The sequence below is a fragment of the Gopherus evgoodei genome, chromosome 18 (assembly GCF_007399415.2).
Source record: "Gopherus evgoodei ecotype Sinaloan lineage chromosome 18, rGopEvg1_v1.p, whole genome shotgun sequence".
NCBI lineage: Eukaryota > Metazoa > Chordata > Testudines > Testudinidae > Gopherus > Gopherus evgoodei.
The window spans coordinates 22,842,075-22,914,163 of record NC_044339.1 but is presented as its reverse complement, the minus strand read 5'-3'; the positions used below and the strand labels follow the sequence as shown (position 1 = coordinate 22,914,163).

The 72,089-nt window shown below is 46.7% G+C and overlaps 1 protein-coding gene across 1 annotated transcript; it reads right to left on the bottom strand.

Annotated features, from left to right (window-relative positions):
- Nucleotides 1-13,841: 13,841 nt before the first annotated feature.
- Nucleotides 13,842-60,825, bottom strand: SLC45A1 (solute carrier family 45 member 1). The gene is made up of 9 exons (XM_030537799.1): nt 60,734-60,825; nt 56,785-57,192; nt 55,117-55,209; nt 52,170-52,394; nt 40,864-41,573; nt 39,213-39,366; nt 37,492-37,668; nt 32,762-32,967; nt 13,842-16,275 (listed from the first exon to the last, which is right to left on the bottom strand). Exons 2-9 carry the CDS (start codon nt 57,179-57,181, stop codon nt 16,009-16,011), a joined length of 2,229 nt encoding a protein of 742 aa, XP_030393659.1. The 5' UTR covers nt 57,182-57,192; nt 60,734-60,825; the 3' UTR covers nt 13,842-16,008.
- Nucleotides 60,826-72,089: the final 11,264 nt, after the last annotated feature.

Sequence of the window (72,089 nt, the reverse complement as noted above, 5' to 3'; positions counted from 1 at the left end):
ACTGTGTGGCCACGCAGGGTAATACACAGAGCGTTTCCTGCATGGAGTAATAGTTACACTGTGTGGCCACGCGGGGTAATGCACAGAGCATTTCCCTCAGGGAGTAATAGTGACACTGGGTGGTCACATAGGGTAATGCACAGATTTCCTTCATGAAGCAACAGTGGCACTGTGTTGCCACAAGGGGTAATGCACAGAGGAACAGTGACACTGGGTGGCCACGTAGGGTAATGCACAGAGCATTTACTTCACTAAACAATAGTGACACTGTGTGGCCATGCAAGGTAATGCAGAGAGCGTTTTCCTCATGGAGCAACAGTGACGCTGTGTGGCCTCATGGGGTAATGCACAGAGCATTTCCCTCATGGAGCATCAGTGACACGGAGTGGCCACGCGAGATAATAAAAAGAGCATGTCCTTCACGGCGTAACAGTGAAACTGGGTGGAAGCATGGGGTAATGAACAGAATATTTCCTTCCTGGAGCAACAGTGACACTATGTGGCCATGCGGGTTAATGCACAGGGCATTTCCTTCGTGGAGTAATAGTGACACTGTGTGGCCACTTTGGGTAATGCACAGAGCATTTCCTTCATGGAGCAACAGTGACACTGAGTGGCCATGTGGGGTAATGCACAGAGCATTTTCCTCATGGAGCAACAGTGACACTGGGTGGCCATGCGGGGAAATGCACAGAACATTTCCTTCATGGAGCAACAGTGACACTGGCGTACTGAGAAGGCTGTGACCTGCCTGTCAGGCTCATGGGGGGGCAGGTCTTTCCACACACACCCCATCTTTCTAGAGATTTTGGGCTTAGAAGAAGTGGGGCTGGTACTAGAGTTGCCCACACCCATACTATCATGTCCAGCTCCATTACTGCAGCACCCAAAAGCCTTATTCAAGGTCCGGGTCTTGTGCTGAGGACTGCATGGCCAATCAGAGAGACAGAGGGATGCACATGGAGATGAGTGTGTAAGGCATGTGGATGGATGGAGCAATGTATATGGCATACAGGGGGATGCATGGATAGCTGAAGGGTTGGACAGGGCTGAAGGGATGGATGGTAATGTCACAGACTGCTAAGTTGGTGGCTTCAGCTCATGGCTGCTGGCCCTGTCACCTCTGGACCCCTGTTTCCTGCACCATCTAGCCAGTAGAAACTGCCCTCGCAGCGCTACACTGGTGCTACATGCCATGCACACCCTGCTGCTCAGGGATGTACAAGCATGCGGTCTCCCGGCTGCTGAACCACCTGCTCCACAGCCTGCCACAGGTCTCATCTTTCTTGAGCAGCAATGCTTTGGCCGGGGGGCGGGGTCCCTCGAACCTCCTCAAATCCTGTACCCAAAGCAGCTTAATAAGCACAGAGACTGAGGCTAAGAAACCCCACCTGTCCCCACCTACATCCAGCTGGAGCTGCAGCCCAGGGCCCAGCTGAGCCAGGTAGCCAGCGACGCAAACAGGTGGGGACCCTGGTGTCTCAGGAGTGGGAAATGTCTCACCATCTTCTCTGTAGCACCATGGCACTGTTACACCATAGTCAGGAGTGGCGCCATGGTTTTTGCTGCCCTAGGTGGCAGCGCTCCTCCTCTGAGCATTCGGCGGCTGGGGGTCCTTCTGCTCCACGTCTTTGGGACACTTCTATGCTGCTGCTGTTGCTGGCCAAATCCTCCCACCAAAATCTAACCCCCAACACAAAGTTTTAACACACACCCCTTCCGGAACCCATATTGAATCAAAAATTGCTCACCCTATAACCTGGTCCCCAACCCTAAACCCCTTAACCCAGACTGTACCCAATCCTCCTCCCAACCCTAACTGCGAGCTCCGAACCTAAGCCCGACACAGTTCCAACCCGGAGCCCAGTTCCCAACTCCCACACAGTGGAAAACCCCAGGAATCCTGCTTCCTACTGGCCTCCCAGCTACAGGGACTTCGCTCACACGCACGGGAGCGGATTCTGCAGCTACAATCATTGCACATGTTCACTGGCAGCGCCCAGCGCAAAGCAGGGAGTTTGGTCCAACTCCCCGCGGCAGTGGCTGTGCCCATGGGCCTGTGGCGGGTTCGCTGCCCACTGGATCCTTCACTCCAGCCTGGAGATTTCCCGCCTCCCTTCAGCGACTGCAAACGGTCCCGGGGCTTGGAGAAGTTTCTGAGCCACAGGTGCCTGCAGCAGCAATTTCCACCCCCAGGCAGTGACAGCCCATTGGCTGCCAGCTCGGTCAGAAACCATCACCTAGCGACACTGACAGCTCATTGGCTGCCAGCTCAGTCATAAAACATCTCCTAGCGACAGCCCATTGGCTGCCAGAAAACACCAGCACACAAGCAGGTGCAACCAGTGAACTCCCTGAGCTCTGCGGCTTCGCAAGTGAGGACGGCAGCGCCCGCTGCTGGGGGTCTCCGTTCCTCCGCCCGGGCAGCCGGAATCGACACCATTCGGCCTCAATCTGCTTCTCGCAGGCCTGCGCTGAGCGCCGACTGCACAAGGGCCTGGCGGCTGCGCCCAGCTTTGCTTTCAGAAAGCGTCACCCAGGCACAGCCCAATGGGAGATCAGCTTTCAGAAAACATCACTTAGTGAGGACCCAATGGGAGATCAGCTTTCAGAAAACGCCGGGCAAGCCAGCACCGCAGCTCTGGTCTTCTCAAGTGGCCAGACTGTCAGCACCTCTCCACCCCCGTAACAGAGCAGCATGTCTCACACTCCCCAGCGGGCACTAACCGGCCCCACCTAGCCCTGCTAGGCACCGCAACTGCTCCCCCACTAGGGTGACCAGACAACAAGCGTGAAAAATTGGGACAGAATTGGCAGTAATAGGAGCCTATATAAAAAAACCACCTAAAAATCAGGACTGTCCCCTTCAAATCCGACCATCTGTCCACCCCATCTCTGCCACTCTTCCATCACTTACCCAGAGCAGCTGTCACACCAACACACCCAGGACATGGACACTAACACGGCTCAACAGGTCATTTACAACACAAGAAAAAATCAGATCAAAACTCTACTTGCAAAGCCATCTAAAAACACAGTGCTGGGGATTTGACATGCTCAGTGCTCCTTCTCCATGTTGGGCACCAGGCTTTCAGCTCAGGGTGACTCACACCCAGTCAGTGGCAGGCTCTGCCCAGGCAGGCTCCCATTAAGCTACACTAAAAATATGCATCCCAACCCCAAAACTTACTCAAATTTTACCCAATGGCCCCAAACTTCTGGCTTTTAATATGCATATAAGACACTGCCGCGCTCAGTCAACTCCCCTTGCTCTCCAGTGGAAGCTGCCGCCAGAGAACAATGTTGATATTTAAATTAGCTAGTACATCACTCGCTCAATTCCCTCTCCTCTCCAGCAAGTGACGTCGGAGAGCTCCAAGCTTTCTCACTTACCTTTCTGGTGTCAGCTTCAGGCCCCAGGGTTTACAAATGCATAAACAACTTGGGATTCTAGCAGACTACCACTTAACTCACTTGGGTTAGCAGTTGAGGAATGTGGTGCTGCTCTGAGGGGACGTACTTGCATACTTGGGATATTATTGCAAAGATACAATTAGAATTTCTGTTAGACAATTTTAAGGGCAACTCATATTTAGTAAAAACCTTATTTAGTGAAAGAAAGGCTAGCGTGACAGCACGGTTACTGGGGCTACAAAACACTTTCCCTCCTGAGTGAAACAAGAAGTTAGAATTAGAAAATTACTTAGTTTTTCCAGTGTTGGTACAGCTTCAATTTCTCTTCTGTACGGGTTTGTTTAAGGCTGACTGTATTGGTTTATTGTTTTTTTTTTAAAGTTGAGGTGGAGCTTTTAATTGACGTTTGCGGGATTGAAATGTCTGACCTGCAATACCGGTTTTGACATAGTTCTGCATAGTTTTATACAGATTTGGCCAGTATTCAGCTATTCAATTGCTTTATAGGTGGTTTTAATAGTAGGGCTTATTTATTTTATGTTATTTTAGCATCCTGCTGTAGCACTTTTTTATGATACTTTATGATATTTGTTATTTCTTGATTTTTTAAAAACAAAATCAGGTTTTCTTTATGTTTGGGTTTTAAATTAAGCATTGGTTGCAGTTTCAAATTTTGCTTTAGATTTTTGGTTTCAGATGGGCTAAGAGGATTTGGGATTTAATACTAAAACTTGGGCAGATTTAGATTATTTATATGGATTTGGACTAAATCCCATTTACTATTTTATTTTAATGAGTGATATTGCTGTAAATCCTGGCCAGGGGGAGAGGAGCTGAGCCTGGCTTTTAACTGAGGAGCAGAGGCATGGCCCCAATGTGGGTGAAGCCAGGTGATGAGAAGGGCGCAGCCCCTCAATTTTTTCTCCAGCCCACCTCACCTCCCCCACCCCAGCAAATGGCAAGAGACTGATGCCGCACCTGATGGCCATTCTGCATTACCCTGACTGGCCACTGGGTGCCACTGCTACTCCATGGGAGACCCCCCCCCATGCTTTACCTTGACTGACCACCGGGTGTCAGTGCTGTGCCAAGCAAAACACCTTCTGTGCAATACCCCGACTGACCACCGGGTGTCTCTGTAGCTGCAACAGAAACCCACTCTGTGCATTACCCCAACTAGCCACTGGGTGTCACTGCTGTGCCAAGGGAAACATGCTCTGTGCATTACCCAGATTGGCCACTGGGTGTCACTGTTCCTCCATGGGAAACGCTCTGTGGCATATCCCACTTGGTCATTGGATTTCACTGCTCCTCCTAGGGACCCACTGTCTGTGCATCATCCTGACTGGCCACTAGGTGTCACTACTGGTCCAAGGGAACACCTCTGTACATTATCCTGAGTGACCACGAGATAGCACTGCTGCGCCAAAGAAATGTGCTTCGTGCATTATCCTGACTGACCACCGGGTGTCCCTGCTCCTCCAAAGGAGACATACTCGCTGCATTACCCTGACTAGCCACTCGGTGTCACTGCTGCTCCAAGAGAAACACGCTCTATGCATTACCCTGACTGGGTGTCACTGTCGCTGCAACGGAAACACCGTCTGTGCATTACCCCAACTGGCCACCTGGTGTCACCGGTGCTCCATGGACAACACCACACTCTGTGCAGTACCTTGACTGGCCGCCGGGTGTCACTGCTCCTCCATGGGGGAGACATTTTTCAGTAGCCAACCTGGTTCGCCCTCTGGCCACCCAGCTCTGATCACAGGGCTACCACCAGCAGCAGTGCAGAAGTCCCCACTTAACTATGTGCAGCCCAGAGCATGCGGTGGGTTCAGGGTGCCCCACAGCAACCCAAACAGACCCACTCTGCCCCAGGCTCCTGGGCCTGCCGTCTGTGGTTGATGCTCCCTGAGGGCTCTGCCAGAGCCAAGTTCCCCTACCCAGGCGGCTCTTGGGGGCTGCAAGCAATCGAAGGGCGGCGGGAAGCTGAGGATCAGCCGCAGCCCCAGGGGCCAAGAGCAGCAGCAGGAGAAGATGACAGGAGCAGCCCAGCTGCCCATCTCCTGGCACCAGCCAGCACATCAGTCACTCCCCAATGGCAGGCTCTAGCCACCACCTGGCCATGAGGAGGGCAATGCAGAGGGCAAGGCAGCGCTGGCATTTAAGAGGAGCAGGAAGCAGAGCCATAGAGATGGGTGGGGCCTTGTGGCATGGTGGGGTGCAGGCCCCCAATTTTCAGTCAACTCCCCCCCCCCCGGGAAGAGGATGGTGCCACCCATGGAATCGGGAAATTGAGGATTGAGGGTTTAAGGTTGGGATTACAGGGTCAGGATCTAGGGGTTGGATTAGGGTGAGCGTAAGGGGGAGTTAGGTTTAGGGTGTGGATTAGGTTTAGAAAGGGTTAGGGGTTGAGAGGGAGAGTTGGATTACAGGGAGGGGAGGGGTTAGGGTTCTTGGAGGCAGGTTTGAGAGTTAGAGGGTCGTGGTTAATGCGAGGGTTAGGATTAGCTTTAGGGATTAGGTTGTGTAAGAGTTTGGGTTTAAAGGTGGGTTAGAGTTAAGGAGTTAGGGTTATAGGCAGGGTGGGTGTTATGATATAATAGGGTGATGGTCAGAGATCAGGGTTAGCTGAAGGGTTAGGGTGCAGGGTTGGGTTGCCTAGGGTTAAGGGAGGGGGTCAGGGTTGGTTGTGGTGTGGATTAGAATCAAAGGTTAGGGGAAGAAGTTGGGTTAAAGTACTGGGGAACAGGAGTTACAGTTTGTGATTAGAGTTAGCAGGTGGCAGCTCAGGGTTTGTCTTTTTTGCTGTTCTAATTGCTTGAGTTGACCATTGTGTATCATAATTTCCTGTAAGTGTAGTTTAATTCCTTTTACTGACTTTTCAAAAACATTAATTTCATTATTATTATAACACCACCTATGTTTTTATTGTGACATAGTAAATTACAGATTTTAATACTAATTTTTTTTGTTTTTTAATGTCAGGCTATTATATGTGATCATATCACTTCAATGGTGCCTGAGTTCCTTGGTTGCCTCACCCCTGGTCCAGGAGTAGCAATGGGTGATGGATGGTGTCTGCCCTGTCAGTTTCCTAACCCATGAAATCTCTATATTAAATTAGGATCTCAATAACACAAATGCAGCAAAGAATCCTGTGGCACCTTATAAACTAACAGACGTTTTGGAGCATGAGCTTTCGTGGGTGAATACCCACTTCCTCAGATGCATGCATTTGAGGAAGTGGGTATTCACCCACGAAAGCTCATGCTCCAAAACGTCTGTTAGTCTATAAGATGCCACAGGATTCTTTGCTGCTTTTAAAGATCCAGACTAACACGGCTACCCCTCTGATAAATAACACAAATGGTTTCTAACTTAGAAAAATGTATTCAGTTAGAAAACTATTTTCATGAGTGTCCCAATTTCAAATAGAGATTTCCCAGAAGTAGCACATTGCAACAAGACCTACCCCATCTGTCACAAATTGCTACTCCTAGACCCAGGCCTACTGAATTGTGGGGGTGGCAAATTGCAGCAGGACAGCAAAAACTTGCCATGTAGATGTCAGTAACTGCAACTGGTTGGAAATTGGGAAAGACAGACGTTTGTAATAGTACGTCCTGACACTACAGCCGAGATGCTGGGATGTTTCCCCCACCACAGACATCAGGCTTTCCACATTAGGGACAGTGGGTGCCAGGCCAGTTGGGGGCTGGTCTTGGTTTCTGTTGTGAGCAGGCTACTCTGGGAGCAGGAGAGGGTGAGATGTGGGGCAGGTTGTTCAGCAGCCAGGAGCCCACATGCTTTTTCATCCCTGAGCAGCTCAAGCATATAGGGCACCTGCTGTAGCCACAGCTGTAGTGCTGCTCTGTGGCCAGGCTCTGCTTGGTGCTGGCTGCAAGAGATGGGGCAGCATCAGAAACAGCACAGCACATGGCGGCAGGAGCTGCTGTGGCAATCAGCCACCAGCCAAACCCACTAACCTGTCGGCCTGCAGCATCACCATCTGTCCTCCATATGCCCCCCCACACCCCTCTCCATCCCTCCTCTGTATGCCAGAGACGCTCATCTATCCATCTCCAGACATCTGTTTCTCTCCAATTTTCCATGCAGTGCCCAACACAATGAGGTCTGAACCTAGAGTGAGGCTTTTGGGTGCTGCAGTACTGGAGCTGTAGGGTGACAGTGCATCTCTGGGCATCTCTAGTCTCAGCCCCTTTTCCTTGAGTCCAAAGCCATGACTCTAAGTTCACACGTCTCTGGCCCAGATGCCATAGCCCTGAAGATACTCAACCAGCCACTTGTGCTCTGTGATCCCGTTACAGCAACAAGAATCTCCCCAAAGTCCCCATGAAGATGTGGGAGGAGTGACATCTTAAGCCGAGCAGGCAGCATGAACTCTCCTCAGCATGGCATGGACCATGCCTGGGACAGACAGAGCCTGTATGACTCATAGAAGACCACGGGGGGCAAGAGAGTACATCTCACTGAGTCTGATAGGAGGCATGGACCCTCCCTCTGGGTTGCATTGTGACCGACAGACCCTCCCCCAAGATGGCTCCTCACCAGCCCATGGGAGACAATGAGGGGCCAGGGAGTCATTATTCAGGGTGTTGCTCTGTTGCAGGCTCTCCATGTGCTACATGGTGATCTCCAGAACGTCAACTCTCTGCAGCTTGGATTGCTGTAAGGAGTGGAGGGAGGCACTATTAATAAGTGATGGCAAGTACAAGGATTTGGGGACCAGGGCCATCCTTAGGATTTATGGGGCCCTAGGCAGTATTATTAAACTGGTGCCCCTATGCCGGATGGCAGCCCAAGCGCACAGCCTGGTGGGGGAGGGGGAGGAGGGACTTGACAGCAAAGGATAATGAGATGCCCGGCCTGCCTCATGGTGGCGGAGAGTCACAGTTCCCCGCAGAGACTTCCATGCACTCTCCCTCATGCAGAATGGACATGAAGAAAGTACCTAATTAAAAGCACTAAAATTTGGGAATAAAAAATGTCAGTCACAGGTTTTTTGATATGCCTTGAAGTTTGTCAGAGATTTATTTGCAAAAACGTCATAGTAAGGGTGAGTCAGCTGTCCTGCTGAATACAACATTACATATAATGGAATACATGATGCAACTCTTCTCTGTTTTACATTTTCTTCATCAGTATTTCTAAGTTGTATTTCTATTTTAAATGTACCCAAATCTTAAACCAGCATTCCAGATTACTACATATGTAACTCACTGAAACAAAGACATTCTTTTAAATTAATCAGAGAGGTTTAGTGTGTTCATAACAATGTTCATTGCTTTTAGAAAAAGGGAACAGTAATTTACTTTGTGTGATCTCCATAACAAGAGACATGGTTATGAAATTTCACCAACTTTAAAAAAAATATGTTTCCAAAGATTTTAGGTAGAACAAGGATTTTGTCTTACTAAGGTACTGATTTTGCTGGAGGGTTCTTTTAAAACTAGTTTGTCGGATAATCAGAAGTAAAGAAAGGGAAACTCTTTGTCCAGCTATCTGGAAGGGAAGGAGTGTTGTCCCTTTAAGGGCTCTCTTCAGTGGGGAGTGGGGGGAGAGGTGGTGAAGGGATGGACAGAAAGGACAGGAAGACTTGGAAGCACTTTTTTTTTAACTATAGTAATTAAAATGTGTATTTTAGATAAGGGAGGTCTTTTGAAGGATTTATTTAAAAAACTATGTGTGAAGATCCACACATTTAAGGCTAAAGATGATTGTGCATCTAAAACTCTATGCAAGCATTTTTTAGAAATGTGATTTTATAATCTTCACCAGCTCACTAATGAAATATTTTTAAAGCAAATTTTAAACTAAGGTCCTGTAGACTGACATGTTCTGTGTAAATATTACATTAATGCACAACTGTTTTTGTCAGTAAAGTCAGAAAGTGACAGTATAAAAATTTATTTGGGCATAAGCTTTCGTGGACATCTGATGAAATGGGTTCTAGTCCACAAAAGCTTATGCCCAAATAATTTGTTAGTCTTTGAGGTGACACAAGGGCTCGTCCTTGTTTTTGCTGATACAGACTAACAGGACTACCACTCTGAAACCTGTCAGTATATACCTTGGGGTTGGCAAATGCCTGTTAAATGGCTTTATTACCCCTTGAATGTCTCTTTAACAGTTTCAATGTTGTGCTAATAGGTCTGGCAGGCTGGAGGTTTTTTCACTTTTAACTACTAGATTCCCTCCCAAGGAAGACTCACCAGCCTAGAGCAACCATCTGTGGGAGCCTGCAGGAAGGGTCAGAACAGGGATAGGAAAACAACAGGGTGGACACTAAGACCCAGTGGTGCCCCAAATTTTCAGGTGCCCTACGCAGCTGCCTATGTTGCCTATGCCTAAGGATGGCCCTGTTGGGGACTCAAGGTGTTGGGGTGTCGCAGGTGGGACAGTGCTGTGTGTGTGTGTCTCTCCACTTTGCCCCCTGCCCCCCATTTGGGCAGTGACCCCTGGTTGCTATTTCACACTTTTAACAAAAGAGCCAAATGCCGCTGTTCGTCACAGGGTAATTTTATTTAACATAGAGCATTCTTCATCCAAAATTTACAACCGTCAGCTTGCCCAGCACTGGCCCAAGTCGGCGCAGTATTTGATAGCAAATACTCCAGAACATACAGACCCAAAGGGAAGCAACTTTTATGTGAAGCAATGAGATGTTGCCTAGAGAACCTGCTGAGGGGCTGTTGGGAAGCAGATAAAGTGCAACTAACTGCAATGGAGAAAATCATAATCCATCAGAGAGAAAAACTGACTCTGCTAGGATATCACACCAACTCCAGCCAGGCTGGGGTACCCAGCAATTTTGGATTGGAGCAGGAATTTTCCCCCTCCCTGGCCTGTTCGTTGTCTGGCAATTTCCAGAGAAGTGCAAGGAGTGAGCTGAACATGTGCAGTAAAAAGGGCAGAAGGCAGGCGAGGCGGTGGGGGGCAAAACGTCTAGACAAGGCTGCTCTGCCCTCTCTGAAATGATGTGAGCTTCCTTCCTCCCTCCCCATACACTCCCATCCTTAAACACTGTCTTTATTCAGGAGGTGTTTACATACAAATGACATATCACCATAGGGATGGTCACAAATTGGTCTTCTCTGCTGTTCTGATTGCCTGAATTGGCTACCCTTTCCTGTAATCTCCTGTAAATGTAGTTTCACACCTTTTCATTCTTTACTTTTCAAAAAAACCTCAGTTATCTTACTCTTGTAACTTTTCCTGTTTTTATTGTGACTGTCATTTACTATTTCTAACACTGGTGCCTGAATTGCTGGTTGTCATGAATGGCTACCTCTGGACCAGGGAGGTGCTGAGAGTGGCTCCTCCTGTCACAATTGGCTACTGCTCTGAAATCTTTTTAAAATTTGGATACAAGTAAAACAAGATTTTTCTAATTTAAAAAAATATATTAGAAAAATCTAATTTTATGAGTGTCCCATTTAAAATAGAGATTTCACAAAAGTAGAAATTGTGAAAGGTTCAATCCATCTGCCACAAATCCCTACCCCTAGACCCAGGAATGGGAAATTGTGGGTGTAGCAGATGGTGACAGGACAGCAAAACAAAACAAAACAAAACTAGGTGTCAGTAATTGCTAGCGGTAGGAAATTGGTACGTCGTGCAGCTTGTAATGCTACATCCCCATCCCAGCTTTGCCCACCCCACTGAGTCAGTTTTGTGTTCTGCAGGTAGTCACTATGGTGCAACAGTGCCATGGTGCTACAGAGAAGATGAGGCACACTCCCATTCCTCAGTCACCAGGGTCTCTACATGTTTGGGTCGCTGGCTGCCAGGCTCAGCTGGGCCTTAGGCTGTGGCTCCAGCTGGAGGTTGGATGGGGGCAGGTAGTTTGTGCAATGAGTGTATGCACTGGAAGTAGCACCAGTGTACTCTTGCAGAGCCAGGCTCTGCTGGGCGTGGGCTGCAAGAGTTAGAGTGAGAGTCAGAGATGGTGCAGGAAATGGGGGCCCGGAGGTGACAGGGCCAGCAGCCATGAGCTGAACACACCAAACTGCTGGACTGTGACATCACCAGCCATCCCTTCAGCCATCTGTCCAACCCTTCAGCCCTCCATATATCCCACTATATGCCATATACACCCCTCCACCCATCCGCATGCCTTACACGCTCATCTAGCTCCATATACATCCCTCTGTCTCTCTGATCGTCCGTGCAATGCCGAGTACAATGAGACCTGGACCCTGAGCGAGGATTTTGGGTGCTGCAGTAAGGGAGCTGTGGGGTGATAGTGCAGGTCTAGAAATCTCTAGTCCCAGCCCTACTTCTTCTCAGCCCAAAGTTATGACCAGTCCACCCTTGTTGGTCCCAGACCTCACGGCCCCATAGACAAGCGACTGGCCACTCACACTCTGACCCATTTACAGCAATAAAGTCTCCCCAAACTCTCTACGAAGATGGAGGGTGTGAGGAATGGCTCCCTGAGCCTGGCAGGCCATATGAATCCTTTCCAGTATGGCTGGGATTATGGATATCGGCAGATAGATCTTGCTCAGGCCATGGGAGACCGGGGTGTGTGTGTGTGACATGGGGGCACACAGATCGTCTCTCAGAGCAGCTAGATCCTGCCTGGAGCATGGGAGACTACATTTTAATTCAAAGAGACATTTTAAAGCCTCACATTAGGCATCAGTTAAATATAGGGTAATTATTGTTTGAAATGCATAAACAGAGACCTTTGGCTATTGCTTGAAAACAAGTTTAGTTTGAAAGGTATTTTATAAGCATTTTATTAATAATTTGAAACTTCTGTGAAAGTTTTTATTCTTGGGTGGCGTGAATATTTACTAATAAAACCAAATCTCTTCACTTTAATGTCAAGTATTAGTTTCCACATTATTATCCTGATTCATGAGAATTTTTTTGGCTGCTTTATATATATTTACTACAAAATAAGTGATTTGATGTTATGTAGCATTTATAAGCCATACCATAGGGATAAAAAGTATTGAAATAAAAAATCAAAGCCAGTAAGGCAATGAAATTGCTGTGCACTCCATAAAGTCTCCGTCACACACACCAACTACTAGCAAGTGGCTGTCAGAAAAAATCCTCTGCTTGTTTTCCTCACCTATCTTAGGCGCTAAGCTTTATTTTTCCCTGGGGGTCCTTCACCCCCGCTCCTCCCCAAGGCCCTCCCTCTGGCCTTCCTGGCCCTGGCTCCCAAGGCCACACTCTCACTCCCTCTTCCTGCCCCAACCCCTCCCCTGAGGCCCATGCTGCCCGCCACTTGCTGCTCTCCATCCTCCCCCAAGCGTTTCCCCCAGCTGCCGAACAGCTGTGGCTGGTGAGTGCTGAGCACCCACAATTTTTTTCCATTGGTGTGTGGGCCCCAGAGCACCCACAGAGTCACTACCCGAAGACACACTCCTTCCTTTGAATCTGTGAATGGAAAGACCTGCCTAGGAGCTAATCAAGCTACTCTGATTATGCTAACACATGACCCCCAGTTTCTCACAAACACCTTTTAAGGCTACTTGTCTTGGTGCACTTAGTAGCATCATATATTAACTAACATTTACTGGAAAATGTGTTTATGCTGCAGACTTTCTGTTCAGCAATTCAAAGAACCTTGATTTATAAAGGAAGAAATCTGACCTTTACACCTGGGCCCATAAAGAGTTTGGCCCTGCTCCTGCAAACACATGCAGTCACTGGATGTTTCCAGGCCCAGGACTAGTGTTAAAGCCAGATGTTCACATGGGTTCCTGGGGGGAGGAGAGGCAGGCTGCAGCTGAGGGCGGGGTTAAGGCAACACTCCAGGGAGCGACTCTGGGCTGGAATCTGCAAAACCCAAAATAACCCAATACCCCCACTGGAGATCACCCGACAGGTCACAAGGCACAACAGGGTGGGGACTGGAACACCCAGGATGGGACTACAATGTCCATGATGCAACAGGGCCTGTCAGAGCATGGCAGGCAGCACCATATTAATCTTTTGTCTTCACCCTCTCACTGTGAAATCAGTGTCTCCCAGTGCCAGTGCGGGCACCACCTCCTCCTACAATCTTTGCCTAATAGTAGCACCACCCACTCAGGGCACAGTCTGTCACTGCAATCCCCACTTCCTTTCCTACTGGCCTAAGGATTGGGAAACAGCGAGCGGAAGTTGTTACCCTAGTAAAAGCTCTAATGGTATTCAACTAGAACAGGGGTAGGCAACCTATGGCACGTGTGCCAAAGGCAGCACTTGAGCTGATTTTCAGTGGCACTCACACTGCCTGGGTCCTGGCCACTGGTCCAGGGGGCTCTGCATTTTAATTTTCAATGAAGCTTCTTAAACATTTTAAAGCCTTATTTACTTTACATATAGCAATAGTTTAGTTATATATTATAGACTTATAGAAAGAGACCTTCTAAAAATGTTTAAATGTTTTACTGGCACGTGAAACCTTAAATTAGAGTGAATAAATGAAGACTCATCACATCACTTCTGAAAGGTTGCCGCTGACCCCTGAACTAGAACCACGAACAGAAAGTTATTTGTCCTGGTACTCACTGTAATAGTGTCTGACCAGAAACAGTTACTGGAAGCTACTTGCCCCAGTATGCTAACAGCATTCCATCAGGAACAGTGACCTGAAATAATTTACACAGATGATCTCACTTGTGGTTCTAGGAGGTTGAACGTTACCTAAATCCCAGACCATAGCTCCCGATCCCCTGGGAAGTGTTTTGGTTTTGGGGGTGGGGAGAATATGCTTGTAAACTTCAATTCCTAGGATCCCCTTAGACAATAGGGATGGGGGAGGTGTGCAGAGGCTCATAAGAGGGTAAGAATCAACATCTCTTCTGATCTGGGGCGGGGGGTGTGTGGAAGAGGTGAGGCAGGTCTTGCAACTAAGCTCCCGTGATTCCCTTGGGGTTTTCAAACTACAACTCTCAGATTCTCATCTCTGTCAACTGAGTCAGGGCTCCACCTTCCATGTGCTCTAGAGTTTTAAAGCTAGAGTTATGGACATATGGCCTTGATAAACTACCTTCTCCTGAGGGCAGGGAGGGAGGCCTGGAGCCAGGGCAAGGTCTTTACCCCAGGGAGGGGAGTATCACATGGGCAAGACCCAACTTTCTCTCTGCCTGGGACTGCTGTACGGTGTCTCCACCGGCTCAAGAGGCTCTGTTCACAAGATCCCAGCCCCCTCCAGGGTGTATTCCATGCAGTATTTCAGGGACTTGTTGCAATGGGGTGGCCCCTTGCTCTGTTGCTGGGAGTAGCAGGGGATTTATTGATGGTCTTTTGCCTCTTTCAGGTGCTGATAGAGAATACCATGGTACACATCGGTAAGGGCAGGCAGGGCTTGTTAAGTGTTGCACATACACCATGTTGCACTAACAAACCCCTAGTTTCTGCATCCCTCAATCACAGCTAGTGCAGAATGCATAGCCTTCTTTACTGAAGACCCTTAATGGTGGTAGAGCAAAACTGGCTTAAATAATGTAAATACATTGAGATAGTCTTACAGCTATGTCATGGCAGAGTACAGACTTTGATTCCATCATAAAAAATAATCTACTGTTGCGGTCTAAGAGCAGGTTACTTTTCCCTGAAGCCTTTGGAATATTTGGCTAGACTTCTATGCACATTGAAATCTATTATGACAGGTATGTGCTCTTTTCTTCAGCACATCTGTTCATGAAAAATGATCACGGAGGACATGTAGCTCTCTGGCTTGCCTTTGGTGGCTGTGCCACAAACCCTACTGTTGTATAGTGGCTGCAAAGAACAAACGAGCAGGGGACAGCAAGTATTTAGAACAGGTGGGCTACTAGCCCCACTCCCCACCAGCCGTAATGAAAAGCTTGTTGGTTTGAACAGTAAGAGAATCAAACACTGGATTGGTTGGAGCACGTCACAAACCAGTTGAAAAACTTCTAGGTAACTCAACATGTTTTTCAACGCAAATTATTTGGTTATTTTAAAAGACAACAGGTTTTCTGTTGCGATCCTCCATATACCAGTCGCACCACCAAGCCTTTGTTCATGACTTTGCATGAATTCTTAAGACCCACCCCTGCCCCACGGCCCAGGGTGCCCCATGCCCCTGGCAGGCGGAGGGACCCAGCAGCTCAGCCCCACTCTCCAGGCTCCCGCAGACTCACTCGACACCAGTGCCTGCGGAGCGCTGCGAGAGAAGCCCGGATATGGCCTCTGGGGGCGGGGGCAGCTGCTATCGACCAGCACAATGGGGGGGTGGAGTGGATAGACAGAGCACTACAGTCAGTCAAGTCTGGCACCCCGCCCCCTTTGAGGGAGGGCATGCAATCTCAGAGCCAATCAGAGGTGATGTCACAACACTCTCGGAGTCCATTGGCTACCAGCGAGTAATCCGGGCAGTTGCCCAATAGGAGGCGCTAATCCGTCGTGACAGCCGCGCCCCGCTGCTCCTGCCCTGCAGCCGAGGGCAGTGCCCCGGGGACCGAGGCAGCCTCCTGTGGGGCACGCGGCACCTGCTGCCTGGAGCAATCAGGAGGGCCGCTTGTCTGAGTTCCTTTTATTGTAGCGAGCAACGGGTCTGGCCCGGCCCGGCCCCTCCACCGGCGGATCCCGCCCTCATGCGCTCAGCACCAAGGGCTGCTGCTCCTCGGCCACCGCCTCGGCGGCGGGGATCTCATACGTGACACACAGCGAGGAAAACAAACAGCCAATGAAAGACGTGAGGCTGGCAAAATACATCACCCCATTAGCGCTGCCCACCACTGCAGTTATGGGTCCCATCACTATCGAAACAAGCAGCTGAGCTAGGAAATACTGGCAGCTCAGAAGAGAGATATCCACGCCCATTCCCCTCTTGGTACCATCCTGAGTCGATCCTGCAAACTGTTCAAAGGGAAAGAAATAGAGAGTAGTTTAACAAACCAGAGCAAAATATGCAAATTGTTAACACGGTAAAACAATATGCTAAAGGCAAACCCGCAAGATGAGACTTCCAATAATGAACATCCATATGCAGCATCCCCTTCATTTAACAGAGGCGGACACATTGATTTTCCAAACCTAGCATTGTAGGGAATTACTGTCCCCAATAGTTGCTTGATTTACATCAGTATTGTTGAGAATGCAGTAGTGGTTTGAAGCAGTGGTTTTTAACCCAGGGCTGCCCAGAGGATTCAGGGGGCCTGGGGCAAAGCAGGGGAGCTGCGGCGCTTTTACTCACCCAGCGGCAGTCCGGGTCTTTGGCGGCATTTTGGCGGCGGGGTGCCTTCAGTCGCTCCGCATCTTCGGCAGCACTGAAGGGCTCCCCACCGCCGAAATGCCGCCGAAGACCCGGACCGCTGCCAGGCCAGGGCTCGTGGGGCATTTCCGCAGCAGGGGACCGTTCAGTCATGCCGCATCTTCGGCAGCACTGAAGGGCCCCATACTGCTGAAGACCCGGACCGCCGCCGGGGCTCGGGGGGTCCCTGCGAGGCCTGGGGCCTGAGGCAAATTGCCCCACTTCCCCCCCCCCCCACTCCGGGCAGCCATGTTTCAATCTTTTTTCATTTGAGGAGCCCTAATTTTTTTCAAATAGAGGTGTGGCCCCGTTTGGAAATCTTAGGGTCTGCAGACCCTCATGGGTCCAAGGACCGCAGGTTGAAAACCACTGGTTTGAGGGAATCTGTAAACTGTACTGAGTTAAGTACTTCATCACATTAGCACTAGGGCTGTCAAGTGATTTAAAAAAAATTGTGATTAGCTGTTAATAATAGAATAACATTTATTTAAATATTTTTGGATGTTTTCTACATTTTCAAATATATTGATTTCAGTTACAACACAATCCAAAGTTTACAGTTTCACTTTATATTTATTTTTTATTACTAATATTTGCACTAATAAACAGGACATAGTATTTTTCAATTCACCTAATACAAGTACTCTAGTACAATCTCTTTATCATGAAATTGAACTTACAAATGTAGAATTATGTAAAAAAACAACCCTGCATTGAAAAATAAAACAATGTAAAACTTTAGAGCATACAAGTCTACTCAGTCCTACTTCTTGTTCAGCCAATTGCTCAGACAAACAAGTTTGTTTACATTTGCAGAAGGTAATGCTGCCTGTTTTTTATTTACATCACCTGAAAGTGAGAACAGGCATTTGCATGGCACTGTTGTAGCTGGCGTCGCAAGATACTTACATGCCAGATGTGCTAAAAATTCATATGTCCCTTGATGCTTCAACCACCGTTTCAGAGGACATGTGTCCATGCTAATAACAGGTTCTGCTCGATAACTATCCAAAGCAGTGTGCATCGATGCATGTTCATTTTCATCATCTGAGTCAGATGCCACCAGCAAAAGGTTGATTTTCTTTTTTGGTGGTTTGTGTTCTGTAGTTTCTGCATCAGAGTGTTGCTCTTTTAAGACTTCTGAAAGCATGTTCTACACCTCATCCCTCTCAGATTTTAGAAGGCACTTCAGATTCTTAAATCTTGGGTCAAATACTGTAGCTATCTTTAGAAATTTCCCATTGGTATCTTCTCTGCATTTTGTCAAATTTGCAGTGAAAGTGTTCTTAAAATGAACAACATGTGCTGGGTCATCAGCCAAGAATGCTATAACATTAAATATATAGCAGAATGCGGGTAAAACAGATCAGAAGGCATACAATTCTTCCCCAAGGAGTTCAGTCACAAATTTAATTCATGCATTATTTTTTTAACAAGCGTCATCAGCATGGAAACATGTCCTCTGGAACAATGGCTGAAGCATGAAGAGGCGTGTGAATCTTTAGCACATCTCGCACGTAAGTATCTTGTGATGCCAGCTACAACAGTGCCGTGTGAATGCCTGTTCTCACTTTCAGGTGACATTGTACTTAAGAAGTGGGCAGGATTATCTCCCATAAATGTAAACAAACTGGTTTCTCTTTGCGATTGGCTGAACAAGAAGTAGGACTGAGTGGGCATGCAGGCTCTAAAGTTTTACATTGTTTTGGTGTTGAGTGCAGTTATGTAACAAAAAACCCTATATTTGTACGTTGGACTTTCATGATAAAGAGACTGCACTACAGTACTTGTATAAGACCTCATCTGGAGTAGTGTGTCCAGTTTTGGGTCCCACACTACAAGAAGGATGTGGAAAAATTGGAAAGAGTCCAGCGGAGGGCAACAAAAATGACTAGGGGGCTGGAGCACATGATTTATGAGGAGAGGCTGAAGGAACGAGAATTATTTAATCTGCAGAAGAGAAGAACGAGGAGGGATTTGATAGCTGCTTTCAACTACCAGAAAGGGGGTTCCAAAGAGGATGGATCTAGACTGTTCTCAGTGGTAGCAGATGACAGAACAAGAAGTAATGGTCTCAAGTTGCAGTGAGAGAGATTTAGGTTGGATAGTAGGAAAAACTTTTTCACTGGGAGGGGGTGAAGCACTGGAATGGGTTATCTAGGGAGGTGGTGGAATTGCCTTCCTTAGAGGTTTTTAAGGCCCGGATTGACAAAGCCGTGGCGGGGATGATTTAGTAGGGGATTGGGGTCCTGCTTTGAGCAGGGAGTTGGACTAGATGACCTCTTGAGGTCCCTTCCAATCCTGATACTTTTTGATTGTATGAGGTGAATTGAAAAATACAATTTCTGGTATCATTTTTACAGTGCAAATGTTTGTAATAAAAATAATATAAAGTGTGCACTGAACACTTTGTATTCTGTGTTGCAGTTGAAATTGATATATTTGAAAATGGAGAAAAACACCCAAAAATATTTAATACATTTCAATTGGTATTCTATTGTTTACCAGTGTAATTAACTCAAAAAATTAATTGTGATTAATTGCGTGAGTTAACTGTGATTAATCAACAGCCCTAATTAGCAAACTAATCTCTTCTCTGGAATATTCCCTTAATGCCGGAACACCAAGGCAATGCCATAGGACAGGGGTGGGCAAACTTTTTGGGCCGAGGGCCACATCTGAGTGGGGAAATTGTATGCAGGGCCGGGACAGGAGGTTGGGGTGCAGGAGAGAGTGTGAGGTGTGGGACGGGGTGCGGTGTGCAGGAAGGGGCTCAGGGCAAGGCACTGAGGCAGAGGAGAGATGCGGGGTATATGAGGGGGCTCAGGGCAGAGGGTTGGGGTGCAGGAGGGGTGTGGGGTGCAGAAGGGGGCTCAGGGCAAGGGGTTGGGATGTAGGAGGGGTGCAGGGTGTACGAGGGGACTCAGGGAAGGGAGTGGGGTTGCAGGAAGGGTGCAAGGTGCAGGCAGGGGGCTTAGGGCAGCGAGTTGTGGGGCAGGGTGCAGGAGGGGTTCAAGCTCTGGCTAAGCAGCACCAGGGTAGCAGCAGTGCAAACCAGGGCCAGGGCAGGCTCCCTTCCTGCCCGCCCTGGTTCCGGCCCTGAGCCACTCCAGGAAGCGCTGCAGCCCCTGGGGGAGAGGGGTTGGAGGGCTCTGTGTGTGCTGGCCTTGCTGTGCCTCCTGGTACCTCCCCGAAAGCTCCCATTGGCCAGGGTTCCCCATTCCTGGCCAATGGGAGCCGTGTGGTTGGTGCCTGGAGGCAAGGGCAACGCACGTGGAACCCTCTGCCCCCCTGCCCGAGGGCCGCCTCTGAGAGCGTTGTAGGGCCCGCAGTGCCATGAGGGGTAATCCTGCAGGCTGGATCCAAAGCCCTGAGGGGCTGGATCCAGCCCACGGGTGTAGTTTGCCCACCCCTGCCATAGGAGAAAGCAGTTGTGCATAAAGGAAACACAGCTCAGCAGAAAGACAAATGATCTTCTCTACCTTTTGAAACTCCAACATTTCCTGAATTGATCTGCTGGGGAATCTTTCTCCCCTTAATACAAGTATATCAGTACCATTAATGCTACAAAAAGTTGTTTCTCTCTGGTCAACATCAATTGGAGAATAGAATTCTTAATGTGATAAAGCTCTCATTGGAAATTCTGAATGTGGGGTTGATCCTGCTACCATAGAAGTGATTTGTAAAAGTCCCACTGATACCAATAGAAGCAAGATTGGGCCCAATATGTACAGCCAAACACTTACTAGTTAAACAACAGAAGGATAAATACACAACTATTCCAACAGACACTTCTAGCCCATTAACTAGAACAATCACTGATAATGTTAATACTCATTACCTGAAATTCACTCACAGTAACAAGCAGAAAAGTCCCTGAGTGGGAGGGAGCTACAGCCATCCATTTTTTTTGCAGATTTTAAGCCTTCATTTAATTAAACTAGTTTTTAACTCTTGCAGTGGAGAAAATAACTTCCAAATGTAAACTGATGCATTTACTGCCTTCCTGGACCTGCAAACCAACAGCTCCACTCTCTGTGCTACCATTCCTGTCTTTTCTAACAAGCAGTAGAATTAAATTAATAAGACTGGTCTGTTTTCATGGATGTTATGCAGAACCCTTTATTCACAAAGAAGGTACCAGAATCATGTCATTTTTGCTCTACAGATGCTTAGGAAAGCTATGAATTCTGTAAAGGTCTCTGGTCAATATTAACAAGGTTTGAAATATTTAATGTAATAATAATAGGAATAGATCAAAAAAGAAACAAGATTTACAATTTATAATGTATAAAAAGCTAATTTAATTCCAGTTACCCAGGAATCTGAATTTGACAATTGCCCTAGCCGATGATGCCAATAAACACAGGCTTTATGTCTTCTCAGTTACTGTTGTATATAGCGACCCATGTTTAACTCAGTTATTGTTTAAGTGTAAATGGGGAAACGAGAATTTAACAGTGGGATTCTAAAAGAACAAAATACCTATTTTTGAGTAAAATAATTTAAATTGTAAAATTGTCTAATGTCCTTATTTAATATTGCATTCTGCTTGAGTTAATGTAAGATGCTAATCCCCCCCCTTTCCTTAAATTTTTGCATCTTTTTCTACATCATGTTTGCATCTTTATTAACATGCTAAGACTTTTGGAAAAATATTTGTATCCAACGAGGTGAATACAGATGTATGCTGTTCAGTTCATGTCACTTGTAAAATTAATGCAGGAGAAAGTTTACTAAGATTAAATTCTAACTGTCTGAGAGTATTTGACCCAAGGATTTGTGTGAGCTTTAACAGGGTAGGTCCGTTTATCCAGTGTGCAAGTGGTTCCAAGACCTGTTAATACTACTAAACAGGGCCTAATCCTGCAAAGAGTTACACCTGGCATAGAGTCCTTGTGGCACCTTAGAGACTAACAAATTTATTTGGGAATAAACTTTTGTAGGCTAAAACTCACTTCATCAGATGCGTGGAGTGAAAAATACAGTAAGCAGTACCTATATTACAGCACATGAAAATATATATACTGCTTACTGTATTTTTCACTCCACGCATTTGATGAAGTGGGTTTTAGACCACGAAAGCTTATGCCCAAATAAATGTGTTAGTCTCTAAGATGCCACAAGGACTCCTCATTGTTTTTGCTGATACAGACTAACACGGCTTCCACTCTGAAACCTGTCACCTGGCATAGAGTTTCTCCCAATGGAACTCCATTACTTTAGTGCTTTGTGATCCTGTATGCCTGCATACAATCCTTTGTTGTGCAACCAGGGTCTAATAATTTAGGGCCCATTTGTGGCTTTGCCACAAGCCCTGAGGAAGAGGCAATGCACTGTTGTCTGCCCACAGAAGCACACAACAATCTTGCCAACTCTCACAATTTTATTGGGAGTCTTGTAACAAAAAGTGTTTCCCAAGCTTCAAGAGTGATATGCGAGAATCTGAGTTTTTGTGTATATATAAAGGAAGTTTCTAGTCCTCATGGTTGCAGAGAAAATCTTGAAAATGTGATCCTAGTGTAGCCTAGAATCTAAAAACCCAGAAGGCAAATAAAAATAATCACAAATTAATTATTTAAAAAAAACCCATGATTTTAAAGCCAATCTCATGATTTATTTTTTTAATGTTTGGGGTTGGAAATGCAGAGGCCAGGAAACTGATTGTGACTCAGAGAATCATAATTTGGGTATCCCCTTGCTCTAGGGGAGGAAATAATCTGTGCTAGCACTACAGACAGTATAGATTACTTTCCTGGCACACCAGTTCACTTGACTAGCATATTGGAGGACATTGCATATCCAAGGTTCTCTTTATTCCCCATCCTGGCCCATCACCTGTGCAGGGGAAAAGAGAAAGTAGCATCCCTGTGGAAACTGCTTTCCTCCCTGTGATGTGAGGAGCCAGGAATCCTTACACTGTCTCTCCTCTGTATGAGCATGCAGAAAGGGTCACAAATATAGTTCATGTAGAATATTGTACAGCATCACAATAATGTTAGGGTTACAGAGTTAAGCACTCAAAAGTCAGGAAATGTCAACATTAAAATTTCAGCCATTGTTCAAAAGCTATCAGGCACGTACAGGCTACTCTTTTCAAACCCTCACAACTTGGTGACAAGGCAAATGGATTTTCACAAGGGCACTGTAAGACACTTCTCCTTCCTCACAGCTATTAACTACCAAATTTCATATTTCACCTCGAAACATTGCTAAACTGGTCATATAAAAGTTACATATTTTAGGGTCTTTTTAAATAATTGGTCACCCCCCTTTCTCAAAAATGAACTGCTTTTGTGCAAACAATAGAACAAGTTTTTCCTTGGGCAAAAATTAGACTTGGAAAAATTCACCCTTAATCATGCAAATTTGAAAAAATATGAGTAACTGCAAAGTGATTTACGATGGAAATGCTTAGGCAACTTTTTGCTGACAGCTGTAGTAAGTGCTCCAGCAGTAATGAAGTTTACCTGAGATTTAGGGTTGCCATCCAGCCAGTATATATCACCTGCAGGAATAGTATTTCTGTTGAGACATGCATGGTAGTTCCCTTTTGCTGTATTGTGCCAGGGTGTCAAAAAAACATTTTTAGAGATTCCGTAGCCCAGATCCACAAAAGGGATTTAGATGTTGTGATGCTCCTAACTTTTAGGCACCTAGAAAGTCACAGGAACACCACTGTGGTCCACAAAGCCTGAGTTGGGCACCCAGCCTCCTATACAATGAATGGGAAGAGAGAGGCACCATAGAAGCAATCCACAAAGCCAGCCCTGCTAGGCAGGGAGCCACCTACACTAGCCAATGGGAGATGTCTATGAGAAGGATGCATGCCAAGCCCTGTTCCACTCTTGACATTTGTTGCCTAAGTCTGGGCTGTAAAAAGGCACCTATCTCTGCCTGTGATTAATTATCCAGGAGAAGATAGGTGCTCAACTGAGTAGATTGAGTGCGGGGTCCCAATCCAATAGATGGCCTCTCAGAACATCTGCTTTTGCCAGGATAAGGTTAATTTAAACCTGCATGCGAGTTCACACAAAACAGCCAGATAAGGTGCTTCCTTATAACTTTTAGTTGTGTGACAGTCAGCAGCGATCCCCAAACAGCTAGTAGCCTTATAATAGCTGGCAACCATTAAAAAAAACTGAACACCTCACGGACACAGTAGCCTGAACTTTTGAACTGTCTTCCCTTATTGGTCTTAAGGCAGTTGAAGCTGGTCCTAAGCCGTTTTTTGCTGAGCAGATTGCAGAAGTGCAGGGTTTGCTAACCACCAATCAAATGCTAACACAACCAAAGCCTATGTGTAAATGTGTATAAAAAAATTCTTGGCTTTTGTATGAAGTATAGTCTTTGTACCAACGTACAACACTCTTCTTTCTTCTGCAGAATAAAGCAACCTTTCCTTATCCCTGTCTGGCTGTCACTGGCTCTCAGCAAGGCAAACCCAACATTTCAGTAACAGTTTCTGGCACCCCAGATGGGACCCTCCTAGCTCGGACATCGGACTCCGGATGGTTGCAGCAAACTAGGAGCGACGCCACCAGAGTGCTTAGCCCCTCCTTCCTCACTTCACTGCGGCCCTGGGGTTCGTGCTCCGATAAGGTGAGCCCTAATAGAATAAAAAAAACTTGCCGGGTTCTGGTTATATTCTGGTTACTGTATTTCTGTCTTATACCTTTGGGTGTTAAGTGTGTGGGCAGAACTAAGCTTCTTGTTCGTAATTCCTCAGGGTGAAAGCCATAGCATGCAAAAAAGCCCTGAGGTCGTATTAAATTCCTTCTGTTCCGTCCCCTGTAGCAGTCAGTGTAAGCAAAGATTGCTGGCTTAAATTTTTTAAATTAAACCATTATTCCCTCCTTCTTTCTGTTTACTTCTCTATTTAAGTGCCAGAAAAGGGGATGGGTGGGTCTCAGCAAAAACCCTCTAAAAATAGCCCTTTAAATTACATGTTAAATAAATGGCCTTTACCCGGTGTTCAAAAAAATAAATCTCTTCTCATCAGACAGAGGGGGATTTGACCACATCCTGGGTAAATACCCTAACCACTAGATTACAAGTTAGAATGGATATTGTCCTCCTCTCCTCCCCCCCCAGCTGTTTTGTGTGAACTCACATATGAGGCTTGATCCAGTAGGCATTCTAAGAGACTGCCTACCAGATTGGGCCCTGCACATGACTTATGCATCTTAATACCCATCTTCTTCAGTTTGTGAATCATTCCAGAGCTTGGGCAGGAAATATGCACCTGGGCACCAAGAGTGAGGAAGCAGTGTGCATGCTCAATAGCAAAAACATAGGCACCTCTGGAACTCTTACTGCTAAAACTTATGCAATGAGCAAGTTTAGGTACCTACAAAGTTAGGCGGCAGCTGAGTAGGAGGTTGTGAATCACAATTGTGCCTAAATTGTGGTGGAATCTCCATCTTTAGAGGTTTTGAAGGCCCGGCTTGACAAAGCCTTGGCTGGGATGATTTAGTTGGTGTTGGTTCTGCTTTGAGCAGGGGATTTGACTAGATGACCTCCTGAGGTCTCTTGCAACTCTAATATTCTATGATTCTAAAAAGGGGACTCAGGCACCTAAAAACGGGATTTAGGTGCATATGTATCTTTTTCGATCCCACCCTTAGTTCTCAACTCAATCTTGACTGCTTGTGGTATTTCTAGCTCATCCATTCCACTGTTCTCAGTGTGGCTTTGGAAATTCAATGTTGACAACTAATGAATGCATATTAAAAAAATAATCCCAACTATACATACAAAATGATGGGCTCTAAATTAGCTGTTACCGCTCAAGAGAGAGATCTTGAAGTCATCATGGATAGTTCTCTGAAAAAAGACGGTTACTCACCTTTGTAACTGTTGTTCTTCGAGATGTGTTGCTCATTTCCATTCCAGTTAGGTGTGCGCGCGCCACGTGCACGTTCATCGGAAGATTTTTACCCTAGCAACACTCAGTGGATTGGCTGGGTGCCCCCTGGAGTGGCGCCACCATGGCGCCGGATACATACCCCAGCCGACCCATCCGCCCCTCAGTTCCTTCTTGCCAGCTACTCCGACAGTGGGGAAGGAGGGCAGGTTTGGAATGGATATGAGCAACACATCTCGAAGAACAACAGTTACAAAGGTGAGTAACCATCTTTTCTTCTTCTAGTGCTTGCTCATATCCATTCCAGTTAGGTGATTCCCAAGCCTTACCTAGGCGGTGGGGTCGGAGTGAGATGTAGCAAAATGCAAAACTGCTGAGCCAAAGGCTGCATCATCTCTTGACTGTTGAACTAGAGCATAATGCGAAGCAAAGGTGTGGACCGAGGACCAGGTAGCTGCGCGACATATTTCCTGCATTGGTACATGAGTCAGAAAGGCAGCAGATGAAGCCTGAGCCCTGGTAGAATGTGCAGTGAGATGGCTCGAGGGAACATGAGCCAAGTCATAACAAGTGCAGATGCATGCCGTCACCCAAGAGGAGATCCTCTGGGAGGAGACAGGTAGGCCCTTCATTCGGTCTGCCATTGCGACAAAGAGTTGGGGCGATTTACGAAAGGGCTTCGTCCGTTCAATATAAAATGCGAGCGCCCTATGGACATCTAGGGAGTGCAATTGTTGCTCCCGTCATGATGAGTGCGGCTTCGGGAAGAAGACCAGAAGAAAGATGTCCTGATTGATATGGAAGGCCGATACCACTTTAGGGAGGAACGCTGGGTGTGGTCGCAACTGCACCCTGTCCTTGTGAAACACAGTATACGGTGGGTCCACTGTGAGCACCCAAAGCTCGGAGACTCGTCTGGCCGATGTAATGGCTATGAGGAAAACTGTCTTCCAGGACAGGTATAGCAGCAAGCAAGTTGCTAACGGCTCGAATGGTGGAGACATAAGTCTGGTTAAGACCAGGTTGAGGTCCCAGGTAGGGACAGGGCGGCGTACTTGGGCGTATAGGCGCTCCAAGCCCTTGAGGAACCTGGAAACCATAGGGTGTGAAAACACGGAGCGGCCACTCTCCTCTGGGTGGAAGGTAGAAATGGCTGCCAAGTGCACCCTCAATGATGATACCACTAGGCCCTGCTGTTTGAGAGACTAGAGGTAGTCCAGGATGGTGGGGATCAAGACCTCGGTGGGAGTAACATTTTGCGTTTCGCACCAGCAGGAGAAACGCTTCCACTTGGCCAGATACGTAGACTGAGTGGAAGGTTTCCTGCTATCCAGGAGTTTTTGTTGTACTGAGGCAGAGCAGCATAACTCTGACTGGCTCAACCACGCAGGAGCCATGCTGTGAGGTGAAGGGACTGCAGGTCTGGGTGGTGAAGTCTGCTGTGGTCCTGAGTTATGAGGTCCAGGTGAAGAGGCAGGGTAATTGGGCTGGCTATCGATAGGTCGAGCAACATGGTGTACCAGTGCTGCCTGGGCCACGCTAGGGCGATTATGATCAAGCAAGCTCTGTTCCTGTGGAGCTTTAGCAGGACCCTGTGAACCAGCGGGAATGGTGGAAAGGCGTAAAACAGTTGGCTCGTCCACAGTATCAGGAAAGCGTCCGAGACTGAGCCCAGGGAGAGACCTTGGGAGGAGCAGAACATCTGGCATTTCCTGTTCTCGCGGGAAGCAAAGAGGTCTATGCGGGGAAATCCCCACTTCCGGAAAACAGAATGAATAATGTCCGGACGGATTGACCACTCGTGAGAGCGGAAGGATCTGCTGAGTCGATCCGCCAGAGTGTTCCAAACCCCTGGGAGAAAGGACGCTACCAGGTCTAGCGTGTGGGCTACACAAAAGTCCCAGAGTTGAATGGCTTCCTGACAAAGGGGGGAGGACCACGTCGCCCCCTGTTTGTTTATGTAATACATGGCTGTTGTGTTGTCTGTGAACACTGAGACACAATGGCCTTGCAGATGCTGTTGAAATGCCTGGCACGCAAGGCAGACTGCTCTCAACTCTCGGACATTGATGTGCAAGGCCAGCTCCTGAGATGACCAAAGGCCTTGAATGCGAAGATATCCGAGGTGAGCACCCCAGCTGAGAGATGACGCATCCGTCGTCAGGGCCACAGAAGGCTGGGGCGGATGGAATGGCATCCCTGCACACACACCAGGGAGAGTATCAACCACCAGTCGAGGGAGCCTAGGAGTCTCGGGGGAACCGTGAGGATCCTGTCTATATTGTGTCTCCCCGGGTGGTACACTGAGGAGAGCCAAGTTTGAAGGGGACGTAGGCGTAGCCTGGCGTGCTTGGTCACGAATGTGCAGGCAGCCATGTGACCCAGGAGGCCGAGACAAGTTCAAGCCAAAGTGGTTGGGAATTTTTGTAAGCCTTGTATAATGGATATCATTGCGTGAAACCGCGGCTGTGGTAAGCAGGCCCAAGCGAAACTGGAGTCCATAATGGCCCCAATGAACTCTATTCTTTGGGTGAGAACCAGAGTAGATTTCTCTAGGTTGATCATCAGGCCTAGTTGGATGAATAGGTACTTGATGATGGCCACGTGCCACGTTACTTGGGTCTCGGAGGCCCCGCAAATGAGCCAATCGTCGAGATACGGGAAGACGTGTATGCATCAATGATGGAGGGAGGTGGCAACTATGGCCATACACTTTGTGAACACTCTTGGGGCTGTGGAGAGGCCAAACGGAAGGACCGTAAATTGGAAATGTTGACGGTTGACCACAAACCTGAGGTACCGTCTGTGCGGAGGACAAATGGCAATGTGAAAATACGCGTCCTTCATATCGAGGGCGGCATACCAGTCTCCAGGATCCAAGGATGGGATGATGGTCCCCAGGGATAACATGCGGAACTTCAACTTTATCAAGAACTCGTTGAGTCCCCGCAGGTCTAGAATTGGTCTGAGACCTCCCTTCGCCTTGGGGATTAGGAAATAGCGGGAGTAGAACCCCTTGCCCCTCAAGTCCTCCGGTACCTCCTCTATAGCTCCCATGGCAAGGAGGGACCGTACCTCCTGCAAGAAGATTTGCTCGTGAGAGGGGTCCCTGAAGAGGGACGAGGATGGGGAGTGGGAGGGGCTGTGTGGAAATAAACTGAAGGCGGTATCCAAATTCTACCGTGCTAAGACCAAACAATCTGAAGTTAGTTGAGTCCACGCAGGGAGGAAAAAGGAGAGGCGGTTGCAAAAGGAAGGGAAAGCATCCTGTTGAACAACTGGTACATCGCCCTCGGGCGCACCTTCAAAGGTTTGGTTTAAGTCTCACAGGTGGTTTGGCGGGGCCGTTATTCTGACCCCCTTGGGGTCCGGACTGCTATCTACGATTGCCTCGGCCACGCCTCCTGCCGAAATCCTGCCACTGTCTAGGCGGGGAGTAAGGGTGCTGAGGCTGGGGCCGGAAGGGTCTGCGCTGAGTCTGCGGTATGTGCATCCCAAGCGAGCGCATGATCACCCTATTGTCCTTTAGACTCTGCAGCCTAGGATCAGTCTTTTCCAAAAATAGGCCCTGACCTTCGAAGGGCAAGTCTTGTATTGTATGCTGCAATTCAGGAGGAAGGCCTGACACCTGAAGCCATGATATTCGCCTCATGGCAATTCCTGAAGCCAGAGTTCTGGCCGCGGACTCGGCTGCGTCTAATGAGGCCTGGAGAGAAGTTCTCACCACCTTCTTTCCTTCCTCCAAAAGGGCCACAAACTCTTGACGCAATTCTTGGGGGACTAACTCTGCGAATTTCTCAACCGCCGCCCAGGTGTTATAGTTATAGCAGCTAAGCAGGGCTTGTTGGTTTGCCACCCTGAGTTGGAGGTCCCTCGCAGAGTAGATTTTACATCCCAATAAATCCATGTGCCTAGCCCCCTTTGCTTCTGGGGCAGGGGCTTGCTGGCCATGGCGCTCCCTTTTGTTAACCGATTGGACGACGAGGGAGCAGGGAGGAGGGTGTACGTACAGGTACTCGTACCTCTTAGAGGGCACCATGTACTTCCTCTCAACTCCCCTAGCCGTGGGCGGAATAGATGCTGGAGACTGCCAGATGGGATCAGCCTTCGCTTGGATTGTCCGAATAAATGGTAAGGCCACCCTTGTGGGAGTGTCAGTCGACAAAATATCTACCACCGGGTCTTCTATCTCCGCAACCTCCTCCACCTGGAGGTTTATATTCAGGGCCACCCGTCTCAGGAGGTCTTGATGTGACCTTAGGTCAATTGGAGGAGGACCCGAGGAGGATGTCCCCGCCACCGCTTCATCTAGAGAAGAGGAAGAGGAAAGGCCACGGACAATCGGATCCTCTGTTGTCTCATGGACTTGGGCGACGTCCAGTTCCGGTGGGACCTGAGGGTCTGGTGCCTGAATAGGAGCGTCCTACGTACCCGCAGGAGGGGGACGATTAACAGTAGCCTCTGGCAACCAGTGCTCCGACAGTACGGAGCGTGGAGGTCCACCTTGGGCTTGGTGATATGCCCAAGGCGTCTAGAAGGACCACTGATGAGGTCCTTGGTCTTGAGCTTGGGTCTCTTGGAAGACACGGCTGGGGTCATCTAAGTCACGGTCCTGTGCGTAGGAAGCACTGTCCGCATGGGATGACATAGATGCATGGCGAGACGGCCAAGGAGGAGCTGAAAACCCCTGAGAATGGTCTCCATCCCTGGGTAGTCTGTCTGTACGCTGCAGCAGAGAGCGGTACCGGGCGCTATACCGGTACCGGGAACGAGACCGGGACCTGCGACTGGAATGGTGCCAGGAAGTTGACCAGGACCTCGAAGCTCGACGCTGGGAGCGGCTGCGAGAGGTGCGGTGCCAGGAGCGGTGCCGGGAGCTGGATCGGTACCGAGAGTACCAGGCCGGCGAACAGGGTCCTGAAAGGTGCCGCGAGTGTGACCGGTACCGAGATGGAGAACGGTACCGGGACTGCGAGCGGCGTCGGGACCGGGATCGGCAATGGGACCGAGAACGCCGTCGGGACCGCGATCGTGATTGGTGCCTCTCAGTGGTGCCGACAGAGGATAGTCTCAGTAGGACAGGCTTGCCTATGGACTGTATAACCCGTACCGGTGGTGCCGGGGGTTGAGGCAGCGCAGACTCCGTCAGTGCAATCAGTTCCCTTGCCGTAGAGAATGTCTCCGGCGTGGAGGGAATAGTAAGCTCAACCATGGCACGTGCCGGGGAGCTGTCAGGCACTGGACTTGATGGCTCTTGAGGGACCGGAATCGACGGTGCTGAAGTTGTCGGTGCTGGGCGGTCCGACTTAGGCGGGTGCTCCGACTGCGGTGTGGACACGGTTGGTGCCGAGGGGCCTTAGGGGTACCGGTGCGCTCCGGTGCCGAAGATGCACTTCTCCCCGGTGCGGACTGTCCAGCGCTCAGTGCCGAAGGTGGAGGAGTAAGAGCTGCCTCCATCAGGAGCTGTCTGAGACGAAAGTCCCACTCCTTTTTGGTCCGCGGCTTAAGGCCTTGCAAATGCGGCACTTATATGCGAGGTGGGATTCCCCGAGGCACTTAAGGCAGGAGTTGTGAGGATCTCCTGTAGGCATCGGCTTGTGACAGGCTGAGCACAGTTTGAAACCCGGTGAACTGGGCATTGGCCTCGGCACCAGGTGAGCGGAAGGGGCTAATCCCCGAACCCCTCTTAACTATATACACTGTGTTAAAGAAAATAATAAACTAACAGCAAGTATAGAAATTTGAACTATATACACAATAACAACAAGAAAACTATGAGTAGCTAGGGAGGTGGAGATCAGCTAAGCTGCGCTCCACTGTTCCAACGACCGACAAGGGCGGTAAGAAGGAACTGGGGGGTGGTTGGGTTGGCAGGGGTATATATCCGGCGCCATGGCGGCGCCACTCCAGGGGGCGCCCAGCCAACCCACCGAGTGTTGCTAGGGTAAAAATCTTCCAATGAACGTGCACGCGGCGCACACACACCTAACTGGAATGGATATGAGCAAGCACTCAAAGAAGAACATCTGCTCAAGTGCAGCGGCAGTCAAAAAAGCAAACAGAATGTTGGGAATCATCAAGAAAGGGATAGCTAATAAGAATATCTCTTAACGCCACTATATAAAACCATGGTACGCCCAAACCTTGAATACTGTGTGCAGTTCTGGTTGTCCCATCCCAAAACAGATGTATTAGAATTGGAAAAAGTACTGAGAAAGGCAACCAAAATTATTAGGGGTATAGAACAGCTTTCATAAGAGGAGAGATTTAAAAAGACTGGGATATGCTTTCTTTACAGCATAGAAAAGAGACAACTGAGGCAGGAATATGATAGAGGTCTATAAAATCATAAGTGGTGAGGAGAGAATGAATAAGGAAGTATTATTTACCCCTTCCTATAACACAAGAACTAGGGTAACCCAATGAAATTAATAGGCAGCAGGTTTAAAACAAACATAAGGAAGTACTTCACACAATGAATCAATAACCTGTGGAACTCAGTGCCAAGCAATGTTCAGAAGGCCAAAAGTATAATTGGGTTAAAAAAAGTACAAGTTCCTGGAGGATAAATCCATCAGCGGTTGCTAGCCAAGATGGTGATGGATGCAACCTCATGCTCTGGGTGTCCCAAATTCTCTGACTGCCAGAAACTGGAACTGGACAACAGGGGATAGATCACTCAATGATTGCCCTGTTCTTTTCATTCCCCCTGCAGCATCTGGCATCGACCATTGTGGGAAGACAGGATACTGGGCTAGATGGACTATTAGTCTGACCCAGTATGGCTGTTCTTATGTTCTTATGCTTCCCAATCAGATTCTGCCAAACACCAGTAAAGGAGCATTAATAGTGTCCTGGCCAGCACAGACTGAGCTATGAAAAACTAACTTAAAATAAATCTTTAGCTTCTCAGCAATATACAGGAGAGGGCAAGGGAGAAGGAAAAAGAAGTAAGCATTAGAGAGGCTGGGAAGGGGAGAAGGGCAAAGGAAAATCAATAGAGAGGAAGAAGATTCAGTTCCCTTTCTACCCAGGACTGGCCACATAGTAGAAAGAGATTTTTAAACAAGTTAATTCTAACTGACTGTATGTGCAGCAGAAAAAGAAAAGGAGCAAAAATGTATAGTTTAACGTGATCTGCCTTGGCAGAAGGTTGTCTTAGCTGTGAGTAGTGTAGAAACTTCTGCATGTTATGGTTTAAAAACATGTAGTAATAGGAAACTTACCTTTTTACTCTGATAGTAATCACACAACAGAGAATACGGGAGTGTGCAGAGTGTTGAAAACAGAATACCGTAAGTTATGCATAGAGATAAAACCACATAGATATTTCTGGAGAGTGTAGCCAGGCCTGTACCAAGTCCAAAAGCAAGGTATGCTATGAAATACAGGGTGCGAATACTGAAGTATTCTTCCAGCTTTTCTAGTGCGGCTGTAAAATAGAATTTAAGAGGATAAATTGCACAGAAATATATAAACAGATGCTGTTTATTTTTTTAACCTTCTGTTATGACTACATCCCAGTTGCCCTGGTCTTTTACCTTGTCAAAGCATTAGAATTATTGGTTTATTTAATTATGGGAAATAACTTTCCACAAACAATAAAAGGAACTTATGAGATTTTAAATTTCTTTTTCTTAATCTGATGTCATAATTTTTATTTTTGCCAATTGTTTTGAAGTCTACTTTAATCCAAATACTTGTAAAGTTAGCATATATGATACTGTATAAGGCTGGAGTGATCAGCTTCTGGTACTGTCAGCTTTTCAGGTCACGCAGAGTAAGACCTTTCACAAAGAACATGTTAAGAAAGTAATTATGAACTGAAGAATGGCCTATCTTTGCTTTACCCACATTAAGGCTTTTAAGGTGTATATCCCCCCCATGTTTTCTGAACCCTGTCTATTATTAATCTGTGGTTTATGGATACAACTTTAACAGGACTATGAATGAAATGTAAGATATTTAGTGGAGAAGTGATTGATAAATAAGGGCCAGATTCCACCATCTTTCTTCATGCTGAGTAATGCATTACTTTGCAAGTAGTCCTGTTGAAATCAGTGGCACTTCTTGTGGGGTAAAGTGCTATCACTCCTCAGTTTGAAAAAGGTTGGCAGAATTGGGCTTTAAGAGATTTATTTGAGAGGAATTAGTATCATGAATAGCACTTAATTGGAAATGTTTTATGTAGGACTATTGCTATTTGTAATAAGTGATATACAGATCAATTCTCTTATTTAATGGGACTGAGCATATAGGAAAGCTGTCCCAAAGTGTGTTTGGCTTTCCATGCAGGTGAGTAACCAAAAAATATACATATTTCACATGGTAAGTAATTTATAGGGCTAGATTACCCTTACTCAACGTCACAGAGTGGGCAGGCCCTTTTAAGAGAGTATGGACACAGCACCACCTGTGCCTGGTTTTCCCCTGATGCACGGGACAGAAATGGTAGATGAAACTTTGACCATAGGAAGCATGTAAACAAGATGAGATCACAGGCCTAGGCTCAGAGAAATACAGATTGAAGTTCACCTGCTTTTAAAAAAGCAGGGGTTGCCTAGACTTAGTTTAGGTGAGATTCACAGATTCATAGATTCTAGGACTGGAAGGGACCTCGAGAGGTCACCATGTCCAGTCCACTGCCCTCATGGCAGGACCAAATACTGTCTAGACCATCCCTGATAGACATTTATCTAACCTACTCTTAAATATCTCCAGAGATAGAGATTCCACAACCTCCCTAGGCAATTTATTCCAGTGTTTAACTACCCTGACAGTTAGGAACTTTTTCCTAATGTCCAACCTAAATCTCCCTTGCTGCAGTTTAAGCCCATTGCTTCTTGTTCTATCATCAGAGGCTAAGGTGAACAAGTTTTCTCCCTCCTCCTGATGAGACCCTTTTAGATACCTGAAAACTGCTATCATGTCCCCTCTCAGTCTTCTCTTTTCCAAGCTAAATAAACCCAATTCTTTCAGCCTTCCTTCATAGGTCATGTTGTCAAGACCTTTAATAATTCTTGTTGCTCTTCTCTGGACGCTCTCCAATTTCTCCACATCTTTCTTGAAATGCGGTGCCCAGAACTGGACACAGTACTCCAGTTGAGGCCTAACCAGCGCAGAGTAGAGCGGAAGAATGACTTCTCGTGTCTTGTTTACAACACACCTGTTAATGCAGCCCAGAATCATGTTTGCTTTTTTTGCAACAATATCGCACTGTTGACTCATATTTAGCTTGTGGTCCACTATGACCCCTAGATCTCTTTCTGCCATACTCCTTCCTAGACAGTCTCTTCCCATTCTGTATGTGTGAAACTGATTGTTTCTTCCTAAGTGGAGCACTTTGCATTTGTCTTTATTGAACTTCATCCGGTTTATCTCAGACCATTTCTCCAATTTGTCCAGATCATTTTGAATTTTGACCCTGTCCTTCAAAGCAGTTGCAATCCCTCCCAGTTTGGTATCGTCTGCAAACTTAATAAGCGTACTTTCTATGCCAACATCTAAGTCGTTGATGAAGATATTGAACAGAGCCGGTCCCAAAATAGGATTCAAGGTCAGGATATGATCTGGAGTGGAGTTCTCCCCATAGCCAGGTAGAAAGTCTACGAGAGAACCCTAGAAAGAGCAGGAAACGCTGGGAGATTTTCTGAGGGCTAGAAGGACAATGGGAGCCTTGGATGGGCAGATGGACTGATTTGTGAAACCCTGCTAGCTAGGGAAGGACTGATTGTGCTGTGGGTGGGCCAGTAAAGAGGTTTGTTTGGGCGAAACAAAGCAAACCCCAAGAGGGGAAACATTAACTTAATCAGCTATTCAATTTCAGGAAATATTCAAGGTATCAATGGCCAGAACATTACTGGTTTTTGGGAAAATCAGGAAGCTGAAAGAAGGGAATGGGGCCACATGAAACCCTACCAGCTCTTTAGTACAGCCACAATTTTAAGCCCCCCTGCAATTGTTTTAGATCAAACAGTTGATTGATGGTACCATTAATGTCTTCCAGCATAACAATAGTCCTAACTCATCTCTGTCTATCCTCCCAATACATAGAATCGTATAAATGTAGGGCTGGAAGGGACCACAAGAGGTCATCCAGTCCACCCCCCTGTGCTGAGGCAGAACCAAGCATACCTACACCATCTCTGAGAGGTAGTTGTCTAACGTGTCCTTAAAAACCTCTAATGATAGGAATTCCATTCCTTCCTTAGTAACGCATTCCAACACTTAACTATCCTTTATGGTTAAAAAGGTTTTACTAATATCTACCCTGAATCTCCCTTGCGGCAGATTTAACTGATTACATTTCTTGCTCTAGGTTCAATGGACATTGAGAACAATTGACCACCATCCTCTTTACATATTTGAAGACTATTAGGTTCCCCCTCAGTCTTACATAAGGTACTCCTGTTAATGCACCCCACAATTATATTAGCTTATTTCACAACTGTACCACACAGTTGGCTCATATTAAACTTGTAACCTACTGTAACTCCCAGTTTCTTTTCTGCAGCACTGCCGTCTAGACGGTTATTCCCAATTTTATATTTGTGCATTTGATATTTCTTTTCTAAGCAGGGCCACCCAGAGGATTCAGGGGGCCTAGGGCAAGGCTGGCTCTTGGCGGCAATTCAACGGCGGGTCCCTCTCAGAGGAAGGACCCGCCAGCGAACTGCCGCCAAAGAATGAAGCGGTGGCAGTAGAGCTGCTGCCGATAGTGGCTTTTTTTTTTTCCCCACCGCTTGCGGCGGTGCTTATACTCAAGGGGTGGCGCTCCAAGGCTTTGGCAGCACTTCAGCGGCAGGACCTTCACTTGCTCTGAGGCTTCCACTGCACTGAAGGACCCTCCGCTGAAGACCCAGAGCGAGTGAAGGGCCCGCTGCCAAAGTGCCACTGAAAACCTGGAGCAGCTCGTGGGGCCCCTGTGGGGCCCAGCGCAAATTGTCCCACTTCCCCCCCCCCCACCTCCGGGCAGCCCTGTTCCTAAGTGCAGTAGTTTGCACTTGTTATACTGAATTCAATCTTGATGATTTCAGACTAGTTCCCCAATTTCTCATGGTCATTTTGAATTTTAATCTTGTCCTCCAAATTGTTTGCAACAACTCCCAGCTTCATGTCACCTTCAGATTTTATAAGTATACTCTCCACTTCATTATCTAAGTCATTAATGAAAATATTGAATAGTACTGGACCCAGGACAGACCTCTGTGGAACCCCACTATTAATGTCCTCCCAGTTTGGCAGGAAACATTTGATAACTACACAGTACAGCTTTTCAATCAGGTGTGTACACACATTACAGTAATTTCATAACCACATTTCCTACTTTGCATGTGGGACTGCGTCTCTGTGCATGTGGGCGGAAGGATGAATGCTCCCTGTGCATAGGGAAAGAGGGATGAATGCTCCCTGTACACAGGGTGTATGGGTGTTTGAATGCAGGGCACACAGAATCCTTAGCAGCCGCAGGGGAGTTACAGGAAGTCCTTGCAGTAGAGACAGGTGGGACGGTAGCATACAGGGAGCTTATGTGGGAAAATTGAGGGAGGCAAGGAACCCTTGGTGCGTGCAAAATGCTCAGCTTACACAAGCTATGAAGTGTGAAACTCCCCCATACCTCAGTTCACCTACCTCACAAGAGCCTTGTGAAGCTGTGGATTACTTTATGAACAGTAGTATACAATGGCAACTTTTTTATTGTGACTAGACTGTCACAATAGACTGTTGGGTTTCTGTGCTGTCAATGCTAACAAGTATTAACTAACAGAGATAGTATATAGACAGACAAGAACTGCTAATTTAAAAAAAAAGATTTTAGGGCAGAAAAACCTTCAAATAGTACACTAATCTGCAATATAAATGCCATGCCCAAAACAATATTCTATACTGCAGAAGCAGCTTTTCAGAGGCAGTTTGTTCTTCTCTCAGCAGTATGGGAGAAAGCTCTACTTAATACCTGAATAGAATGCAGCACTGAATGCATAGATACACATTCCCCAACAGCCCATGGTGACCCCAGCATTGTATTTTTGATAGTCATCAGAGTTGTGAGGGGCTTTAGGATTGCCTTGAAACACCACTTCTCCCATGAAGTCTGTGTAGAACAGCAACATTCCCTCAAACGAGAGCCAACCTAGAAGAAGCCAGAAGCAATGTTTATTTATTTAAATTTGAATGGCATCTTTAAGCTCCCACTCCAAACTCTGGGTGCTCTTGCATATTTTAGAAGTCCCAGCAGTAAACAAACTGTGTAACATTCTATAATACACTCTCTCGCTCTATACTATACCGTAATCTGCATCAAAGTCAAAGCATTTTAAAGGTTAAAACCTACCCCTTGAACACCACCTGGAATCCCCAAAGGCAGACTGCACTGGTCAGAGCACTGATCAGAGCAAGAGAAACTACAAACGGGTTACAGAATTCTAAACTAGCTTTAGTTTCTGAGTGGATTCAAGATGTAGCTTTCACATAGAGCACATCATAGTGGTCTAGTCTTGAGATGACAAAGACATGGATTAGTGTAATAAGGGCTGAGAGAGATGGCTGCACTGATCTTTCCAAAAACAGATGGGAAAAGTGCTTTTAGTTATGGCGACTACCTGGGACTCCAGCAGCATCCTCTGGTTCAATAAAATTCCATAGCAGCGAATGCATGTTATAAATGGTGGCTGTACTCCCTCACTCAAGGATGCTGATGCAACAGTTCATCTTGGTTCCTTCTGCCAACTTATTAATATTAACTCAGTCTTCTTTAGACTGAGCCTGACCCATCAAGCCTTTGACAGTCACTTGGCCACTGCATTAATAGATGGAAGGTGATGGTAGTGTAGAGCTGACTGCCATCAGAATACTGAAAACACCACAGCCTATGTCTCTTACAATCTTTCTTAGGGAGCCTCATGTACACATGGAACAAGAGTAGAATGAGAGTTGAACCCTGTGTCGACTCACATGAGAGTGTCCCTGGCACAAATAAAAGAAAGTATCACCCATCATTATCCTTACCACATGTCTAAATGAACATACACTGTAAGATGAGGTATAAATCTACAGAGCTCCAGCATACTGCACATTAACAGTCTGTGCCCGGGGTCCATATGAAGAGTTCCCTAGAGAATGGACAGTTAGTGGATGGCACACTGGAGCTCTGAAGATTAACACGCCAGTTTACTGCGCAGTGAGTTTCATCTAGAAATGCCCTTAGAGGCCTCTTAGCAGATAAAAACTCATTCAATAAGAAGTCCAGTACCAGAGGACAATGTCAAAGGAGGCTAATTTTTAATGATAAAAATTTCAATTTATAAATTCTGCTCCTACTTCAGTTTCTTGTGTCCCAGTATATATACTCAACACCTAATAAGAGGAAGGTTTCCTTAGTGCTGATATAAACAAGGAATTATTTTCATGGTAAAAATAAATGTGCATTCTTCATTTCTGGCAGAAAATAATCTAGTTATAGAAAAAACATAAGAGATATTCTGGAGTTTGGAATACTATCAGTCACGTCCGTGGAGAAAATTAGGACCCAGTTAGTCAGTAGTCCTAAGCAAGGGACAACCACAATAGATCAAACACTTTAAAATATTAATCTAAACTGATTCTTAAACTATTTTCTTCTGAAGGAAAATATGATTACTTTCATGGTGAAAACAACATGATACTGTGCAGGTTTACCTAGGAAGTGGTTGATGCAGAGATTACGCAGAGTCTTGGGCATGTGGCAGATGGCTGAACAAAGAAGTTTCATGGAAAGTGATTGCTCAGACATCTCACCTGGTCCGTTCAACTCACTCTCATACTTCACACCATTCAGCAAAATATTAGCAACCTGCACCATAAGAACTCCAAATCAGAAAACAACATAAAAACAAAGCTGTGTTATATTACATTTCTTTGTGGTCACCGAGAGTGTTGCCATAAAAAGTAAACATTGAGAATACAGATGAGTCTAGATTCAATGGGGATGCAAGCAATGGAGTAAATAAGTTAATCATAAAATGCAAAGTAGTGTTCTGTGCACTGTTCTGGCTTTCAGTGGATTTGAAACAAGTATCTTTCACTCTTCTGGATTTCTTTGGGAACCAAATTTAGTACTGACATAAGTGGACATGAATCCAATTGAAGTGAATAGGAGCTGTACTCATAACAGGGCTGCATCTGGCTGCAGGAATACTAGGGGTGGTGCAGACAAAAGGACCTCCTTTAATTTACACGCTCATGTTAGTTGCTTTTCCTACCATTCTCTACACACATGGAGTGAAATCCTGGCCCCACTGAAGGCAGGAAAGCTAGGATTTTACTCATAGTGGTAAATTCCACTCATTTGCACAGCTACTGAATGTCTAGTTGGTGCATGTTAAAGTACTTCCTATTCCTTCCTGCACCTTTTAAGACCAACTTACACCTAGCATGTAATTTACACCACCATTTATTTCACTCCTGAATTTTGCCAAAAGATTTACATGGGTGTTGCACCTGCTAACCTCAGGCTATTTTTGGCTGAGGTTGGCTCATGTTTACAAAGGGCTGCCAAATGCGTTCCCCTACACAAAATGAGCTCATTCACAAGCCTGAAAACAGAAATATGATGGCAAAAAAGTATCTATGTTAAACATGTTTCAAAACACAAAATGTATAACTGAGTCAAAAGATAGCAAAATAAACATACATAACAGGACAGTTCCCTCATTTCTGCTCCCGTTATGTACCAGCATACAGAGGTCCCTGGCCTCCTGCAGATTCCTCCTGCAGAAACCACCAGGTTTGGGGAAAGCCTTTTCCCAGGAGCTGGAAAATCTCACTTTCCCTGATGAGAACATGGGTAGTAATCTTCTTGAGGGGATGGTCACAGCAAAACACACCTCCACCCACCATTACTTTGGTTATCATTTCATGGGCCGTGAAACAATTGTGCTAACATTATTAACCTAAGAAATGCCAGTGCAGATAATTTGCCTCTACACTTTGTGTGATATTGTCTGAGGAGTGGGAAAAAGCCCACATTATTCCCTGGCAGAGAGTCCGAGTCATAACTAATTTCCTGCAATCTCTTACAAACTTTTGTTCCCTAAATCCTCTCCATTTTTATTAACAGACTCATATTATGAGTTCATATATTGCATTCCCATCATAGCTTTCATAAACAAGCTGTTACAAAGAGCCCTTAATCACAAGTGTGCATAGACAAACAAAAAAAGTCAGTCATTATGATAAAAGTATATATTTAAGCATTTTAAAATAAAAGGTAAAACTATCTAAAGAGATTAAATGAATGTTCAGATTACATGGTCATGACACTGTTTCTGGAGATATTTTCTCCCCTTACCTGTTGGCTGAAGGTTACATTTCTTCTCCTGCTACTTTCTGGACAATATCCTGTGACAACATCTGGAATGGCCAAGGTCTGAGGCCTTTTCAGAATCCCTATTGATCGTGGCTTTATTGCATCCAGTGAACCTACCCTTAGTGCATCTCCATCTGGCCCTGGATTTACAGAATTCTCCCCTTGGTTCAGGATTCCATTTTCTTGACAGTAAAAACCCTCTGCCACCCTGGGAAAACTGACACTGATTGCCTGTCTGGGCAAGCTAGCTGGGATTGCTAAATAGCCTTCATACCCTCCTGTGAAGCAGTCTATGAGTACATTGTCAATATTTGAGGTCCCAAATGATGATGCAAATTCATTAATTCCTGTCAAGGAGTTGTCTCTGCTGTTAAAACTGCCATATTTAGGTGTGAGTGGGCTGAGAGGGGAAATTGGACTTGTAAAACTGAGATTTTCATTTACACCTTCCTCAAACAAAAGAGATGGAGAAGGAGGAAGAGGAAGACTTGGACTCTTCATCACTTTTTTCTTCTTGCTAAAAGACTGCAGTGGTCTTTCTGGAATGCTAATTAGAGTCAAGACAGTAGTGATAGTCAATATTATTGCTGTGAAGACATAGATGACACGGAGCTGCCCTCCCACAGCTCTTCCAAAACTGGTTTTATCCCAATTTATTCCTCCAACAACATAACCAAAGCCACCTCCAAGACCTGGTGGGGAAAATAGATTAAGATTACCTTCCCCAGCCAATCCCTAAAGAAAAAGAGCAATGAAGCACAGCACCATTTGAATCATGAGTTCTGAGCTACATTCCCAATTCCTAGTTAATCACTTTAAGGATTTCTCTCTCTTAAATACAATATTAAACAATACAATAGCCTGCACCAAAAGCACATAATGATGACACAGAGAGGGGAAGGGGGTTGATGCTGCGCAAGTAACTGATATAAAAAACTTGAAGCCAGCTCTAATCCCAGATTTGCCAGATCATTTTAGGACAAGTTACTTAACCTTTGTATGCATCAGAGTCCCCATCTATAAAATGATAACAGTGATGCTTACCTGCCTTATGGAATAGCTCTAGGATTAAAATGCATTTCTCCTCTGAAAAGCGGAGAAGTTAAAATTGATCCTTCATCTCAATAGGAAGCTCTTTCCTGTGTGTATTCAGAGTCAGATTAGCTCAATTTACTGAATAATGAGCTGGCTACACATTTGAAGTGGCAACACTGTTTAAAACAAACACTATATAAAATATATAAATTATACAAGCTCCATTCATGTGGTGACAGCCTTAGGCCAATGTCCTTTCTTTCATCACACACATATATACGACAATGCAGAAGAATGTTTTATAAACCTGCTGAAAGAGGAAAACTAGACTGCAGAGTTCGACAGCTAACCATGAAAATAAGGGTCAGCAGTTTTAGAGCACCCAGCAGGATTTGCCTCCTCCAATAAAGCCAATAAAAATGGTATGTTCTCCTGAGTACAGTATGCTCTTCTCCTCTCTCTGTGAATATTATTAGTACCACATCTGTTTGAGGGGGGTCTCATGAAGAGCTGCTCAAGAACTTAGTTTAATTTCTAGTTTTTACATTTGTTGTGAAACTCTTCAACAATAAAACCCAAACTGATAAAGGGCAAAATATCACAAACTTACTATAATTTATACACTGTTTATTTTTTTAATTACTGAGGTTATCTATTGAGTTATGCTTATAGCAGAGGAAAAGAGACAGTTCCCCAACCCAAAGCTGTATGTATCTTTAAGTTCAAAGACCTATGGTATATACCAGGGGTCGGCAACCTTTGAGAAAAGACGGTTACTCACCTTCGAGATGTGTTGCTCATATCCATTCCAATTAGGTGTGCACGCACCGCGTGCACATTCGTCAGAAGATTTTTACCCTAGCAACACTCGGTGGGTCGGCTGGGTCTCCCCCTGGAGTGGCGCCGTTATGGCGCCGGATATATACCCCTGCCAACCCAACAGCCCTTCAGTTCCTTCTTGCCGGCTATTCCGACAGAGGGGAAGGAGGGCGGGTTTTGGAATGGATATGAGCAACACATCTCGAAGAAAAACAGTTACAAAGGTGAGTAACCATCTTTTCTTCTTCGAGTGCTTGCTCAGATCGATTCCAACTAGGTGATTCCCAAGCCTTACCTAGACGATGGGATAGGAGTGAGATGTTGCAGAATGCAAAATCGCTGAGCCAAATGCTGCATCATCTCTGGACTGTTGAACCAATGCGTAATGTGAGGCAAAGGTGTGAATCAATGACCAGGTAGCTGCCCGACATATTTCCTGAATGGGAACATGGGCCAGGAAGGCAGCAGATGAAGCTTGAGCCCAAGTAGAATGGGCGGTGAGGTGGCTAGCCGGAACGTGAGCCAAATCATAGCATGTACGAATGCAGGATGTTACCCAAGATGAAATTCGTTGGGATGAGACCGGTAGGCCTTTCATCCAGTCTGCCACAGCTACAAAGAGCTGAGGTGACCTTCGGAAGGGTTCTGTTTTCTCGATATAAAAGGCGAGAGCCCTGCGAACGTCTAGGGTGTGCAGCTGTTGTTCCCAACGCAATGGGTGCGGCTTCAGGAAAAAAGACTGGGAGGAAGATGTCTTGATTGACATGAAAGGCGGACACCACCTTAGGGAGGAAGGAGGGGTGTGGTCGCAGCTATACCTTGTCCTTATGGAATACCGTATACGGGGGGTCTGCTGTCAAGGCCCAAAGCTCAGATACTCGTCTTGCCGAAGTAATAGCAATGAGGAAGGCTGTCTTCATGGAAAGGTACAGCAGCGAGCAGGTGGCCCGTGGTTCAAAAGGAGCACCCATAAGCTTGGCTAGTACCAGGTTGAGATCCCAGGTAGGGGTCAGGCGTCTGACTTGAGGATACAAACGTTCCAATCCCTTGAGGAACCTTGAAACTATGGGGTGAGAGATGATTGATCGGCCATTTTCCCCTGGGTGGAAGGCAGAGATGGCTGCCAGATGCACCTTTATGGAAGAGACCGCTAGGCCTTGTTCTTTCAGGGACCAGAGGTAGTTCAGGACAGTAGGAACAGACAGCTGAGCGCACCAGCAGGAGAAATGCTTCCACTTGGCCAGATATGTCATCCTAGTGGAAGTTTTCCTACTGCCCAAGAGCACCTGTTGGACCGAGGCAGAGCAACACAACTCAGACTGGCTCAACCACGCAGCAACCATGCTGTGAGATGAAGAGACTGCAGGTCCGGATGCTAAAGCCTGCCGAAGCCCAGTGTTATGAGATCTGGCAAGAGTGGCAGGGGAATCGGGTCTGCCACTGAGAGGTCGAACAACATGATGTATCAGTGCTGCCTCGGCCACGCTGGAGCAATCAGAATCAGGTGGGCACTGTCCCTGCGGAGCTTGAGTAGGACTCTGTGGACGAGTGGAAACGGTGGGAAGGCATAGAGTAGATGCCTCTTTCACGGGATCAGGAATGCGTCTGAGAGGGAACCCGGGGAGCATCCCTGGAAGGAGCAGAACACCTGCCATTTCCTGTTCTCTCGGGAGGCAAAGAAGTCTATGTGGGAAAACCTCCACTTCCAGAAAACAGAATGGATGACGTCCGGACAAATCGACCACTCGTGAGGCAGGAAGGATCTGCTGAGGTGATCCGCCAGAGTGTTCTGGACTCCTGGGAGAAAAGACACTACCAAATCGATAGAGTGGGCTATGCAAAAGTCCCAGAGGTGGAAGGCTTCTTGACAAAGGAGGGAGGAGCATGCTCCGCCCTGCTTGTTTGTGTAAAACATGGCCGTTGCGTTGTCCGTGAACAGTGATACACAACGGCCTTGGAGATGGTCTCGAAACACCTGGCATGCTAGACGGACTGCTCTCAGCTCCCGCACATTGATGTGTAAGGCCAGCTCTTGAGGTGACCAGAGGCCTTGAGTGCGAAGGCCCTCCAGGTGGGCACCCCAACCCAGAGATCATGCGTCCGTGGTTAGGGCCATCGAGGGTTGCGGTGGGTGGAATGTCATCCCTGCATAGACTAGAGTGGGGTTTAGCCACTAGGTTAGGGAGCACCAAGTCCAGGCTGTCTCTGCGTGGTTGGTATACTGAAGCAAGCCAGGTTTGAAAGGGACAGAGGAGTAGCCTCACATGCTTAGTCACGAAGGTGTAGGAGGCCACGTGACCTACTAGGCTGAGGCAGGTGCACACTGACGTTGTCGGAAAGGTTTGAAGACCTCGAATAATTGAAGCCATTGCTTGAAAACAAGACTGCAGGAGGCAGGCTCTGGCCAGATTGGAGTCCAGAACTGCTCCAATGAAGTCTATTCTCTGCATGGGTGTCAGAGTAGACTTCTCTGTGTTGATCATCAGGCCTAGGCTCCCGAAAAGGTCTTTGACGATGCGCAGGTGCTGCGACACTTGTAACTGGGAAGTCCCTCGAATGAGCCAATCGTCGAGATACATGTAGACGTGAACCCGACGCCAGAGGGAGGCGGCGACTACAGCCATGCATTCTGTGAACACACGCGGAGCCGTAGAAAGGCCATACGGAATTACAGTGAACTGAAAGTGTTGATGGTTGACCACAAAATGGAGGTACCATCTGTGTGGTGGGTAAATTGTCATGTGGAAATACGCGTCCTTCATATCGAGGGTGGCATACCAGTCTCCCGGATCCAGGGACAGGATAATGGTCCTCAGGGTTAACATGCGGAACTTCAGCTTTATCATGAATTTGTTGAGTTCTCGCAGGTCTAGGATCAGTCGTAGATCTCCCTTTGCCTTGGGGATTAGGAAGTAGCGGGAATAAAAACCCCTGCCCCTCATGTCTTTTGGCACCTCCTCTATGGCTCCCATGGCTAGGAGCGACTGGACCTCTTGTAAGAGGAATTGCTCGTGAGAGGGGTCCCTGAAAAGGGACGGGGAGTCAGGGTGAGAAGGCAGGGTTGAAACAAACTGGAGGTGGTATCCCACTTCCACCGTGCACAGGACCCAACTATCTGAAGTTAGCTGGAACCAGGCAGGGAGGAATTGGGAGAGGCGGCTGAAAAAGGGAGGAGAAGGATCCAGTAGAGCAACTGGTGGGCCGCCCTCGGGCGTCTCATCAAAAGTTCTGCTTGGGCCCCGCTGGTGGTTTAGGGGGCGCCTGATTTTGAGCTCAAGGGCCAGACTGCCTCCGACAATTCTCTCTACCACGCCTTCTGCTAAAGTCCTGACGCAGCCTAGGCGGGGCATAAGGGCGGTGTGGCTGGGGCCAGAAGGTCCTGCGTTGGGTCACTGGCGTGTGCATACCCAGCGAGCGCATTATAACGTGACCGTCCTTCAGACTTTGCAATCTGGGGTCAGTCTTATCAGAGAACAGGCCCTGGCCTTCGAAGGGCAAATCCTGAATAGTTTGTTGTAATTCAGGGGGAAGGCCTGATACCTGAAGCCAGGAGATACGCCTCATCGTCACTCCTGATGCCAGAGTTCTGGCTGCAGAGTCCACTGCATCCAGAGAGGCTTGGAGGGAGGTTCTTGCTACCTTTTTACCTCCTCAAGTAGGGCCGTAAATTCTTGACGGGACTGCTGTGGAAGAAGCTCCGTAAACTTCCCCAAGGACACCCACGTGTTAAAGTTATATCTACTTAGGAGGGCTTGTTGGTTTGCCACCCTAAGTTGGAGGCCCCCGGCCAAGTATATTTTGCGGCCTAGGAGGTCCATGCACCTAGCCTCCTTTGACTTAGGAGCCGGGGGTTGCTGGCCATGACACTCCCTTTCATTCATTGATTGCACCACTAAAGGGCAAGGAGATGGGTGAATGTAAAGGTATTCATATCCCTTTGAGGGGACCATATATTTTCTCTCTACTCCCCTTGCTGTAGGTGAAATCTACGCTGGGGATTGCCAAATGGTGTCCACATTAGCCTGTATGGTGCGGATAAACGGAAGAGCCACTCTAGTAGGTGAATCAGCCGATAGGATGTCCACGACAGGGTCTTCTATTTCAGGGACCTCCTCCACCTGTAAGTTCATATTCTGAGCCACTCGCCTCAAAAAGTCTTGATGGGCGCTGAGATCAATTGGTGGAGGGCCTGAGGAGGATGTTCCTGCCACCGCCTTGTCAGGTGAGGAGGAGGAGAAGGATAGGCCCAGGACCAGGGGGTGCTGTGGGGGCACCTGTACTTGAGGAGCATCATCTGCGTCAGGTGGAACCTGGGTGTCTGCAGATGGTATCGGAGACTCATCCATGCCCGTAGGGGGCGGGCGGCTTACTGTCGCCTCTGGTACCCTGTGTTCTGACGGGGCCGACCGTGGAGCCACTGATGGAGAACCTTGGGCTTGGTGGTATGCCCACGGTGTCCATAAGAACATAAGAACGGCCGTACCGGGATTTCACTTGCAAGGATTTCACTTTAGTCACTGTACCTTTTAACTTTTGTTTAACTAACCCCCTCATTTTTGTATAGTTCCCCCTTTTGAAATTAAATGCCACAGTGTTGGGCTGTTGAGGTGTTCTTCCCACCACAGGGATGTTGAATGCTATTGTATTATGGTCACTATTTCCAAGCGGTCCTGCTATAGTTACCTCTTGGACCAGCTCCTGCGCTCCACTCAGGATTAAATCTAGAGTTGCCTCTCCCCTTGTGAGTTCCCGTACCAGCTGCTCCATGAAGCAGTCATTTAAAGTATCAAGAAATTTCATCTCTGTCCAGAACATAAGAACGGCCGTACCAGGTCAGACCAAAGATCCATCTAGCCCAGTATCTGTCTACCGACAGTGACCAATGCCAGGTGCCCCTGAGGGAGTGAAGCTAACAGGCAATGATCAAGTGATCTCTCTCCTGCCATCCATCTCCATCTTCTGATGAACAGAGGCTAGGGACACCATTTTTTACCCTTCCTGGCTAATAGCCATTTATGGACTTAGCCACCGTGAATTTATCCAGTTCCCTTTTAAACTTTGTTATAGTCCCAGCCTTCACAATCTCCTCAGGTAAGGAGTTCCACAAGTTGACTTTGCGCTGTGTGAAGAAGAACTTCCTTTTATTTGTTTCAAACCTGCTACCTATTAATTTCATTTGGTGACCCCTAGTTCTTGTATTATGGGAATAAGTAAATAACTTTTCCTTATCCACTTTCTCAACATCACTCATGATTTTATATACTTCTATCATATCCCCCCTTAGTCTCCTCTTTTCCAAGCTGAAAAGTATGAGCCTCTTTAATCTTTCCTCACATGGGACCCTCTCCAAACCCCTAATCATTTTAGTTGCCCTTTTCTGAACCTCTTCTAGTGCTAGAATATCTTTTTTGAGGTGAGGAGACCACATCTGTACACAGTATTCGAGAAGTGGGCGTACCATGGATTTATATAAGGGTAATAATATATTCTCAGTCTTATTTCTATCCCCTTTTTAATGATTCCTAACATCCTGTTTGCTTTGTTGACCGCCTCTGTGCGGACATCTTCAGAGAACTATCCACGATGACGCCAAGATCTTTTTCCTGACTCGTTGTAGCTAAATTAGCCCCCATCATATTGTATGTATAGTTGGGGTTATTTTTTCCAATGTGCATTACTTTACATTTATCCACATTAAATTTCATTTGCCATTTTGTTGCCCAATCACTTAGTTTTGTGAGATCTTTTTGAAGTTCTTCACAATCTGCTTTCGTATTAACTATCTTGAGTAGTTTAGTATCATCTGCAAACTTTGCCACCTCACTCTTTACCCTTTCTCCAGATCATTTATGAATAAATTGAATATGATTGGTCCTAGGACTGACCCTTGGGAAACACCACTAGTTACCCCTCTCCATTCTGAGAATTTACCATTAATTCCTACCCTTTGTTCCCTGTCTTTTAACCAGTTCTCAATCCATGAAAGGACCTTCCCTTTTATCCCATGACAGCTTAATTTACGTAAGAGCATTTGGTGAGGGACCTTGTCAAAGGCTTTCTGGAAATCTAAGTACACTATGTCCACTGGATCCCCCTTGTCCACATGTTTGTTGACCCCTTCAAAGAACTCTAACAGATTAGTAAGACACGATTTCCCTTTACAGAAACCATGTTGACTACTGCTCAACAGTTTATGTTTTTCTGTGTGTCTGACAATTTTATTCTTAACTATTGTTTCGACTAACTTGCCCGGTACTGACGTTAGACTTACTGGTCTGTAATTGCCGGGATCACCTCTAGAGCCCTTATTAAATATTGGCATTACATTAGCTAACTTCCAGTCATTGGGTACCAAAGCCGGTTTAAGGGACAGGTTACAAACCTTTGTTAATAGTTCTGCAACTTCACATTTGAGTTCTTTCAGAACTCTTGGGTGAATGCCATCTGGTCCCGGTGACTTGTTAATGTCGAGTTTATCAATTTATTCCAAAACCTCCTCTAGTGACACTTCAATCTGTGACAGTTCCTCAGATTTGTCACCTACAAAAGCCGGCTCAGGTTTGGGAATCTCCCTAACATCCTCAGCCGCGAAGACTGAAGCAAAGAATCCATTTAGTTTCCCTGCAATGACTTTATCGTCTTTAAGCGCTCCTTTTGTATTTCGATCGTCAAGGGGCCCCACTGGTTGTTTAGCAGGCTTCCTGCTTCTGATGTACTTAAAAAACATTTTGTTATTACCTTTGGAGTTTTTGGCTAGCCATTCTTCAAACTCCTCTTTGGCTTTTTCTTATTACACTCTTGCACTTAAGCGGGCAGTGTCTGTGCTCCTTTCTATTTGCCTCACCAGGATTTGACTTCCACTTTTTAAAGGAAGTCTTTTTATCTCTCACTGTTTCTTTTACATGGTTGTTAAGCCACGGTGGCTCTTTTTTAGTTCTTTTACTGTGTTTCTTAATTTGGGGTATACATTGAAGTTGGGCCTCTATTATGGTGTCTTTAAAAAGGGCCCATGCAACTTGCAGGGATTTCACTTTAGTCACTGTACCCTTTAACTTTTGTTTAACTAACCCCCTCATTTCTGTATAGTTCCCTCTTTTGAAATTAAATGCCACAGTGTTGGGCTGTTGAGGTGTTCTTCCCACCACAGGGATGTTGAATGCTATTGTATTATGGTCACTATTTCCAAGCGGTCCTGCTATAATTACCTCTTGGACCAGCTCCTGCGCTCCACTCAGGATTAAATCTAGAGTTGCCTCTCCCCTTGTGGGTTCCCGTACCAGCTGCTCCACGAAGCAGTCATTTAAAGTATCGAGAAATTTTATCTCTGCATTTCGTCCTGAAGTGAAATGTTCCTAGTCAATATGGGGATAATTGAAATCCCCCACTATTATTGGGTTCTTACTTTTGATAGCATCTCTAATTTCCCTTAGCATTTAATCATCACTATTACTGTCCTGGTCAGGTGGTCAATAATAGATCCCAGTGATGAGGCCCTTGCTCGTGGCTCTGGCTCTCTGGAAACATATGGCTGAGGACATCAGAGTCACGCTCCTGAGAATAGGATGCGCTACCAGCCTGCAATGACACCGATGGGTGTCTCGATGGCCACAGCAGTCCCGATAGACCCTGGGAGGGCGCTACTGTTCTGGATGCTCGATCCCGGGGCGGTATCAGGGAGTGGTACTGGGAGCTATAACGATACCGCGAGCGATACCGGGACCTTCTACCATAGCGGTGCCGGGAGGTCGACTGGGATCTCGAATCCCTTCGACTGGAGAGACTGCGGGATACATGGTGCCGAGAGCGGTGCTGTGAGTCGGATCGGTACCAGGAGTATCTGGCCGGCGAACAAAATGTCAAACGGTGCCGAGAATGCGACCGGTACGGCGATGGAGAGTGGTGCCAGGACTGCGAGTGGCGCAGTAAGCGGGAACAGCGTGATCGAGAGCGTCTGTGAGACTGTGATCTTGAACGACGTCTCTCTGTTGGATCAACAGAAGGTGGCCTTACTAGGGCCGGTTTCCCGATGGATTGCATGACCCACACCGGCGGTGCCGGGGGTTGAGGCCATGTTGACTCCGTCATGGCAATGAGCTCCCTTGCCATGGAGAAGGTCTCCGGTGTAGAAGGGAAGGCAAGCTCAACCACAGCATGAGCCGGGGAGCTGCCAGGCACCGGACTCAACGGCCCTTGTAGGACCGGAATCAACGGTGCCGCGCTCGGTGGAGCCGCAATTGGCGGTGCCACAGTTGACGGTGCAGCGGCAGATGACGGTGCCGGACGAACCGTCTTTGAAGAGAGCTCCTTCTGTGGAGCTGAAGCAGCTGGAGCGCTATGTTGCTTCCTGGGTGTCAGGGACAGGGAGCGGTGCCGAGAAGATGTCGGTGCCGGTAAGGGTCTGTGCCGGGGGTCCTTCTTGGTACCAGAGCGGTCGGGGCCAAAGGGGTGCTCATTACAGAAGCAGTCTGTTGGGCGCTCAGTACCGACGCTGCAAGACTAAGTGCCGACTCCATGAGGAGCTGTTTCAATCGAAAATCCCGCTCCTTCTTTGTCCTTGGTTTAAATGACTTGCAGATGCGGCACTCATCGGTAAGGTGGAATTCCCCTAGGCACTTGAAGCAGGAGCGTGGGGATCCCCTATTGGCATCGGCTTTTGGCACGCCGAGCACGGTTTGAATCCCGGTGCCTTGGGCATGGGTCCATACTGGGGTGGAGGAAAGGTGCTAATCCCCGATCCCGCCTTAAACTATATACACTAACTATAAATACAACAACTAATACTAACTATAACTACAAGAACTGGAACTATATACACAATAAACAGCAAAGAACTACGAGTAGCAAGGGACGTGGAGATCAGCAAAGCCGCGCTCCACAGTTCCAACGACCTTCACAGGCGGTAAGAAGGAACTGAAGGGCCGTTGGGTCGACAGGGGTATATATGCGGCATCATAACGGCGCCACTCCAGGGGGCGACCCAGCCGATCTACCGAGTGTGGCTAGGGTAAAAATCTTCCGACGAACGTGCACGCGTCGCGCGCACACCTAACTGGAATCGATATGAGCAAGCACTAGAAGAAGTGGCGTGCTGAGCCATCATTTATTCACTGTAATTTAAAGTTTCACACGCCAATAATACATTTTAATGTTTTTAGAAGGTCTCTTTCTATAAGTCTATAACATATAAATAAACTATTGTTGTATGTAAAGTAAATAAGCTTTTTAAAATATTTAAGAAGCTTCATTTAAAATTAAATTAAAATGCAGAGCTGCCTGGACGGGTGAATCAGCTTGCGTACTGCCTTTGGCACACGTAACATAAGTTGCCTACCCCTGGAATATACACACATTCATGCCATGCTATTCTATATTGAATCTTGTCTGCTCGTAGCTAAATGGCTATATATCATGCAAGAATAAATAAAAGTGCATACCTGCTAACAAAGCATGGATGTTAAGCCCCCTATCTTGATCCACTGGGCTACACACATCCATCATGTAGGCATGACTGGGATTGTCTGCCGAATCTGCACTGAAGTCCATTAGGACAACCCCACAGATTGTGAGAATGATCCCCCATTTATGGTTATTCACAGTGTCAGCCAAGGCGCTGCCAATGTCCCTTCCATTCAGCATAAGTGAGAGCCCCAATAATGCTCCTAGGAACAAGGCATCAAATTAGATCAACTGTGAGGAAAAAATTATGAAGGTTCATGCTTCCTTGCTCTCCAAGTGTTATTCTACACTAAACTCAATACAGCAGGTAGCATCATTCACAGTCAGATCACCACAGACGGGGGGTTCTGTGTGGTTTATGGAAAGATTTTGGATCTCTGTTCCCGACAATGTCCAAACTAACTGAATTATTTGCTTCTCTTAGATCCAACCTCAAAATTTAATGAGCACTTTCCATAGTTTGTTTGTTTGTAGCATTTCCTATCTGCTGACAGCCCTTCACACAGGCCTAGATCTCGCCAGATCTTTGAGCAGACAGGCTGCTTCCATGCATACATCTCTAGTTGCCCATACAAGAGGCAGTGGGAGAGTGCCCTCTGTCAACACTACAAGCTAGGGGTGTAGTTCCCAGGTAACATACATATACTCACACTAGTTCTCATCAGACTACAATAGCACAGGCAGTGACAGCATGGCTTAGTTGTACTGAGCACACACCCACCAGTTTCCCACAGGTTTGTACTTAGTATAGCTAAGCCATGCCTCTGCTGCTTTTGCCCATGCTACCATGGTTACACTACTATTTAGACTCCTGCTAGCACAATGAGAACTGGTGCATGTATGCGTACGTGAGTTGGGAATCACACACGTAGCTCAAAGTTTAGACGTACCACTGTTCCACCCTCCCTGAAACCCTATAGATGCCCCTCTACAGGAGCTCCACATAGAAGGAGCTTCATGATAGGGTGTGGGAATAGACTGTCCATAGTCAACAGCACTATCTACTGCAAGCACTGCAGATATAGGAGGGAATGCTGCTTGAAACACTAACTGCCCTTTGCTTCCCCTTCCTGTGGGCTACTGCACAACAGTAGGGAGACCCAGCCAGATGCAAACTAGAAGGGTCCTGCCTCTCTGGATCTGTCAGCCCCAGCAAACTCTAGAGAGCCCTATAACTCTCCCCTGGAGCAGGGAATCTCTCTGGCCCCCTCATGTTGGGGCTTTCACTTTGGGAAAGGCCATATGTGCAACAGTCTATGTATTTCTCTGAGCAATTATAAATCCCTTCTGCTTTTGAGGAAACAAAAGTTGAGGTCAGCAAATGGGATTAAGTGTAAAATTCAATCCAAACAGCATTGCACACACCTCATTTTCAAACACTAACCAGCTAAAGCTCACAGCACCTCTCTTATGGAGAAAAGGAAACTGGTGTAGTTGTAAGCGGGGGAATGGTCCCGCTATTGTGGGGAACTTTCCTAGCTTCTGCACTACCCCGGTGAAGCAGGCTAGCGAAAGGATCTGAGTCCTCGCTCCCACTTCCTTTACCTAAAGGCCTCCCTGCCCTTGAGGACTCTCCTTCCACTCTCCTGTCTGGCAAAGTCCTTGTAACCCCAACAAGGCTGGGCCCAGGATTCCTGGGGGCTCAACCCCCAACCCTGCTGTGGACACTCAGGACAGGGGCGAGGGTGTCCCTACTCCGGGGTACTCTCTTTGCACTGCGCACCTCCCTGACCCACTGATCATTTCATACAATCTAAAGCAAATACAAGTTGTTTAATTAACAATTTAAAATAGAATAAGGAAAAATGGGAAAGGTTAAAGGAAACACATCACCCTGCTCTGTGGCAGGAAACACCACAAACAGTGTCTCTGGAATGTCAGGGCAATTCAGTCTGTTCCTTGTAGGTCCCAGACCTCCTTCTCAGGCCCTGGCTATGCTGCAGGGATGCGGCGGGTTGGACACTTGCTCTGGCAGTGGCCACACACTCTCAGGCTCTAGGTGGCAGGACCCTTCTTCCCAGTGTCGCCCCCGCCCTATCAGGGTTACAATACCCTCCCCCGCCAAGTCTGGCCTGCAGAGCCTCTTGGTTGAGGCATCTCCCTGCGCTGGGCCCACTGCCCAGGGTCCCCCCTCGCACTCCCCAGCTGCTCACTGTACCCAGCTCCAGCCTGCTCCAGCCCCAGCTCCAGCTCCACTCTGCCTCAGCATGGCTGCTGCTGCTGCTGCTCTGCCTTCAGCTCCCTTGGCTCCTTCTCCGACCCCTCTGGCTCTGGTTGCTGCAGCTCTGCTCCCAGGGCAGGTCTGCTCTCTCTGGGCTGTGCTCTGGCTTTTTGGGCTGCAGCTCTGCTTCCAGCAGCTCAGTTCAGGCCCCTACTCTCTCCTTAGCTCGGCCCCACTCTGTCTGACCCAGGCAATTCCAGCTCACATGGAGGATGGGACCCCGCTGGCCTCCTGACTCCTTGATTAGCCTGCCTACCTTGTCAATCAGGCTGATCTGGAGCATTGGCCTCTCCCCTTTTAGTGCTGGGAACTTGCCAATCAAAACACCCCCACTGAATGTTAGTAAGGGGGCAACAGTCCCCTTACATTGTGAAGGCCAGAGATTCTATAAGAGCCACATGGCAAGTGTCAGGGCTGGAATTAGAAGTCAAGGTCTTGGAGCCCAGTCCTATGCTTTGTTCACCAGCTTTGGCACTCACAGCCCTGCACAGTTGAGGGGAAGGGGAATGTGGCTTTTCAGGTCAGAACACTGGAGCAGTAAGGGTTGGGGAGGAGAGGGGAACAAGGCCTGTCACAGAGCACGCTGCCCTGGGCAGGGAGGAATGGGGTTGGAGGGAGGCAGAAGGGAAGAAGAGGTTTTCACTGTCTGTTTTACATATTTTGAGATTTAAAGTTGTTTTACTTTTATATTTAAAAAAACACACCTATTCCCAGGACCAGAATGAAAGGCCGCCTCCTGCCAAAACTTGATGTGCATCTGTCACTCCAGGCCCCCAGCAAAGGCTGCAGTAGGAAACCTGAAACAAAAGTGACTCACAAGTAATGGACATTTCTGTTACCATCCTGTTTCACCAAGACTTCATAATGGGAAGTTTAAAAGGCAGGAAATGCATCATTAAGGCAGAATGTGACCTTCTCGATCAATAGCAGTCATCTATGCCCAGATTTTGAAAGGTATTAGGCATTGTTGTGCTTGGTGATGCTATGCCTAATTGACTTAGGAACCTAAATCTTATTTTCAAAAGGTACATAGTAGCCAAAATTTCAAGTGCCTAAGTGCTTACATGACTTTGAAAATGAGATTTAGGCTCCTTATCAGTTAAGTGTTGCAATGCTGAGTGCAGCAAGACCTAAATGCCTTCTGGACCCTAGGCTTTTGCACTATTTACTTCTCTGAATTTCCTGGAGTACAAGCTGAGAACTGTAGTACATTATGTAATGTTCAGCTAGTACCAGCCTAACCTAATGTAATCCAATCCACTTTCAGATAACAATGTAAAATGAATAGGCAATTATTTTATCCCGTAAGGTGCTCAGTTCTGTATGAACAACTTTACTGCCTTAAACTGGAACTTCCTCATAAGGTTAGCCTGGGCTGTAGGAGTAAGTCAATGTGTAAATCTGAATGCTGCCTGGATTATACTGGGCCAGGTAGGGATTGAGTGACTGAGGAAAGGAATGATTTCTTCTCTTCTTCTGAAATCAGTTTTAAAAGAACAAAGAGACAGAAGGATGTTACCCAAGTTGTGGAATAATACTTTCTGCTACTCTTCCTGTATAGAAGAATACACCTTCAGCCCCATGTCTGTGCAGAGGAATATGCCACAACCCCAACAGAAAGCAAAACTCTGGACTGAGAAGTAGATTTACTTCATCCCTGGGATGCTTTGTTTAACTCAAAGCTACCCCCCCCTTCCCACCCTGCTAGCTGACAGGCCCAGAGAGGTTTAAGGCTGGTCTACACTAGGGGAGGGAATCGATCTAAGATACGCAACTTCAGTTACGTGAATAGCACAACTGAAGTCAAAGTATCTTAGATCGAGTTACCTACCATCCTCATGGCATGGGATCGACATCTGTGGCTCCCCCTGTCGACTCCGCTACCGCCGTTCTCGTTGGTGGAGTTCCAGAGTTGACAGGAGCACGTTTGGGGATCGATACATCGCGTCTAGATGAGACGCGATATATCGATCCCCGAGAAATTGATTGCTACCCACCGATACGGCCGGTAGTGAAGACTTTAGTCTCCATATTCTCCCCCTCTTTCTGTTGTGTCAATGGAAGTTAGTTACTTGACTTCCTTTAAATTAATTTTTAAATACACAAATGGAATAGCCAAAATTCTGGAAGTATGTTGGCTGCAAATAAAAAATAGACTCAGAAATCAGTAATGAGAAATCCCTCTTTGGTCACATCTTGCCCTCCTCTCCATTTTGTTCTCTAAAATTATGGGTAGTGGTTCCAACTTCCACATCTCATGTGTGAAACCTGTAAAGTAAATTAAATAGCAAAGAAAAGAAAGAACTCAGTGTCAAACTAATTTCTTGTGAAGTGGAAAAGCAGGAGGGTAAAATTAGCGTAAAAAAAATTACCTAGTATTGGGCTGATAAACCACACCATTCCATACAACTGATCTGGCAGCCCCATCTGAAGCAATACAGGAGTCACATAGGCTGTTTCCATGGCATAGCTGAACTCGATCCCAAAGAGAATGCACCCATTAAACAGCAGTTCTAGGAAAGATCTCTGAGGGTGGAGATCGCCAAAGTCAATCAGATCAATAGGACATGGTGTATTTGGTGGTGGTGGAGGGGAGGGGCGGATGTGTTTTCTCCTCTTTGGGTGTCTTTTAAAGTTGTTGGCACGATGACTGATGTGGCGAGTGACAGATCCGGAATAGCCTGAGAACTGTGACCTCCAGAATTCCTGACAAGACAGGCTGGGGAAAAGCACATCACTGGGAGGGGTTGCTGCAGCTGAAGGGATCATTGTGGATATTCCTGGGAGGAAAAAAGCTGAGATTCAGTATTGCTGTGAAAGAGAAATGTCACCTGATTTTAGCAGCTGAAGTTCTAATCTAGCCCATTTCTGGTCATGGGCATATTGAATGCCTCAGCCTTTCACAGAACATAAGATTTTAATGAACATAAGAAAATGAATGCTGGTCGATTCAAGAACTTTCTGTGCTAATAACCTAGTAGGACACTCACTGGCCCCTAGGGGCCTTTCCTCCCTCATAATGCCCTTGCAGGTCACTATAGTTCATGGATGACATGGAACCAATATTGTGAGAGAGAAGGAAGCTAGAGTGCCAGTGATGAAGGACAAGTCCCCAGTCCGATCAAGTGCAGTAGAGCTATTTGCTGTGGTTATCATGAAAGCTAAGAGATTGTTCATTTCCTTCGCCCCGGCACTTTGTGAAGTCTAGGGCAGCAGTCCCAGGCTGCTGCCTTCCTTAGATCTCTCTCTCTCTCTCTCTCTCTCACACACACACATGCTGTTTGAAAGGCCCTTTTATTTTAAATTAAGAAAAACAAAAAGACAGGACAAAAGTAACATTCATCAGAGTTCAGGATCTCTTTTGCCTCACAAAAGAGTGCTATACAGCCTCAGTACAGAGAAAATAAAATCATAGCAGAAACACAGATAGATCATGGTTTATTAATCTAAGTTTATTTTTGAGACACGACTGTGTCGATTATGACAGAATGCCTACTCTTCCAGTTCCTCAACTTCATTTTGAGATTCACCTTTTACAGCAACATTTTAATTTACTTCTTCCACCCAGGAAAGCCCATAATCATATTTTTTCACATAGTAATTGGCGATCAGCTTCAGTTTCAGCTCTTTGGGTTTCAGCGAGAAGAGGAAGAGAGGGAGAGTGAAGGACCCGCCGCCGAACTGCCACCGAAGTCCCTGGAGAGGGCTGTAGCTAGGAAAAGCTAGGATGATTGGGGAAGCAGCCACAGCTGTGGCCAGCTCAATCAGGGCCCAGCTGGCCCTGATAAGAGGGCTGTGCCCCAGAAACTGGGGGAGTCTGTTTCCAGCTCTAGAGGAAGAAGGCTGAGCTGCTGGGGAACATATGGTACCTGAAGTGGAGCAGTGCTGGGGAAGGGCAAATGGAGCTAGGGAGTGCAGCCTGGTAAACCTGCAGGCCTTGGTGAAGACCTTGGAAAGGTACTGGGGCTGCAGAGGAGCAGCCTGGGGATAGGACAAGGCAGCAGGTCCTAACCCCCTTAACAATGATGAGTGGCCAGTATAGACTGCAGTCTGCCCCAATGAGCAGGGGCTAGATGATGACTGGCAATAGCCACTGGGGCAAGGTGGGGATAGAGGGTTGGGGGTTCCCCTGTGAGGGGAGACCCAGAGTGTGGGGGTACTGCTGGGGCAGAACCCTGAGGTAAAGGGGCATGGGGGTCTGGGAGGAACATGGGGCCAGCAGCAGGCGATACACTGGCCAGCAGAGGGTGCTCTGGGCTGGACAAGAGCTAATTCCCAGGACAACCAGCAGGAGGCGCTGTGCCAGTGAGTCTTTGCTTCCCTACGGATGTCTTAGCAGGAGTGTTGTAAGCAAGACACAAGAAGTAATTCTTCTGCTCTACTCTGTGCTGATTAGGCCTCAACTAGAGTATTGTGTCCACATTTCAAGAAAGATGTGGACAAATTGGAGAAAGTCCAGAGAAGAGCAACAAAAATGATTAAAGGTCTAGAAAACATAACCTATGAGGGAAGATTGAAAAAATTGAGTTTGTTTAGTCTGGAAAAAATAAGACAGAGGGGATATGATAACAGTTTTCAAGTACATAAAAGGTTGTTACAAGGAAGAGGAAGAAAAATTATTGTTCTTAATCTCTGAAGATAGGACAAGAAGCAATGGGCTTAAATTGCAGCAAGGGAGGTTTAGGTTGGACATTAGGAAAAACTTCCTGATTGTCAAGGTGGTTAAACACTGGAATAAATTGCCTAGGGAGGTTGTGTAATCTCCATTGCTGGAGATTTTTAATAGCAGTTTAGACAAACACCCGTCAGGGATGGTCTAGATAATACTTCAGTCCCTGCACTCATGGCAGGACTGACTAGATGACCTCTCGACGTCCCTTCCAGTCCTATGATTCTATGAAGTGATTCCTGTATATAACTCGAAGAATATGTAATGCACTTTGAGATCATTTGGATTGAGAGGTTCTACATAAGTAGGAGCTATTATTGGCTTGAGCAGCTTTCATTCTGAGTATCCTTTACTTATGGGCGTTGGGAGGTTGAGTCTAAACACTATAGTAAGATTGCTTTCCCCTAAAGTTTCATCTCCGCTCCACCTCGCAAGGGATAGAATCCATCCTCCTAGCACAAGGGCTCTCCACTAAATTACAAGCTTTCCTAATGTAGCAAATCAGGTAACATCTCCCTGGGAGTTAAACAGTTTGAGGGATAAACCTCTCTTACTGTATCTAAAGCAACCAGTATATAACTCTTAGTTACATTTCACTTTTAATTTTAAAGATTTTTTTACTGGAAATTTTTTAGTCTTACAAATATAAGTGTCTTACCTTTTAGAACCAAGCCATTGTCCTGTCAAACAGGCTCATGAATCATCAGAAGGATGCATGCATGAACATTATATGCATAAGCTCTTAGTACCCTCATTAAGCAAAAAAGGATTTTTTTAAACTATTAGAAAAATAAACTTCTCTTGGATCAAGACTGAGATTAATTTTCAAAGCACTGAATGTGCAGCTAACATTATTTTTCATATGAAAATATCAATCTAAAACTCTGTGCCATGGGCTGAAAATTTCCCTTTGCTTCTAGTTTCAGCCAAGAATAAAATCTACTATCAGTGATATAGCAATGGAAATGCAGAGAAACCATCACTCTAGTGGGGGAGACGAAGGCAAATGAGTCTAACAGCAGATTTGCCCAGACTTCAGAGTTCATTCATTTTTTTTTGTTCATTGTGCGACACAAGCTTTGAATTGCAAATATAAAATATATAATATTTCCCAGCACCTTGTATAAGATATACAAGGGTTCTTGATGCTTTCACCAAATGTTCTGAAATACAAGGTTTGTTGATCAAAATGTATGAATGAATAAACAGATTGCTAGTAAAATCCATTCTGTCACCCTTTCTATTGTCAGGAAGGCAATTTAGAACCCAGGTGATCTATTCACCAATATAAAGCATTTGAAGCAGAAAACCACAAATCGTATCAGCCCTTGTGAAATTTTAACAGTAATGGCCATCCTCCATTTATACCAAAGTCCATGTCTTTCATTTTTATTTTTCTTCTGAAGGCTTATTCTCTCTGACTTCCCACAGCAGAAGTATTACCCAAGGAACTGCACAATGATCTGACCACTAACTGCAGAAAGAGATGCAACTAAGAACAAAAGGTATCATCCTCCTCTAAAATGTCAGCCCATATGCAGTATTTGTAAACCTTCCTGTCAAAGGGCCCCAAAGCAAATGCCCAGAGCACTAAGAGAGAATGGTTTGGATCTCAGAAAGCATTGCATTTGTTCAGTATGAAATAAAGTTACCTGTAATTACAGATGGAGGAGCATCCTTTTTCAAATGTTTATCTATGCCTGAATTATCCGAGGTACAAGTTCCTAGTCACTGCTGCAGTGGCTGAATCCTCCCTCCCTGCATAAGGAGCCTGCCTTCTGGCTGGGGAGGAGAATGATGATGTCATCAATACTCTCATTCTCCTTTCTCCCCAGCCTGCTGGGGCTCCACAGAAAGCACCAGCTTTTCTCTGTGCCTCAGCTATCGTTTCTTAAAGCGGCAGGCTGCAAGAGCAAGCTGCCTGTATTGCATAACAATAGGCCAAACTAACAGGAGAATTGCCTGCATTCTCTTATTGTTAAATATTTCCAGTCTTCATAAGAGAAATGTTTTTACCCCACAAAGGGTTTGTAATCAAGTACAATTGTTTTTATTAGGAAGCTGCTGGTGTGTTAGCTGATGTTTCAATTTAATAGTTTATTATATCAAAGGCTTCTAAAGTAAGAGTTGTATATTTGATAAGAAATCTATAGAAACAAAATCAGTCACTGCATTAGTCTTTAAGTGCCTCTTTGATGTTACCCTCTACTTAGATTTACCACATTGCTGATCAACTGGTTTTAAAATGTCCTAAAATCAAATGACTGGCCATTTTAACTTGCATACAACAAGATTTTCAGAAGTGCTGTGCATTTACAGTAATATAGATAAGCTTCCTTTAGAGCCTCTTTGAAAATGTTCGAAACCTAAGACAACGAAGGATGTTTCAGAGGGGACTTGGGTTGTTGTGTTCCTATGCCTACAGAGGTGTAACTGGTTTCAGAATTTGGCAGCTATTGCTATATTCATTAGGTGCCAATGGACAGAGTTTTCCTACACTTCTCTGGATTCCCAACACTCACCAAAGACTCATTACAGGCCTGTGGAATAAAACCAGGATTAAGTGGGGAAGAATCTGCAAATATCCCAAAAGCATACAACAGACATCAGATGTTCAAGGGGCTTCGGTGGGAGGGGCAAAAACCTGTCTTCAATTTTAATATAACTACTTATGATTATTGAAGGAAAAAAGTTGCCCAGGAAGGAATGACCCAAGGAAAGGGGCTAATTTAGCATTCTTTCACCACTTAATCCACTTTTGTATGGAAATTAAAGAACATATCAGCAAAAAATATTTTCCAACATCAACTCAACTCTGAACCCTGATCTCAATCCTCAATTGAGGGCTCCCAGAATGACCAATTATAGTATATTAAAATATTTGGTCTAAGTGTGGAACATGCATTAGGAAAGGGAGAAGGAAGAAAAGGGAAGTTCTAAGAAAAAGAAGTAGTTGGGCAGAAATAGATGCAACCATAACTGGGAAGGAATATGAATCCTCAACATTACACAGGCCTCCAGAAAGATACTGTTTACTGTGTATGACCAGTCCTAAGCAAAACATGCTCTGGAAATCTTTCAAAGTTGGTTCAAAATGTTGTATGGAGGAATTCAAAGATAGCATCAGTTGCAGCTGAGGAAGAGGTGCATGGCTCTTCCAGATACATTGAGAATTTCTGAACAACTACATTAAGCAGAAATTTATTTCACTGTCTGTGATTGGGCAGGAATTGATCAGAAGGAAAATTAATTACTATAAAACTCTTACCTGTGACAAGCAGGCATATTACACCCTCTATCTGCAGCTGCTAGTAGCTGCAAAATGAAGTACTTCTATTTAAATTCAGTATGTCTGAAGTAGAACATATATGTCATGGGAGGTCTTGTATACCCAGTGAGATAGTCCCTTGGGTAACCTGGGCCATTCTCGGGGAGGGCTTTGAAGAGGAGCGAAACTTTGAATCTAAGCGATTCAAAAGGGAGAGATGTTTAGCAAAGAAAGCAGAACACCATGTTAATGTGTTTTTAGTGGCTTATTTTTCTGAGCAGACAAGCTGCTATGTTCTGAATGAACTTGAGCCTTTTTTATAAGGTTGGCACTTCCATTCTTAGACACAGAGTGTGACACATATGGCAGTTTCCTGCCACTATCTTTGAGAGATCTTAATGTATTAGTTTAGGTGTAAGCAGTCAGAACGGGCTCTCCCCTGACATCTGGTGGTGAGCTGTGGAAAAGGACTTCAGGGGCTGATCTTGTTTGCATGGGCACACCCACCCTGCCTAGCACAATGGGACTGCTGGCACAAATGGTCACTTTGGCAGCTGTGGGATCCCCAGTCTCTTTGTTGTTGGGGCAGGAGGGTTGTTATCCAGGTTATGTGAATAAAGGACAGTAGAACTGTATTGCATTTTATGAAGGAGGAACGTGCCCTCAACTAAATAGTACTCGCTAGGCAAGGGACATGGGTTCCAAAGCAGTGAATTGAAAAGTGTAGCTCTTAAATATCCCCATGTGTGACAACAGAGTTAATACTGATTCTATTAGAAGTTTTGTAACATTGTCATATTGAATTCACTGATACTTAGGTCTGAGCATTAGATCACTAAGGATCCCAAACTACCAGCTAAAATCACTGAGAGCTGTGTTGCAGAGGGGGTCTGAAGGCAAGTTGGTGAGTCAGATGGCTAGCAGAAAGGAGTGGTTAGTGATGAAAACTGCAGCGGAACCCCATGGAGAGGCATGATAACCATCAACCTGAGCAGCAGAGCATGTAAAATGCCTCCTATAGCTCCCCCCACTTCTTCCCAGGCTGGGAGATAAACTCTGCAGAGGGAACTCTGGAGACTGCACTGACCAAAGGAAAGAAACTGTGGGTGGGGTAACTTTTGGATTGCTGAACTTAAGACCCTGAGGGGAAAAGGACACTGCCAAACTTACCTGGGGGTAGGTCTTTTGCTCATGGTTTGTGTTATGAATCCTATTAGTGGTGTTTCCCCAACATAATGCTGCATTGTTTCCCTCCTTTATTAAAAGGCTTTTGCTGCACTCGGATTCTGTGCTTGTGAGAGGGAAAATATTGCCTCTTAGAGGCACCGGGGAGGAAGGGGGGGAGGAGGAGGGAAGGTATGTAATTGTCCCAGGTCACCGGCTGGGGGCTTGAGCTGGTTTTGCATTGTTTTATTGAAATGGAACCCCTAGATACTGAACCCAACTGTTGTTACTGCCAACTCTGATGGGCAGAAGGGTTACATATGTATCATTGTGGGCTAGGGACTGTATATAATTCTGTGGGGGAGGGTGATCACAGTTTCTCTAGGAACTAAGAGCAGTGTGGAGTTGTCCTAACACTTGCCCTGAAAGGATTAAGGCAGCCAGAGAGGCCAATTAGACTATTACATGGCAAGTGGGGACAGGGGAGGGGATTAAGACTGCAGGAGAAGACTTAATTAAAAGAAGCTCACCTGTGCAGGAAGAGATGGCACATATAGAAGCTGGGAAACTGGTACCAGAAGTGCTGGGAAAGACTGTAGTCACTCTCTGGAAAGAAGGAGGAGGGTTGGAGGCTGTAGAGGTGAGTAGCCTGCAGTTGCTTCCTGGGAAGTAGGACTGGTGAAGCTGGCAGGTCTAGAGAAGCAAGGGCAAGCTAGAAGGCTAGGAAAGGGCTTGGAGAAATGTGGCAAGGTACAGAGTCAAACAGACCTTGGCTGCTGACTGGAGGGTCCATGAGCTGGAACCTGGAGTAGAGGGTGGGTCCAGGTTCCCCAATCGGTGACTGGGGAAGTGGCATGGGTAGTGCAGTGCATAGGAAGACTAACTGAGCCTGTTCTGGGGAAGAGATTCTCCTCCTCTGGGGGAAACCACAATAGTGATCTGGCTGGAGGGTTGAGTGCCAAAGGGACTGCAGCAGCTCCTGGAATGAGAGAGGGGCTGGAGACAGAGGTGGATGGACAACTTGCACCTGTGGGAAGAGGTGTTGACCTGGGGACTTATTCCCCAGAATGGCCAGGAGGCAGTGCCCTACCTGCAGTGAGTGGAGAACCCTGTCACAGGAGCAATTAGAAAAATTCACTCAGGTTGTAACACCTCCAGAGAAGTACCACCAACTGCAGAGGCTCACATAAATTGGTTCAAACAGGATTCTGCAAAGACCAACAAAGAGAGGACTTTTGGGTAAATAGGCTGAGTTTAAACTGACTCCTGGGCTTCTTTCTGACCCAGCAAATGGACAAGACTTTCTGCCCAAGGGATCATTCCTGGGAAAGGTTGGAAGTACTTTGGCCTACGGAAGCAACCTAAGACTTCTGGTGAACTGTTAGTGTAACTCTGACAGACCCTGGCTGTCAATGGGTGGGATTGAACCTGGGACCTCTGGAGTTTAGTGCATGAGCCTCTGCAGCATGAGCTAAAAGCCATCTGGCTGTTAGCTAAGGCTGTAGAGCAAACTCGTTAATATCTCTCGGTGCCACTAAATGGGACAAAACACCACACCCAGAAAGTGTGTGGGTTACATTTGTGTGCATATAGGAACTTTTTTATGTGTTTTCTCTGTAATGCTTTCACTTTAAGAATAAATGTCCTTGCATGTAAAGAGCTGTGTAGTAACTTACAACATCTGTTGGCAATATGGTGATCATAAGTCTTCAGAGAGAAAGCAAAAGCATAGTCACTGGCCTGTTTAGACAGTCTGGCTTGCTGGGAATATCATTGTAAGCAAAAAAACTGTGCAGCCTGGAAAAATCCTGGTGAAGCTGGGGGGAGACATGGGTTTCTGCCACAAGTGCCAACTCCATGGGTGCTCTGGGCCTGGAGTACCCATGGGGGAAAAAAGTGGGTGCACAGCACCCACCAGCAGCCTTGCTGATCAGCTACTCCCTCTCCCCCAGCACCTCCTGCCTGCCGGTGATCAGCGGCAGGCAGGAGGTGCTGGGGAGCCAGGGGATGGAGCGAGGATGGCATGCGCTTCAGGGAGGAATGGGGCAAGAAGAGGCTGGGTGGAGCGGAGATAGGAAGAGGTGGGGTGGGAGTTTGTGGGAAGGGGTGGAGTGGAGGTGAGATCTGGGCAGAGTGGGGGTTGAGCACCCCCCCCCCCCAGTAACACAGAATGGCACTTCTGCCAAAGAGAAGTGACAGCTAAGGAACCAGAAGCCTAGAGTGGGCGCTCTCGCTGCTCATGTGCAGTGTGTGATCCACCCACTGGGGGAAACTGGCCCCCAGCCTGACCCCTTCTGCCCAAGGCTCTGACCCTCCCCCACTAGAGCCCTGAGCAGGGTCCCACCACTTCAGCCACCTAGTGCCCCCAGCACTGAATGGGCAGCACAGCCCCAACACCAGAGCACCAGGTGGTGGTGAGCACCGGCCCCAGCTGCCCCGAGTCCCAACCACAAGCTGCCGTAATCCCAGATGGGGGGAAGAGGGATAAGCCAGAGGGGACCAGAGGCAGGGTGTGGGCGGGACCACTTGGGGCTGTTTGAGGAGGCTTAGCCTCTCCTGGCCTGTAATATATGCTGCACTTGCCGGACTACAGAGGGGGAATATACATACAATTGCCCTGAACTGTGACAGAGAATTTCCATAAACAGGCCTGGAGGTCTCGCATGCATGGATCATGATGACAGAGTTTGTGAGGCAGGGTGGGGTACATTATCTGGCTAGCCATAGATGGAAATGGGCATCTTTCACATTTCTAACTACATGGGTATCCAGAAGCACTCATCTGTCCAGGCCAACACAGACTGTGGGCCAGTTTTACTGATCTGAGAACAGATGCCAAGAGTAGAGGGTCATGTTATGGAGGTAGCAAATTCTTCAAATTGTTTCCCACTCCTTACCAAAATCACCTTAAAACCAGGAAAACCTGATAATGTGTAATTAGAGTGAGAGATTCTCTTTGGCAAGCCTGTCTCTTAGTCTAATCTGAAGAAACTATATGTATATGTCTACTGATAGTGCACAATTATTAGAAGTATGTGTTATACACAAAGATACATTTTTATTTAAGCAACAGTCTCGCTCAGTCTCTCATCCCTCTAGGAATTTGTTTTGCAAATTTGTTTTACATTATTATTATGCTCTTAGCTTCTGCATTTCCTTACAGTTCACACTAAACAAAGACTGCCAGGCCCACTGATGGTGGGTGGGGAATTGCCCAGGGTCCTGGGTGATTTAAAAGGGTCCAGGAGCCCTGGGCCTTTTAAAATTGCCTGGGAGGACCACAGGGCAGGGGCTCCTAGGCACATGTGGGGTGGTACCAGCAGCGGCGAAGGCAGCTAGGTGGGCATGTGGAAGCCCTGGCCTTTCAGGAGGAGCATGCCCAGCCACGCAGCCAGCAGCTTGTGGGGGCACCAGCCATTGCAGGCACAGCACTGCCCACATGTCAGGCGGACCATCTGTGAGGGCTGGGGGCCCATTGATTATTCTGCACTGGGGCCCGGAATTGCTGTCAGTGGGCTTGAAGACTGCCATTCACTATTTAATTCACCCAGTGTTGCTTTTTTCTTTCTTCTTCTTTTCTTTTTAAAGACATAGAACTTAATGCAGAATCCTTAATTTTATCTCTAATATTTTGTATTATGTAAATGTATATTTACAGAGATGGCTGTAACATCACCCTGAACCCTTTGTGCTTGTTATATTACACACTCTTAAACTGAAATTTGCCTTTTTGCCAGAACACCTCTCAGTGCCTGGTTTGGTGAACAGTGTGTTTATCATGAAGGTAATATATTTGGCTTGTGATTATGTTTAATGAAGACTAATTTTTTTTCAGTATTTGTTGAAACAGAATGTCTTTACAATATGGAAATCACTAACAAAGGTTTATTTAAATAGTTCTCTCTAGAGGTACAACTCATTTGCACACTAGGTGGTGCAACAGTAACACATAAAAAAAAATTTCAACAGAGAACAGTTCAGTGCTGGTGAATTTCAGTCAGTCTGCAAATCCATATAGAGCCGTAGGACTATGACTAAGCCATGTAATCCCTCCAGCACAGACAAGAACAATGAGCCTTTGAGGTCTCCTGTCACAAGAGGTTGCCTGGCATTAGATCTGGACATATTTTTGTTCTTTAGATAAATGATAGACAACAGAACAACATAAAAACTAAACTATAAACATACTTAAAATGTTTGTGTGGGCGTGAGAAGCCAAGACCCCATTTCTAGTACTGGTGTTTGTTCATTTGGAGTGCAATGATATTTATTTACTAGAAGCATGTTTAAAATCAGGTCCAGGTTAAGCAGATCCTGGGGCTCTAGTTCTCTCACTAAAAAACCTCTTCCTTCCATGCTCACCCTAAATAGCTTCCCAGAATTGAACTCATGTCTGTGTGTATATTGATCTTTTAACCATAGTCTCGCTCTCTTTTGGGTTTGGGGTTTTTTTAAAATAAATTTTAGTTTAGTTAATAAGAATTGCCTGTATGCATGTATGGAATATTCAAGAACCTGGGAGGTAATATGTCTGACCCTTTGCAAGTGGTAGAACCTTTTCTTTTATATGATCAAATGAGGTTTTTCAGAAATCTTACCCATGTCAAATATGATGATCTGGATGGAGGCCTGGGGCTGGGTTACTTCAAGGGAACTGTGTTGTTGGCTTCTGGGCAACCAGTGAGGTAATAAAGAAGCTGTTTTATGCTGGCGTGGTAAATCTAAGTATTGAAAATATTCACCAGTTTTGGGGATTATCTACCCCATTCTTTGCAGTTCACCCTAACTGAATGACTGCAAGTGGCCCCCACTGGGACCCCGGTCACATCACCATATTAGCTCATGGTTTCAAGCATTTGTGTGCCAAAAGAACAAAAGAAGAAGGGAAGAGAGCCAACAGGGCCTTGCATTGCACAGTTATGTCTACAATCCATCGGTCACAGGAGTTTGTCACCAAACAGTTTTACCCACACCACAAGACAAAGAAGAACAGGGAATATAAACTTCTCAGAACAGGGATTGAGTTTCTGTGAAATGTATCATAGATAGGTATGATTCTACATAGTATGTGCAAGCTTACCACGTGGAAGAAGAGTACAAACTGAAAATAGTCATATGATGATTAAAGCTGGGATTTTCAAAGAAGCCTAATGGAAGTTCGGTGACTTAGAAACCTCCTTCCATAGACTCTTAATCTCAGCCTAAATATGGTTCTTCCAGGTAGCATTTTACTTGTCAATAAATCTTGATATTCATGGAAACACAAAAATATTTAAAATGTTCTTAGGGCCCTGTTTGTAAATTTCTGCAGACCAGCCCACCTGCAAAAATATATGTGGTGCGATGGAGCTTCTCCTCAGCCTCAGTGGGTCCTGCACTTCTGTTTAGTGGTGGGCTAGGGTATTCCTCTTTCCCTAAAAGTTTCCCCCATGCCCCTGGGCTGGCTGCTAATACTCTGCTGGAGCAGGGTTCCTCCCGGCCTCCTTGAATGGGCAAGAGAGCCTATCAGTCTTTGGTAGCCCCTGCGGGCATGATGGCCACAGACCAGACACCTGGTTCAGTCTCTCCTTGAGTGAGGTCTTTTCCCTCAAACCCCGGTTGGGCAGATATTCTCCCACCCTTTGTCTCTACCCACAGGGTTTCTTTCCTGGTGCTTGTCAGCATCTGGACCACCAACCTCCCCAGTAGCTCACCTTCCTCCCACAGCTCCTACAACATGCACCTGTCTGACTGGAGGGGAGGCTTTTAACAGGTTCTGGCAAGCCCTTGATTGGCCCCAGGTGTCCTAATTAACCTAGAATAACCCTGATCAGCTACAAAGGGAAAAGGGATGTGCTTATCCTGGGGCTACTATACCTGCATTTGTGCAGAGCATGCAAGGCATCAACAGCAGCTGCAGAAGACACCTCCCACCCCCAGCCCAGCAAGATGCTCTCCGTCCATGTGGCTGCTGCTCTAGCCCTTTCATTGCCCTGGCAAGCTGGCCTGGTTTCCAGAAATGCCCTGGGTGCAACATTTGTTGCTACAAGGAGCAGTCTCCTGTAGCCATCTGGCCTGACCCTGTCACAGTGGACACATTACATCCAAGAAACCAAGCAGCAGCAGGCTAGGGAATGTTCTAGGCAGAAGCTCTATAGTGAGGCACAGAGAGAAAAATTTGGAATGATATAGTTTTCCTAACTACAGGCAAGCTGGTAGCAATGCCAATAGCTAAGTTTACCAAACACTAGCCATTACAAGGCCTTGTTTTCTGTTGCTTGTAACTTTGACAAACTTTAAGCATTCAGGCTGAAATTTTCCATGCTGAGTATTTGTTCAAGCTGACGATTTTTTTTTTTTTAAACATTTCAGCAAAAACTACCAGGCAATGAAGTGTTTGAAACCTTTTCTATTAATTGGTTCACCTCATGGACCAAACCGCAATCATCAAGATAGACCTCAACAAAATGCTTAGGAAATTAGAACAATAAAAATGGCCCGCTTAAAGAAGCAGTGCAGATTCTAGTCTGAGGAGGCCATGACTTATGTCCTCATGATGGCCTAGAGGTTCACAATCCCATTCTTTCTCAAAGTGAAGGAAGAACTGGCTGGGATATTGTAATAAAACATATTACTGAGACAGAGTGATGTGCCATGCCCTTCAGTGCCCATTGTGGGGAAAAACTGGTCCATTCATATCTGCATAGACCTAAAGAGCATCACTGTAAAATCAGAAAGGTACATGTTTTCCAACATGGAAGTTATGGTCTCCCAGTAACATTTTTTTTCAGCAAATGCAGTTTATAGCTTCTGACAAGTTTCTGTTCCATTATGACAATGCTAACCCAATAAAAGACGGTTACTCACCTTTGTAACTGTTGTTCTTCGAGATGTGTTGCTCATATCCATTCCAGTTAGGTGTACGCGCCGCGCGTGCACATTCGTCGGAAAACTTTTACCCTAGCAACTCAGTGGGCCAGCAGGTCGCCCCCTAGAGTGGCGCCACCATGGCGCTCCATATATACTCCTGCCGGCCCACCCGCTCCTCAGTTCCTTCTTGCCGGCTACTCCGACAGTGGGGAAGGAGGGCGGGTGCGGAATGGATATGAGCAACACATCTCGAAGAACAACAGTTACAAAGGTGAGTAACCGTCTTTTCTTCTTCGAGTGATTGCTCATATCCATTCCAGTTAGGTGAATCCCAAGCCTTACAAAGGCGGTGGGGTCGGAGTGAAATGTGGCAGAATAAAACTGCTGAGCCAGAGGCTACAGCCTCTCTTGACTGCTGAACCAGGGCATACTGCGAAGCAAAGGTAAGGACCGAGGACCAATGGAGCTTCGCGACAGATCTCGTGGGTAGAAACACGAGTCAGCAAGGCGGCAGATGAAGCCTGAGCCCTGGTAGAATGCACGGTGATGTGGCTTGGGGAAATATGAGCCAAATCATAACAAGTGGGGATGTCCGCCATCACCCAAGATGAGATCCTCTGAGAGGAAAACAAGCAAGCCCTCCCTTTGGCCCGCTACCGGGGCAGAGCTGGGGCCCCTTAGGAAATGATTCTGTCAGCACAATATAATGCGAGCACTCCACAGATGTCCAAGGAGTGCAACGGTTATGCCCATTGCGTTGAGCTGTGGGTAACATGAAAGGCCAAAACACCTTAGGGAGGAAAGCCGGGTGCGGTCATAACTGCACCCTGTCTTTGTGGAACCTTCGTAAGAGTTCTGATCTCAGAGACCCGTCTAGCCAAGACTAGGTTGAGGTCCCAGGGCGGGGCTGGGCGGCGCACCCGAGGGTGCAAGCGCTCCAAGCCCTTGAGGGACCTCGAACCCATAGAGCGTGGGACACTGAACGTCCATCTTAGCCTGCTGGAAGGTAGGGATGGCTGCTGAGAGTATCCTCAGCGATGATACCGCCAGATCCTGCCGCTGAAGGCCAGAGGCAGGCCAAATAGAGGGGATCGAGACCTCAGCAGGAGCAAGATCGAGCGTACTGCAGCTGTAAAGGAAACGCTTCCACCCGGCCCGGTACGTTGACCAGGTGGAAGGCTGCCTGTCACCCCGACTCAGGTACGCAGGAGCCACCGTGAGGCGAAGAGGCTGCAGGTCCGAGTGACGAAGCCTGTCATTGCCCTGAGTGATGAGGTCTGGGCTGACAGGCCGAGCAACGTGGTATGTCAGTGCTGCCTGGACCACTCTGGAGTGATCATGATGATGCGCGCTCTGCCCCTGCGGAGTTTGAGCAGGACCTAACGAACCAGTGGGAACAGTGGGAAGGCATAATGCAGTTGGCCGTTCCACGGCATAAGGAATGCGTCCAAGATCGATTCCGAGGAGAGACCTTGGAAGGAGCAGAACACCTGGCATTTCCTGCTCTCGCAGTGAGCGAACAGGTCTGTGTGAGGAACCATCTCCACTTCCGGAAAGCGGGACGCCTCACATGGGGCAGAGTGATCACTCGTAAGACAGGAAAGACCTGCTGAGTCAAAGAGTTAAGACGTTCCGAACGCCTGGGAGAAAGGACGTCGCCAGCTCCATCGAGTGGGCCATGCAAAAGACCCGGAAATGGATGGCCTCCTGACAAAAAAGGGGGGAGG

What these genes read in the sequence shown, in the direction of transcription:
- SLC45A1 (XM_030537799.1), bottom strand. Translation starts at nt 57,181, where the DNA reads ATGATCCCTTCAGCTGCAGCAACCCCTCCCAGTGATGTGCTTTTCCCC. An exon ending in CATTCTGGTCCTGGGAATAG is followed by an intron (nt 52,395 to 55,116) that starts GTGTGTTTTTTT and finishes CCTTGTTCCTAG; the next exon opens with GAGCATTATTGGGGCTCTCA. An exon ending in CTGCATCAACCACTTCCTAG is followed by an intron (nt 37,669 to 39,212) that starts GTAAACCTGCAC and finishes GGCTTCTTCTAG; the next exon opens with GTTGGCTCTCGTTTGAGGGA.